General features: G+C 37.6%; 8 protein-coding genes, 1 non-coding gene and 1 pseudogene across 12 annotated transcripts; 5 read left to right on the forward strand and 5 right to left on the reverse strand.

Annotated features, from left to right (window-relative positions):
- Window positions 1-4,640: 4,640 nt before the first annotated feature.
- LOC125582290 (uncharacterized mitochondrial protein AtMg00310-like) lies at window positions 4,641-5,344 on the reverse strand. Its single transcript, XM_048748908.1, has 2 exons — window positions 5,260-5,344; window positions 4,641-5,200 (listed from the first exon to the last, which is right to left on the reverse strand). The coding sequence occupies exons 1-2, from the start codon at window positions 5,342-5,344 to the stop codon at window positions 4,641-4,643; spliced, it is 645 nt and encodes a 214-aa protein (XP_048604865.1).
- On the forward strand, window positions 5,343-8,594 carry LOC125582291. Its single transcript, XM_048748910.1, has 7 exons — window positions 5,343-5,616; window positions 5,751-5,950; window positions 6,650-7,102; window positions 7,224-7,408; window positions 7,499-7,628; window positions 7,713-7,785; window positions 7,834-8,594. Exons 1-7 carry the CDS (start codon window positions 5,343-5,345, stop codon window positions 8,592-8,594), a joined length of 2,076 nt encoding a protein of 691 aa, XP_048604867.1.
- A 3,494-nt stretch (window positions 8,595-12,088) lies between these two features.
- LOC125582543 (protein PIN-LIKES 3-like) lies at window positions 12,089-14,551 on the forward strand. 2 transcript variants are annotated; one of them, XM_048749278.1, is made up of 10 exons: window positions 12,089-12,308; window positions 12,386-12,546; window positions 12,625-12,704; window positions 12,788-12,912; window positions 12,993-13,114; window positions 13,190-13,330; window positions 13,411-13,503; window positions 13,788-13,888; window positions 13,973-14,211; window positions 14,297-14,551. In XM_048749278.1, exons 2-10 carry the CDS (start codon window positions 12,409-12,411, stop codon window positions 14,419-14,421), a joined length of 1,164 nt encoding a protein of 387 aa, XP_048605235.1. In that variant the 5' UTR covers window positions 12,089-12,308; window positions 12,386-12,408; the 3' UTR covers window positions 14,422-14,551. The 2 variants fall into 2 exon arrangements, with proteins under 2 accessions (XP_048605235.1, XP_048605236.1); XM_048749279.1 differs by having other exon boundaries at window positions 12,137-12,229; window positions 12,386-12,912.
- Window positions 14,552-15,451: 900 nt separating this feature from the next.
- On the forward strand, window positions 15,452-18,019 carry LOC125582544 (chlorophyll a-b binding protein 7, chloroplastic-like). 2 transcript variants are annotated; one of them, XM_048749280.1, is made up of 6 exons: window positions 15,452-15,676; window positions 15,750-15,916; window positions 16,022-16,168; window positions 16,271-16,403; window positions 16,755-16,847; window positions 17,554-18,019. In XM_048749280.1, the coding sequence occupies exons 1-6, from the start codon at window positions 15,533-15,535 to the stop codon at window positions 17,851-17,853; spliced, it is 984 nt and encodes a 327-aa protein (XP_048605237.1). In that variant the 5' UTR covers window positions 15,452-15,532; the 3' UTR covers window positions 17,854-18,019. The 2 variants fall into 2 exon arrangements, with proteins under 2 accessions (XP_048605237.1, XP_048605238.1); XM_048749281.1 differs by lacking the exon at window positions 16,755-16,847.
- A 669-nt stretch (window positions 18,020-18,688) lies between these two features.
- LOC125582541 (squamosa promoter-binding-like protein 16) lies at window positions 18,689-23,355 on the forward strand. Of its 2 annotated transcripts, none has more exons than XM_048749276.1 (11): window positions 18,689-19,012; window positions 19,108-19,637; window positions 19,710-19,885; window positions 19,967-20,799; window positions 20,879-20,953; window positions 21,039-21,146; window positions 21,219-21,330; window positions 21,413-21,548; window positions 21,624-21,768; window positions 22,006-22,560; window positions 22,634-23,355. In XM_048749276.1, exons 2-11 carry the CDS (start codon window positions 19,171-19,173, stop codon window positions 23,039-23,041), a joined length of 3,015 nt encoding a protein of 1,004 aa, XP_048605233.1. In that variant the 5' UTR covers window positions 18,689-19,012; window positions 19,108-19,170; the 3' UTR covers window positions 23,042-23,355. The 2 variants fall into 2 exon arrangements, with proteins under 2 accessions (XP_048605233.1, XP_048605234.1); XM_048749277.1 differs by having other exon boundaries at window positions 18,690-19,012; window positions 19,151-19,637.
- An 11,933-nt stretch (window positions 23,356-35,288) lies between these two features.
- Window positions 35,289-36,207, forward strand: LOC111213761. Its single transcript, XM_022715590.2, has one exon. The coding sequence runs from the start codon at window positions 35,386-35,388 to the stop codon at window positions 36,025-36,027; it is 642 nt and encodes a 213-aa protein (XP_022571311.1). The 5' UTR covers window positions 35,289-35,385; the 3' UTR covers window positions 36,028-36,207.
- A 16,299-nt stretch (window positions 36,208-52,506) lies between these two features.
- LOC125581916 lies at window positions 52,507-54,657 on the reverse strand (annotated as a pseudogene).
- A 218-nt stretch (window positions 54,658-54,875) lies between these two features.
- LOC111209672 (calcium-binding protein CML39-like) lies at window positions 54,876-57,518 on the reverse strand. Its single transcript, XM_048748122.1, has one exon. The coding sequence runs from the start codon at window positions 55,670-55,672 to the stop codon at window positions 55,163-55,165; it is 510 nt and encodes a 169-aa protein (XP_048604079.1). The 5' UTR covers window positions 55,673-57,518; the 3' UTR covers window positions 54,876-55,162.
- On the reverse strand, window positions 57,386-58,495 carry LOC111209418 (uncharacterized protein At4g02000-like). The gene is made up of 3 exons (XM_022709307.1): window positions 58,457-58,495; window positions 57,550-58,215; window positions 57,386-57,418 (listed from the first exon to the last, which is right to left on the reverse strand). Exons 1-3 carry the CDS (start codon window positions 58,493-58,495, stop codon window positions 57,386-57,388), a joined length of 738 nt encoding a protein of 245 aa, XP_022565028.1.
- Window positions 58,496-62,212: 3,717 nt separating this feature from the next.
- LOC125582738 lies at window positions 62,213-62,319 on the reverse strand. The gene has a single exon (XR_007320192.1). It is a non-coding gene; the product is annotated as a small nucleolar RNA R71 (small nucleolar RNA).
- Window positions 62,320-70,123: the final 7,804 nt, after the last annotated feature.

The raw sequence follows: 70,123 nt of genomic DNA on the forward strand, positions 1-70,123 counted from the left end.
TTTTTGGCCTCTAAGCGTTTCTTCAGTCCGCCGAGAATGGTTTTATTAATCGTTTCAGCTTGTCCGTTACACTGCGGATACCTGGGCGTCGACTTGTTAAGTCATATCTTCCATTTTTCGCAGAACGCCTCGAACTGGGTGGAGATAAACTGAGATCCGTTATCGGTTTCGATTTCGTAAGAGACTCCATGCCTACAGATGATGTTTCTCCATACGAAACTTTCAACTTGGACATCTTTTATACTCGCGTACGAATCTGCCTCTACCCATTTTGAAAAGAAATCGGTGAGGACTAAAAGGAAACGCTTTTGCTTTGAATTATGAAGAGGACCGACGATGTCCATGGCCCAGCGCATAAAAGGATAGGGAGATGTGATGGAGGAGAGAACTTCGGCTGGTTGTCGGATGGTTGGAGCATGCCTCTGGCATTTTTCGCATTTTCTTGCGAACTCCTCGCAATCTCCGATCATCGTTGGCCAATAGTATCCATGGCGTTTGGTCTTCACTGCCAGTGATCTTCCGCCGGAATGATTGCCGCAGGACCCAGAATGTACTTCTTCCATCACTTTTCTTGCTTTTTCCCCTTCCAGGCACGTCATGAGTGGTCCACTGTTACGTAGCGCGCGGCCTGTGTTCGGGCTTTGCGAGCTGCCCATTTCTCGGTGGGCAGGTGTCCGTCGATAATGTAGTCTCGAATTATCTGCAGCCATGGGGTATCGCAGCCGTAATCAGATTGCTCTGATTGCGGTCGTATCGTAACTTCTTCTTCTTCATCATCTTGACCATCTATGAGGTTGACGACGATTGGTGGTCCGATGCTCGGATGTTCGATGAAATCGATCGGAATTACCCTTTTAAGTCCTGGGTCAGAACTTGATGCTAAGGCCGCGAGAGCATCTCCATGGACGTTTTCGGAACGGTGAATTCGCGCAAGGGCAAAACAGTCAAACTTTTGAGCTAGTTTTTGGACCAGTTTGAGGTACGCGTCCATCCGTTCTTCCCTGGCTTCATACTCTCCGCTGAACTGACTTGCCACTAACTGGGAGTCGCAGTAAGCGTGGATGTTTTGTATCTTCAAGCCGTGAGCCAAATGCAGCCCTGCGACGAGTGCTTCGTATTCGGCTACGTTGTTCGAGGCGTGGAATTCTAGCCTGAATGACTGCTCTAAGATCTCGCTCGTGGGAGATGTGAGGCGAATTCCGATGCCTGATCCCTGCTTGGACGAGGATCCGTCGACGTGAAGGAGCCAAGTGGAATTTGATTCCTCATTGGTTATGGTCTCTGTCGGTAGTTCGACCAAGAAGTCTGCATGCACTTGTGACTTTGCGCTTGTTCTCGGTCGGTACTCGATATCGTACTCGCTCAATTCGACCGCCCATTTGGCCAACCGGCCCGATTGACTCGGGCTATGCAGAATCGTCCGTAGGGGAAAAGTCGTGAGGACGACGATCGTGTGAGATTGGAAATATGATCTTAGTTTTCGGGCCGATGTTACGACCGCGCATGCTAATTTTTCCATTAGCGGGTATTTAGATTCGGCATCTAGCAAGGTTTTGCTTATATAGAAAATAGGTTTCTGTTCGCCGCGTTCTTCCCTGATCAGCACACCGCTCACAGCCGTTGTCGATACAGCGATGTACAAGAACAAAGGTTCCCCCTCCACGGATTTTGCGAGGACTGATGGGGAAGCTAAATACCGCTTCAGCTGTTGGAAAGCGTTTTCGCATTCTTCCGACCATTCAAATTTTTTATTTCCCCGTAAGACATCATAGAAGGGCAGGCACTTGTCCGTTGATCGTGAAATAAACCGGTTAAGTGCTGTGAGTCTACCAGTCAGCCTTTGGACTTCCCGCTTATTCTTCGGTGAAGCCATCTCGATCAGTGCGTTGATCTGTTTTGGATTAGCTTCGATGCCGCGGAATGTGACTAGGTAGCCGAGGAATTTCCCTGATGCTACGGCAAACCCGCATTTTGTCGGGTTGAGCTTCATGTTGTGGGAATTTAACTGCGCGAAACATTCCTCGAGATGTGATACGTGATTTTTTGCTTGGAGGGATTTGACGAGCATGTCGTCGATATAAACCTCCATCGTTTTACCGAGTTGTTTAGAGAACATGTGGTTCACAAGTAGTTGGTAAGTTGCGCCACCGTTTTTGAGGCCGAAGGACATTACCCTGTAGCAATAGGTTCCGCAATCGGTAATGAACGCAGTCTTCTCGCGATCGTCAGGGTTCATCATAATTTTGTTGTAACCTGAGAAGGCGTCCATGAAAGACAGAAGTTCATTACCCGCCGTTGCTTCTACTAATCGATCGATGTGTGGCAGAGGGAAACAATCTTTTGAACAGGCCTTGTTTAGGTCGGTAAAATCCACGCAAACTCGCCATTTCCTGTTTTTCTTTTTGACTACTACAGGGTTAGCGAGCCAGTCTGGATACCTCACTTCCGTTATTGACTCTACTTTAAGCAATTTATCGACCTCGTCGATATTTAATTTGTGACACGTTATGTTAATGTCGATCCCTGGCATATCTTCCACTGCCCATGCGAAAGTATTGAGGTTCTTTTTTGACAGGTTATGAGCTATGTCTTCAAAGGCTCGCGGAGATTGGCTCTGATCTCGATGCATCGTTCTGGAAATGCTTCATCGAGACTGACTGTGATCACAGGTTCGCAAGTTGGTTCGCGTTTTTCCTCTAGGGCCGTGATGTTACGAGAGTGCCAGAAGAGTTCCGTTGAATCTTGACTTCTCGAATCCTTGTCGGAGATCTTTTTCTCCGCTTTTCTGGGACTGGTTTTGAGGTCTGGTCTTTTTCGTTTTTGTTCTGCGGCGTAACACACCTGTGATACTCTTGGGTTTTCCCATATTTCCTCGACTCCGTTAGGGGTTGGGAATTTGAGGCGAAGATGGTACGTTGATGGGATGGCACGCATGGTGTTCAACCATGGCGTTCCCATGATAACGTTGTAAGATGCGGGACGGTCAACGACTAGAAACTCTGTGACTCTTGTCACGGTTTCGGCTTTGACTGCGAGATTAATCGTCCCGTAGGCCATGGTCGTTTCTCCCAAAAGTCCCAGCAGTGGGCTAGGGTATTTCACGATTTCGGATTGATCGATCCCTATTTTCTTGAGAGTATCCTTGAAGATGATATCGGCCGAACTTCCGGTGTCGATCCACACCCTAGCGACATCGACATCTCGTATCGTAAGCTCGATAACAAGGAGATCGTTTCGAGGTTTGGCTCGATCGCCGTTGCTCTCCCCTTGAACGAGATGACGTTCGCGCACGTCGAGTCTTGCATATCGTTCCTGATCGATGAGTGGCTTTTGCGGGTTAGATTGATCCGTAGAGCCCCCCCTTCTTCTAGCGCCAAACTCTGGGAACCGAAATTTGCACTGTCGATTTCCGTTTAAATAAGCAAACTAGGAAACCTCTAATTTCCCAGAGGTCCCGGATATCTGCTAATACCACAAGCCAAGCAATCAGAACACAAGAATATTAACGATAAAGTATAAGAAATCGAAAAGAGAGCAAAGTATATCTTATTCCGAATTCGCGTTTGAGCGTTACAACAAGGTAAGAGCCTGGGCTACGAGAGCTGTCGGCGAGATTCCTAGTTCTAAAAACCCTAAGACGGCAATAACCTAGTTGAGTCGCGACTCGAATAACAAAAACGGAAATATGCCTAATTGCTCTAAGTGCTAAGTGTTTCTGAGAAAAGTCCCCCCCATGCTTCTCGCCTAGGACTCTTTATATATTGGCTCCTAGGTCGGTTTGCGCTTTTCCTCTTCTGCTCTTAAGCCGCCATAGCGTAAAAATGGAGATATTCCATTTTTTCCGATCTTCGTAATTATCTTCAAAATTTTGTATTTATCCGCGGAAATTTGACATTTACTTTTCCTTGCGAACCAAGCATAAACCGTCATGCGGCTTACGGGCTGTGGTTAAGAAACCATAAGTTGGGCCTCGAGTCATGTCTTAGGTCCCTTTGGGCCGTCTTCTGACTTGAAGCGTTTATTACGGCTTCTTTCGATAAAGAACGAACTTTCTGCGGTTTTTACGGTAAAGTTTGATCAATAACTTAGAATGGCGGGGAATGTGAAATGGGTTCGCTACGGTCTTCAAGAGATAGCATCGAAGGGTAGACGAGAATGCATGGACTAATGTCGTATCGACGTTTCGGAAGAGCTTGGTCGCTGCATAGCGATCGAGCGGAATGGACGCTCGGTCGCTACGTAGCGACCGAGCTTCGGCTTGGGCTCGGTCGCCACGTAGCGACCGAGCAGAACGAATTCTCGGTCGCTACGTAGCGACCAAGCATAACGAATTCTCGGTCGCTACGTAGCGACTGGGCTTTGGCTCGAGCTCGGTCGCTACATAGCGATCGAGCGGAACACGCGTTTGGTCGCTGCGTAGCAACCCTTTTCGTGCTCTTGTCTGATGTCTTGTGTTTGCTCCGCAAAGCTTTTCGTAAGGAATAATCTATTCCGAAAACGTATTTGTCGAAGAAGGTTTTTTCATTTTCTTCTTCGGACGTTCTTGAATGTTAACTTTGTCGTAACCGTTTTTGACCCCAACAGATGGCATCAGCCACCATTGCATCCTCTCTGATTCGCAAGGCACGAGGCCCAACCTGTCACATTACCGTGGAGAGCTGACCCAAAGGAGTCCAAACATCATACCAAAAGCTTGTAGCTAGTCCATTTCCTAGAGTCGTTTTACAGAACTGAACAGCGAGAGGACGAAGATCTAGCAGCTTTCTCCACGCCCAAGAGTCATTTGCTGAAGGCTCAATTTTCCAGAATGAATCCTCTGCCAAGTGAGTGTGCCAGTACCAGTCAGCCCACAGCGAGGGAGACCTAGATAGCAACAGCCAGATGAATTTTAAGCATAACACTTGGTTCCAGACAACGAAGCTTCTCAAGCCTAGTCCTCCTTCGTCTTTAGAGAGACAAACCGTCGACCAAGCTACCTTTGCTATGCCTCTTCTATCAATATTTCCAGACCAAAGAAATCGAGAGCAGATCGATTCAATCTCCTTAATGCAACCTTTAGGAAGAACGAAGGCCGAGATCCAGAAGTTAACTGTGCCAAATATAACTGTCTTGAGAAGTTCCAGTCTACCAGCGAAGGAGAGAAGCTTGGCTGACCATGACTTGAAGCTTTTGGTGATCTTAGCTAACAAGGGAGAGTACTCTGAGATTTTCAGCTTACGGCTATCAGTGGAAGCCCGAGATACCTGATTGGGAGTTTACCAGTAGAGAATCCATAGCCCACAATAGCATTGGATTCGCTTTGGCCTACTCCTGAGGTGAAGAGCTCGGTCTTGGATTTGTTCATGTTACCGTCCGGGGAAGCTTGTATTAAGATCTCGAACTCTGTAATTGAGAAGAATAGAAAATCTTGGGAACCATTTGTCCAGGGACAGTTCTACTCTGACCCTCCATCGCAAGGCACTCTTCATAACATCGTCAATGGCATATGGAGCAAGTACTATAGGGACATCTCGGTCTCCAAGCTAGAGGGCTTTGCGTTCCTATTCTGCATTCCTAACGCAGCAACGAGGCACATAGTCATTACGCAGGCCTTTGGCAAATTGAAGGCCAGACTATGTTCGTAAATAAATGGGAACCGGGATTGATTCCAGCCAAACCCGAACTAACCTCGGCCCCCATTTGGTTAGAGCTTCGAAACGTTCCCTTCCAATTTTTCAATGAGGATGGGCTGGAGCGTATTGCGGGCCTAGTTGGTCATCCCACGTTCTTGCACCCTGCTACCGCAAATAAAACTAACTTGGAGGTGGCCAAGGTCTTCACGGTCATCAACCCGAGGCAACCACTCCCTGAAGCTGTTAATGTCCAGTTTGACTCCAGGGATATAAGCAGGGTTCTTGTCTCCAGCCCTTGGATGCCTCCGGTGTTTGGTTTCTGTAAGGAAGTTGGACAGGTTGGGCCTTCTGCAACTCCCTGTCCCATGCGTCGGCCAAATGCCCGCAGAATCCTCAACGCGAAATTCCTAAGAAGAAGACTAAGAGAGGGAGATCAAAGGATAAGCAGCAGTGGCAGGTTGTCAATGCTCCTACGGTCGCGCAAAATTCTATGAATCCAAGCTCGGAACCCATTCTGACAAAGTGAGAGGGGAGACTAGCGGATCCGCCTTACACCGTCAATCTATGAATCCAAGGAATGGTTCAGGTACTTCTCGGTCTTCACACTCTGATGTCCAGCCAGACTCATCAGATGTGGAGTCATCTGATTCAGAGCTTGAGGAAGGCGAATTCAGTATGCACGAGCCTGATTTTGAACTTGTGCAAAATAAGAAGATGTTCTCAGGGTTAAAAGGTAACAGGGGCAGGGGCCCCAAAATCAATTAATTTTTATGTCGACTGACATTTTTTGCTGGAATGTACGCGGGTTAAACAAATATAATCACCGCAGCGGATTACGTAAATGATTTAGGAAGAACACTCCTCTTTTTGGTGGCATTCTTGAGACTCATGTTAAGCCTCTCAAGAAGAATAAATGTGTCTCATATATTTTTCCCGGTTGGCTGTCTGATGATAATTATGGTTTCTCTCATTTTGGTAAAATTTGGCTGGTTTGGCACCCTTCTTTGCGGGTTTCCGTTATATCTAAATCTCTTCAGATGATCACGGTTGAGGTGACTTGGCCCTCTGCTCAAACCAGCTCCTTCATCTCAGTTATCTATGCGGCTAACGTCGCCGCTGATAGGTCTATTCTATGGTCGGAGATCAATGCGCTCGCCGTCTCTCACAGTCTCGACTCCAAGCCGTGGCTGGTAATTGGCGACTTTAACCAAATCAGGGACCCTGCTGAACATTCTAAGGTGCCTACTCTGAATATGGACAAGAATATTAGAGACTTTAATCAGTGTCTTCTGGTTGCAAGCTTAGAAGACCTTAACTTTCGTGGCACTACTTTCACTTGGTGGAACAAGCGCAAATTGGCTCCGCTAGCAAAGAAGCTAGACCGAGCCTTGGTAAATGACGAATGGTATTATATGTTCCCATCTTCTGTTGCTTTCTTTGGAATCCCGGATTTTTCTGATCACGCAGTCATCGCCATCCCTCTAGAGCCTGTGAAGTTAAGATTGAAGAAACCTTTCACGTTCTATAACTTCCCATCAAGAACGAAGACTTTCTCGCCACAGTGTGCACTAGCTGGTTCTCTTTCAACATCACGGGCTCTGCTATGTATAGAGTTTCGAAGAAACTCAAGTTACTGAAGAATGTTATCAGAGAGCTAAGCAAGCAAATCATTCGGGTATTGAGAAAAAGACTGCTCTGGCACATGAGAAGATGTTGGAGGCTCAGACTGTCATGTTATCTTCACCATCTGTATCTAATGCCTCCTTTGAGCTCCAAGCTGTGAAGGACTGGGAAGAGTTATCAACCGCTTAGGCTGCTTTCTTTTTCCAGAGATCGCGCATAAATTGGATGTCTTTTGGGGATGGTAATTCAAGGCTTTTCCACAGGTACGCTGCTTCCAGACAGGGGCTCAATCATATCCATTTTCTCATCTCTAGCTCTGGTGAAAGAGTTGAGTCTCAGACTGGTATTCAAGAGCTGTGTGTCATCTATTTTTCTGATCTTCTTGGAAGTCCGGTATCTCAGCCTATGTTTATTCAAAGTGACCTGGATCTTCTGTTTGACTTAAAGTGCTCGGCTGAGCAGGTTGCTGGTTTTTAGAAACCATTCACGGCTGATGATATAAAGAACGCTTTCTTCTCCCTGCCAAGAAACAAGACTGGTGGCCCAGATGGTTACTCGACTGAATTTTTTACTGCCACCTGACCCATTATTGGTCCAGAGGTTACTGAAGCTATCTTGGAATTCTTCAAGTCTGGCTGCCTACTGAAGCAGTGGAACTCAGCAAATCTGGTCCTCATCCCTAAGAAGCCAAATGCGTCTCTCACAACGGATTTTAGACCTATTTCTTGCTTGAACACAGTATATAAAGTGATATCTAAGCTTTTGGCCTCTAGATTGAAGGCGATTCTTCCCCTTATGGTGTCCAAGGCTCAGTCGGCCTTTCGTCCCGGACGACTTCTAGCTGAGAATGTCCTCCTAGCGACTGATCTTGTCAAAGGCTACAATACTCAGGCTCTCTCTCCTCGTGGAATGTTGAAAGTGGACCTGAGGAAAGCCTTTGACTGTGTTAGGTGGGACTTCATTCTGTCATCTCTTCGCGCCTTGGCCATTCCGGAGTCATATATTTGTTTGATAACAGAATGTTTGTCTACTGCCTCCTTCTCCGTCTCGGTCAATGGAATCTCTGGAGGCTTCTTTAAAAGCACTAAAGGGATAACACAGCGTGACCCGCTATCTCCTTATCTTTTTGTGCTTGCCATGGAATGTCTGTCTCGGTTACTATTATCACGCTATGAGATGTGCGGCATCGGTTATCATCCCGGAACTGAGCATCTAAAGATCTCTCACCTCATGTTCGCCGACGACGTCATGGTGTTCTTCGATGGAACAAGTAACAGCCATAGTATTGCGGAGTGTCTCGACGATTTCGCCTCTTGGTCAGGACTGCACATGAGTTTCCCCATATATATCGGTGATTGACACATCTTTGATTCACGTTCATCACGTGTACTTTTGCATCATAGCTAAGCAACAACATAATACCAAATATATGCTTTCTTTAGCTCTTCCAACAAAGAAAAAATTATCTTCACAAGTCTTGCGGTTAAGTGCTTTTCTAAAAAAGAGTTTGTAGGATTCGAGTCACAAGAGAACTTTATTATAAGTGTATCCCACCTTTACGACAAGTTCATTGCTTGATGTTAAGGTCGGTATAGTCTAGAACAAATGTATTTTTTCCAATTATTGACGAACCAAAAAGAAAAAGACAGACCAGTCATTATTTTTGTGGGGTTTGTTTTGGATGCTTTTGGCATGGTCTTGGTTTTAGTATCTCTATCGCTTATCAGTACCATTGGCATGCTCTTGGCGTGGTCTTGGGTTTTAGTATCTCCGTCTCCATACTTCTTTACCACGCATGTACTAATTAAGCCCACTACAATATACTATTTATTTGCATAATTAATTTTATTTTTGGTTTTAGAATTCTTAGGGCATCTGCAGTGACAAAGTTTCTCCAAAATTTTCTCAGAAAACATTCTACCATTAAATAATGTTGACACTGAAAATGTAACACTTGGACTCAAAATCTCTGATGGAGAGACTTTTGTCTCTAGATGAAGAATCGTTCTTAGCTTTCTCTCTTTTTTTTTTTCTTCCTCATTCTTATTTTTTCTTTGTTTTACTATTATTTTTTTCTGACAAAATTTGTGGAGATGCCTTCCACTGGGCTTGCTGTATGAAATTAATGTTCACTGTAAAGCAAGCTATTTACTTTAATGTACCTACTGTACATTAAACAGATTTTTTTTTGTCAACATTAAATAGATATTCACATTGTTTTCGCCGGTAATGATTAATTCACATATATTTATATGAATATATGATTCTTTAGGTCCGGTTGGTGGTGGCTGTAACTTTAAAATTTTTGTTGTAGAAAAAAATCTGTAGATTTTTTGTTGTGGCTTTAAATTTTATTGCTGTATAATTTTATGGAAAGCACTAAAAATTGTTTTGGATATTTGGCTCTGTAGAGCACTTGTACAGCTGTAGGTTATTTCAAGAGCTGTGACTTCAAAAAAAATTTAAAGGTTGATTGCTCTGAATTTGGTGTTGTAGAAATAAACATGGCCGTGGACAGTAACAGGAACTACTTTAACCTACCAATCAACCCCTTTGTTTTGTTTTGTGTTTGTTTCTGACCTTTTCCCTCGTCCCATCGAAAAGCTCTACTTTAACCTAATCGTTTTGTTTCTTTGTCAGTATACGGTAAAGTAAGTCGTCACTAGACTCACTTATCATCTTTTCACTCTGATTTATACCATTATATTTTTTCTGAATAATAGCTAATCATTTGCTGGCATTGCTGTTAACTTGATGCTATGTTCAATATATTGATGTAAATAATTTATTTTTATAATCATATTGCCTAGCCTACCTATAAAACACGTTTTGTGACTTTCAACATCAGGGGAGAAATAATGCTGATTGTTTTTTTTTTCCTTTTTAATAAAGATGAATGCTGATCGTTCTAATAAATGTAGTGTTGTAACTGATTAAAAATATAACCAATTACTATTTCCTTTGTTTTATAAAAAATGTCACTTTGACATTTTTTATTATGAAAACTGTCATTTTAGAAATTTAATACAATTTATATTTATTAGTATTAATTACAAAATACATTGATTTTGTAAGTAATTTTATTTATTTCAAAATTATTGGTTAAATCTATATAATTAAAAAGAACATAAATATATTTCATTATTTTTAGTTTGTATGAAAAATGTCAAAGTAAAAAGCACAGAAAGATTTTACGTAAGTTTCGTAAAAACAATTTCGAGAAAGGGCATTTCATAAGTTAGTAGTAACAAAAAGAAACTGTTTGTAAAAAAAGAAACAAAATAATCATTTTTTTCACCGTTCGATGAACACTATGCGATAACTCTACTTCCGACGAGAACCACGAATCAAAACATCGACACTTCGCAGTCGCTGTGACGAAAGGCATGACGACAGTCCGATAATAACTGTTCTCAGACAAAGCCTGTACCTTTGTTTTCATGCATATACACATACGACAATCTAGGAAACAAAACAAAGAATTGCATGTCTTTTCCAAAACTGGTGGAAATTATTATTAATCTTTCTGTAAAAACATCCTAATAATTTGAAACTTTTTTGGTTCTGGTATAAGTAAAAATTTCAGAAATCTTCTTGATAACAAAAGATAAGAAGAGCGTGTATTATCTGTTAGGTGTCATTTGGAGAGAGAAAGTAGCGAAAGAGAGAGAGAAAGTAGATCTCCGGTGATCGGCCGGCGCGTGAGCGTGCGTGCCGTCGCCGGAGACCGTCATCCTTCAGTGAAAAGTCCCTGATTGTGTTTCACCTTCGTTTCTAACGGCTTCTGCCTTGCCTGAGCTCTGGTCAGCCACCCTAGGTGGTGGTTCTGTCACTGGTGTGAATACGCGGAGGTCTGAAGGAGCGGAGTGGTGAAGATGTTTGTGTTTTCGTTCCCGGGAGGTGGAGGCTTAGTTACCTCCGCCGCCGCCGGTTTTAGTCGCTGAGAGGCGGAAGTTACTATAATTTCGTCGTCGTCAGCTCAAGTTCCCGGGAGGTTAAGGCTCCATCAGTCTTACGTCGCCGGCTTCAGCGTCTCGAGGGTGGTTGTTTGTTCGAGTATGGGCTCTGGTCATGGAGCGGAAGAGGTTTCTTCGGGTAGTGAATTTTAGGGTTTGTATCTTCGCCGTCGGATGAGCTCTCCACAGTGGGATGATGCTCTCCGACAGGGCTTCAGTATGGTGAAGAAGAGATGTGGTTTCGGTGGAGGCTCGAAAGGATTAAGAGCTCCGGCGATTTGAGGATTCCAGCGGTTGGGTACAGTAGCTTGGGAAGGCGGAGACGGTCGGGTCGAGGCGGAGCGACGCGTGGCGCACTGATGGTCAGGATCTCCACACGTGGTGCGCTTCAGCCTCCTCGACGCACGCGTTTCCAGAGTCGGTCGGTATCGGGCTTGGGCCGTGGTAGCCTTGTGGCCTTTCGGTTTGGTTTGTTTTGTTTGGTTGCCCGTTTAGTTTTATGGGCCTGTGTATTTGGGCTTCGGCCATTGGGCTTAGCCCGTATCTTTTAATAAAATCAAAACTTGATGGCAAAAAAAAAAAGTAAAAATTTCAAGAAACAACTTATCATTCGTTGGAGCTCAAACAAAGCTACAGGCTAAACAGACTGTTACGTCTCTAGTATAATATATACAGCTTAAATTGTTTCATACGAAAACAAAACAATAAAAAAAATGTTTGACAAGTCTGACACGTCCGCATACCAAGTTGTACAATTTTTATGATAAATTAAAACTAAAAGTAAATTAATATTCTGTAGATAAAATAGGAAATTCTCATCCCAAAGGGATAGAATAATAATTGTTGAAAAGGCATAGAATAATAATTTTCCTATCCTTCATGGAAAAGGGGATAATTTACTTTCTTTGTCACTTAAAAAACATTTGTTTACTTTTTAATTATAAACAAAGAATATAAATAGCGTATAGAGGCGGCCGGCCATGCAAGTGTAACGCCAGACGCATTTTCTCTTTCATATAGAGAGAAAATAGTGTAAAGGTTTCGTTTCTTTTCTGGAGTTTCCGGCGGAATATTCCAAAAAAAATTTATTTATTTGTTACCGGAGATATATTTTCAGGTTTACGAGAGAGTATTTTCGAGCTCTGTTTTGGTCAAATCCATATGCAACAACTGAAATCACGTTTATGTTTGCAGATATTAGCTTTGAGGAAGGAGAGATGATGAAGCTTTTGCATCTGTTCATAACTTCATCAAAACCAGTTGTGGAGATTCTGCTGATAACAACAGTTGGATTCTATATGGCTCTTGACGGAGTCAATCTTCTTGGTCAAGATGCTCGCAAATTTTTGAACAACGTCCGTTTATTACTTTACCGTCTTCCTTCATGTATCTAAACACTTCGATGACTTTTAACTTCTGTTTTGTATGTATAGATTGTCTTCTATGTGTTTAGTCCTTCCCTTATTGGAAGCCGTTTAGCTAATAGTGTTACATATGAAAGCTTGATGCAAATGTAAGTGTTTTTCATCTGGAGTTTAAATCTTTTGTACTGGATCTGGTTTATATAATAAGATAAATGATGTTTTGTGGTCTTAGGTGGTTCATGCCAGTTAATGTTCTGCTTACATTCATCATTGGTTCGTTCTTAGGCTGGATTGTTATTCTCATCACTAAACCTCCTTCCCATCTTCGTGGTCTCATTGTTGGTTGTTGTGCTGCTGGTAACAAAACCTAACATGATGTCTCTTAATATTTTCAGATTCTGTTTTTTTTTTGTTTCGTAATAATGAAATTAAAACAGGGAATCTGGGAAACATGCCACTAATCATTGTTCCAGCTGTTTGTAAAGAGAAAGGAGGTCCCTTTGGAGATCCTGAGAATTGTCAGAAGTATGGAGTTGGTTATGTTGCACTCTCCATGGCTGTAAGTTACCATCTTCTACTACTTCTTCAAGGCCTTATGAGTCTATGATATATATACTTTTGTAATGTTTATCAGATGGGGTCAATTTACATATGGACATACGTATACAATCTTATGCGGGTGCTAACAAACTCTCCCATTGAAACTCAACCTTCTATTGAATCCAGCTGCAAAGTCCCACTGATTTCTTCTAAAGAAGAAGAAGATAACCAAAAGGTCTCATCACTTGATCAACAACTATTCGTTCATCAGAGCTTATCCTTTAGGTAATGACTAGATGTTTGAGTGTGTGACAGGTTGGGAGGTGGGACAAAGTCAAGAGAAGAATGGTTTCACTGTCTGGGAAAGTCAATTTAAGGACAATATTTGCTCCATCAACTATTGCTGCGGTAAAAATATACTACCTCTGTTTCTTTTGGTTAAATGCACAGGAATGAAAACATATATTTCTTTCCTAAAAATAGCTTTAAAAATATAAAATAAAACTAATTCAATCAATTATAAAAAAAACACTAATGATCACACAGTTTTTCGTAAAACTAAAATTAATATTAAAAAAATCGAAACATAGTACATTTGGAAACATAAAAACTCATAAAAACATCATATATTTCAGAAAAGAGGGAATATATTCACACTACGGTAATCTTTCTTAGCTCTGTTTTGTCTTCAGATGATCGCGCTTGTGGTCGGGCTAATTACTCCTATAAGGAGGCTAATCATCGGCAATGGAGCTCCTCTAGGAGTGCTTCAAGACTCAGTAACTTTAGTGGGGTAAAAAAAAAGTCATGATCATAGTTAAAAAAAGTCACTCACTCGTAAGCTTTTAACCTAGCTCTCTTCTATGTCTTGTTAAAGAGATGGGGCCATTCCTGCTATGACACTGATCATTGGAGGAAACCTACTCAAAGGTATGAGAAGTTCAGGAATGAAAAAATCAAGCATTGTTGGCGTCTTGGTTGCACGTTACATATTCTTGCCTATAAGTGGTGTTTTAATCGTAAGAGGAGCATACAAGTTTGATTTGATTACCTCAGAGCCTTTGTACCAGTTCGTTCTTCTTCTACAATATGCTGTCCCACCAGCAATGAATCTAGGTTCGTTGATGCAAACACTAACTCTCTTAATGTAAGAGAATAGTATTGGTTGCTTTATTAACTGTTTGAATCACTTACTCGGCAGGTACAATAACTCAGTTGTTTGGAGCTGGGGAAAGTGAATGCTCAGTGATTCTGCTCTGGACTTACGCTTTGGCTTCAGTTTCACTCACTGTTTGGCCCACATTCTTCATGTGGCTTGTGGCTTAGTTCACTCTTCACCACACCTTGAGCTTGCTATATGTATTGTTTTATTCCATTCATTCAAGATCTGAACTTGTAGATGATTAGATCATGTATTGAAGACCATCATTATAGAATAGATATATTTCCTTGAAAACGTTGAAAGCTAGAAAAGCCTTTTGATACACAAATCAGAAGTAATAATAATATGCTAAACGTAAGAAGGCTTCATAGAGTGGGAAGCACCATAGAGATATGAGTGAAAGAAGCACAAAAGAGGAGAGATTGAAAAAGGTACTAACTGAAGATTAGAGAAGCGCACTAGAGAGAGTAGGCATTGGCAAAAAACAACAGAACTGAAAACTCGAACCAACACCGAAACAAAACCAGAACTAGACCGAAACCCTCAAATATCTAAATGGGTTCTATAATTTTATATTTGAAATAACCAATTGAAACCGAACTAGTATCCAAATATATTAAAATATTAATTATATATACACATAATATTACTATATATAATTGAAATATCTATTAAAATATCCGAAAGTATTTGAAAAACAAATTATCAAAAAATACCAAATTACCCAAAATTATTTGAAAGTATCCGAATATTTTTATCCAACATATCCAAAACAATCCGATTTGTCCGAGGTTTTTTATCTGAACCATCTTAAATACTCGATATTTCATCTCAACTACCCAAAATAATCGAACCGGGACCAGAACCAAACGAGAGCTAAATCCTTTTTAGTATTTTTCGGTTTCTAATTTTACAATTTGAACATGTCAAATTCGAAACTACCCAAACCAATCTGAACCGAAAACTTGCCGGTTTATATAGATCCTCTAACTCCCTATTCGAAGTATCCAATAATATCCGAAATGTCCTGTCCAAACCGAACCGATACTGCCCCGGCGTAAGAAAGGACTTGACCCACAGATCATCAAAGTAAGGATGCTCCGTAGGACCGTAGCCAATAATTGATTGGGCCTAAAATATCCGGCCCAGGAAGGATGTGAAAAGTTCAGGTTAATATCAAGACACGTCAACAGACCCGTAACTTAGAAAATTAAGCTGTTGTCCGAATCAGTTAAATAAAAAAAACAAATCAAGATTCAAAGGAGAGCCGAAACCATGGCTCTGTTTCCGGATATGCTGTCTCTGTCCTCGACTTGTTCGTCCTTCCACTCTCTTCCCAGGGGACTCCTGCCTGAGCCGCCTCGTCGTAGACTCGCCGTGAAAAGGCCCCGTTCGATTTGCAGAGCTTCATGGCAAGAGGTTTGTTTTCATTGAGTGATTGATCCTCAGCTTCTTCTTCTTCCTTTGTTGACTCTCGCTGTCGTCTTTTTAGCTCGCCGGTGTGCTGGTTTTCTCGGCGATTCCGTTCACAGCGGTTAAAGTAATCGCGAATAGCTCACTGGGAGAATCTCTACGGCGGAGATTGGAAGAGAAAAAGAAAGAAGCCGTGGAGAATGCTACAAGATTCAACGCCAAAGCTCAGAAGGCTAGAGCCGACAGGTATGTTAATTGAATTAAAACACTCTGTTTGACGTAGTAAAGTTTGTAAAGACAAATGATTTATTGTAACGTTGCTTCCTTTGGTTTGTTCCTGCAAGTGTGCAGCAAGTGGTATGGACAAGAACGTCCCCGTTGGTTTGGTCCCATCCCCTATGATTATCCTACTTACCTTACAGGAGAGCTTCCTGGTGATTACGGATTCGACGTTGCAGGTCTTGGCAAGGATCGTTTGAACTTCGATAAGTACTTCAAGTGAGTCTTCTCCTTGCAATGTTCAGGACTTTGACGCTATCATCATGACTCCTATAGCTATCTCTAAGGTGTAATTGTCCTCATGCTTACTTGTTATTCCAGCTTTGAAATACTTCATGCTCGTTGGGCCATGCTTGCAGCGTTGGGTGCTCTGATCCCAGAAGTGTTTGATCTTACTGGAGCTTTTCATTTTGTTGAACCCGTATGGTGGCGAGTCGGTTACTCTAAGCTTCAGGTTCTTGTTCATTAACCTAACATCTACCAAAGTTGTTAATGTTTATAATGTATGATGTTTTGGGTTAAATCACAAAGATTAAGAAAATTCACTTTTCTCTTACAAGTATTTTTAAATATATAAATTAAAAATAACTAAATCAATTATAAAAAAATGCTGTAAAATCTAATTGGTTAAATGTTTTTAATAAAATCAAAGTTAACATATAAAATGTCAGAACATCTTACATTTTAAGACAACTAAAACATCATATATTATAAAATTGAAGGAATACTAGTCTACTAGCAAGTCAATGGCATCTCTCAGGCTCAGTTAATCTATATACAACCATTTCATTTTTTTTTTCACTAGGGAGAGACGTTGGACTACCTAGGCATCCCAGGGCTTCACGTAGCTGGAAGCCAAGGTGTCATTGTTATAGCCATTTGCCAAGCACTCTTGATGGTAACTATACCTCACACACAGTGCAGTGCCGGCCTTTTTAGGGGCCTAAGGCAAATTTTAATTTAACTATATTTATATATAATTATATATTTTTATAATAGTAGATATTATTTTAAATGATATAAAATAATAAAATGTCTAAAATAAAAATGATAGTGTTTAAAGAATTTTGATTTGTGAGTTTTTGTGCAGAATCATATATATATATTTCCAACTACTTTAACAAATTAAAAAAAAAAAAACAATACTCATTTAATAAAAATACTAAAAAATATATATTTTCATATATCTTATAAAAATGAAACTACATCATGTTAACCAATGTTCACACCACTAAATGTGACAAAATAATTATAAAATGTGAGTGTAAAAAGGTTGTGTGGAAACAAATTTGATAAAAAAGGATAGCTGTGGTCTTTAAACTTGAATAGACAAAATTAAACATATAAAATGAAGGAAAGAAAAGCATATTTTCTTGTTGATATTTCGTTTTGAAATCAGATAAGAAACATAAATAAATTTATTTTTGAACTATAAAACTAAGAGAAATTTTGGAGATTTGGGGCCCCAAATTTTGATAAATTATGTGAGGCCTGAGGCCTGAGGCCAATGCCTTTTTACTAATACTGTAAGCACGGCTCTGCTCACACATATATGCTTCATCAACTCATAATTTCTCTTAAAAACTTTTGTTTCCTGTTTACAGGTAGGACCGGAATATGCAAGATACTGTGGCATTGAGGCCTTGGAGCCACTGGGAATATACTTGCCAGGAGACATAAACTATCCAGGAGGAACGCTTTTTGATCCCTTGAACCTCTCCCAAGACCCTGTAGCTTTTGAAGATCTTAAGGTCAAAGAGATCAAAAACGGGAGACTAGCGATGGTGGCGTGGCTCGGATTCTATGCACAAGCTGCTTTCACAGGGAAAGGACCTGTACAAAATCTTGTTGATCATGTCTCTGATCCAGTACATAACAATCTTCTTGCCATTCTTCAGATATGAAAGAACAAAAGACTGTACATAGGTATATATGTCAAAAAGAATGCAATGAATATGTTTATCCCTAAGTAACAAAGATATTACTCTTGTGGTAGTATGTGAATTTGTCTATGTACTTTTTTTGTTCAACATTTGTGTATGTATTATATGAAGATGCGTTTTCAGATGATTTTGGATGAATTATGAAAATTATTGTGATTTTATTTAAAATATTCTAAAATTTTATATAAAATGTAAGATTGAATTTGATATCTTTAACTAAAAAATTCGTTAAAATATTTTAAAATTACAACAAATCTTATAAAATTCACTACTTAAATTATTTGTAATATTAGAAAAAATTAAAAATTTAATAATACTAGGGAAATTGCTTCCAGTAACTAAAAAAAAAACTTAAATTAAATAAGCAACCAAAACTACATTCTCTCTCTCTTCCTTTCCCTTCCTATTTCTATCTATCTTCTCGCTAATTAAAAATCTAATTTTGATTTTTTTTTTGGTTATTTCACCAATTCTCCCTTAAAAATAACTAATCTAGTGGCGGACAAGCTTGCAAGAAGTGCTCGGAGTTCCCTTTCAGCTGTGTTTTATGTTGATTCCACCCCACCGGCTTACTTTTCGAGTCGGTAAGACCTTTATTTTAGTTTAGTTATTATTGTTGTAAAAAAAAAAAAAGTTAGTGTATCAGTTCAAATGTAACTTAGGATACACCACTTAAATCATATATTTCTCTACGGTACTGGGAGTCAAAACATATTACAGAAGACACCCTTTGTACATTTCGAATTTACAGTTTATGCCATCACCGAACAAAATAAGAAAAGTTCCGTAAAAGGTAAGAAGATGTCGACGACACAGACAGAACAAAGGAAAGGCTCAAAACGAAGAAGACGAACAGAGAGAGAAAGAAACAACACAATTGAGAGGAAATACAAGGCAGAAAGATAAGCTCCCCATAAAGAAAAAAAAAACCGTTGCCTCCCCCTCTCGTTCCTTGATCGCTCTCGAAAGTCAAGATTCGATTTTGGAGTTGCTCAAGTCTCTCTGGCAGTTCAATTCAATTTCGTCTCGATCTTTCGCTGGACTGAGAAAAAAAGGGGGGGGGGGGGGTTCAGTGATTCATCAAGCTGGGGAATCTATGTAGTACTTTGATTTTGCTAAGGTAACCACAAATTTGATTCGTTCCTTGTCAATGTATTGAGTGTAGTGGAAGATGTTGATTGTATAACAAAAGTTTTCTTTATAATCTCTGTAAAGCTGATTGGTTCCGTGTGTTGGATCTGTTGATCTCTGCTGAAAGGTGTATAAAGAGAGAGATAAATGGAAGAGATAGGTCCTCAAGTCGCTGCTCCGGTTTCACTTCACCATCCTATGGCAAGAAAACGCCACCCGCACTGGCTTGTCTCGTCTCAGCCACAGCCTAGGAATGATTGGAATCCCAACATGTGGGAATGGGACAGCCAGAGATTTGAAGCTAAACCAGTAGAAGCTGAGGCTAATAATGTCAATGTGAGTCACGAGGGAGAAGGTAGAGGCCTTGATTTGAATCTCAGCGGTGGTTTTAATGATGCACCGATTGTAACCAGGCCTAACAAGAGGGTTAAGTCGGGATCTCCGGGAAGTGCAGGAGGTGGGAACTACCCCAAGTGTCAGGTTGATAACTGTATTGAAGATCTGTCAGTCGCCAAGGATTATCACAGAAGACATAAAGTCTGTGAGGTTCACAGCAAAGCTACCAAAGCTATTGTTGGAAAACAGATGCAGAGGTTTTGTCAACAGTGTAGCAGGTGAAAAGACACTCACTTTGTTTGGGAAGTATATTATTAGGTCTTAAAAGTTTGGGGCTTTTTTGTTTGTAGGTTTCATCTTCTTTCCGAGTTTGACGAGGGAAAGAGAAGTTGCAGGCGAAGGTTGGCTGGACATAACCGGCGGAGGAGGAAAACTCAGCCTGAGGAGATTGTGGCTCCTAATAATACCTCTAATAACGCTAATATGGATCTTATGGCTCTGTTAACAGCTTTAGCTTGTGCACAAGGTACTTACTTAAAAGGCTCTGCATCATTCTCCTCTCTAGTAATATTTGTACTAAATATATTTATTATTAACAAATTCTCAGGTAGGAACGATGCTAAACCTAATGGGTCTCCTGCAGTACCACAAAGACAGCAACTTCTTCAAATACTTGACAAAATTAAAGCGTTACCGTTGCCTGTGGATCTTGTCTCAAAGTTGAACAATATCGGAGTTTTAGCTAGGAAAAATCTGGATCAACCTTCAGCTATGAACCCACAAAATGATATGAATGGGGTCTCTTCTCCATCTACCATGGACTTGCTCGCTGTTCTCTCAACAACTTTAGGTTCATCTGGACCTGAGGCCATAGCTTTTTTATCCCAGGGTGGATTTGGTGACAAAGACATCAACGAGAAAACTAAGTTAACTTCTTCTGATCACGCCATTACAACCAATTTAGAAAAGAGAACTTTAGAGTTAACCTCTTTTGGAGAAGGAGAGAGAACCAGTAGCAGTCACCCATCTCCTTCTCAGGATTCAGATTTACACGCTCAGGACACTAGACCTAACTTGTCTCTACAACTGTTCACCTCTTCGCCAGAAGATGAGAGTCAACCGACGGTTGCATCTTCAGGGAAATACTATTCTTCTGCGAGCAGTAACCCCGTTGAAGATAGATCGCCATCGCCATCGTCATCTCCGGTCATGCAGGAGTTCTTCCCGTTACAGACATCTCCTGAAACCATGAGATCTAACAACAACTGCAGAAACTCTAGTCCCAGTCCCAAGACTAGTTGTTTGCCCCTCGAGCTCTTTGGTGCATCAAACAGAGGAGCTGCAGCAAATCCTAATTTTAACGTATCCAGACATCATCAATCTGGTTATGCTTCTTCTGGTTCGGATAATTCTCCTCCCAGTTTGAACTCTGATGCTCAGGTATCCAGCTAGCTGTATTCCCATTGTAAAACTGAAATCAAGTAGGTCTAAAGTTACTTTCCATTGTGTTTTAAAACAGGACCGCACCGGGAAGATAATATTTAAGCTACTTGGAAAAGATCCTAGTCAGCTCCCTGGGACATTGAGAACCGAGGTGATAATTTTTTAAAATGTAAAAGATTTTTATTGGTTTAGCTCTTCTAAGTCCAAAGTTCTTAATTACTACAAATTAATTTCAGATCTATAGCTGGCTATCGAGCATTCCATCAGAAATGGAGAGTTATATCAGGCCTGGCTGTGTTGTTCTCTCTGTCTATGTGGCAATGTCAGCTTCTGCTTGGGAGCAAGTGAGTGAATTTGCTTTAGTCGTAATGTGCTCTAAGCATCTGTTGGTTTTTATATCTTTCTTTTTCGTTCAGCTTGAGGAGAACTTGCTGCAGCGGGTTATTTCTTTGGTTCAAGATTCAGAGTTTTGGAGCAACACAAGATTTTTGGTCAACACAGGGAGACAGCTCGCGTCGTACAAACATGGTGAGTGCTCATGAGCTGTGTCCATTGTTGCGTATGGTTTGCAAAGATAATATAACTTAGTCCTCTCTATGCAATGTTACAGGTAGAATTCGTCTGAGCAAATCCCGGAGAACTTTGAGTTCACCAGAGCTGATAACGGTGTCACCTCTTGCTGTTGTAGCCGGTGAAGAAACAACTTTGGTAGTAAGGGGTAGAAGCTTGACCAATGATGGAATCAGGTAAACAATTTAGTCATCTTTCTCATGGTTCTGTTTTTTTTTGTGGTCCTGAGCTTCTTGGTCATTATGCTGCAGTTTTCGTTGCGCGCATATGGGTAACTATTCATCAATGGAGGTAACTGGAACAGCGTATAGGAGTACCAAGTTTGATGAACTAATTGTAAATAGGTTCCAAGTCAAATGTCCAAGCCCTGGTTCTCTGGGGCGATGTTTTATTGAGGTAAGACTTCAAAACGACCAAACTTATAGTTTGTTAGTAAATCAAGGTTTTAGAAAACTGGTGTTCTAGTTTAGGCGGCAATTTTTTTTTGAACAATTTTCATTTAAAAAATTGGTCTAGAGGTTTAAAAATCGGTCTGGACGACCGTCTAATCAATAATTCACTATAAAGTGTCTAATTACTGTCTATCGATTTCTTGAACATTGATTTTAACATTTACCTATTGTGTGGACACAGGTGGAGAATGGATTCAGAAGCGACAGTTTCCCGTTGATAATCGCCAGTGCCACGATTTGCAGAGAGTTGAATCGCCTTGAAGACGAGTTTCATCCAAATGAGCTGACAGAACACAGCTCAGATCGTCCAAGATCAAGAGAAGAAGTTGTTTGTTTCTTGAACGAGCTCGGTTGGCTATTTCAGAAGAAATGTGCATCTGAATTTTCTCTCCCTCGCTTCAAGTTTCTCCTCGTATGCTCTGTGGAAAGAGATTACTCTTTTCTCGTGAGAACGCTTCTAGATATGATGGTAGAGCGAAACTTGGGCAAAGACGGTCTGATGAACAAAGAGTCCTTAGATATGCTGGCTGAGATTCAGCTACTGAATCGCGCTGTTAAAAGGAGGAACACAAAAATGGCTGAAACGCTGATACAATATTCCGTTAATCCCACAGCTAAAAAGTTCATCTTCTTGCCTAACATCACTGGACCTGGTGATATCACACCTCTGCATCTGGCTGCTTCTACATCTGGCTCAGATGATATGATTGATGTCCTCACTAAGGATCCACAAGAGGTAAAGTTTCTATTTTTAGTAGCCTCTTATTCTCTCTTCTGGTGAGTGTTTCTCACTTTATCTCTGGTTTCAGATAGGATTATGTTGCTGGAATACCCTGATCGATGCATGTGGACAGACTCCATTTAGCTATGCTGCAATGAGGAACAACCACAGTTACAACACCTTGGTGGCTCGTAAACTTGCAGATAAGAGAAACGGTCAAATATCTCTGAACATAGAGAACGGGATCGATCAGATTGGTCTGAGTAAGAGACTAAGCTCAGAGCTCAAGAGATCTTGCAACACATGTGCAAGTGTGGCTCTGAAGTATCAGAAGAAGGTTTCAGGCTCACGTCGTTTGTTTCCAACTCCAGTCATCCACTCAATGCTTGCGGTTGCAACAGTATGCGTTTGTGTTTGTGTGTTTATGCACGCTTTCCCAATAGTCAGACAAGGATCTCACTTCAGTTGGGGAGGTCTTGATTATGGCTCAATGTAAGAAGTACAAATAAGGTTTGTATAATTCTTCTGGCCATTGCAGAGAGTACAGAGAAGAAACTGGTTGGGGTCAGAGTATACATAGCTTCAACACCTGAATTGTTATATATTTTGGCTAATCATGTTTTATTTTCTTCTGCTTGGTTACACTTGAGGTTCTTTCTTTTATTTCTCTTATCAACAGAATAACTGTGGTTATTTACTGAAACTGTTTTACTGTTTGGGGGCTATTATATTTGTAGAGTTGTGTTAGTAGAGTTCTAAACTTGTATTGTAATACACTTTTAAGCTATGTGAAAATAGTATCATCTAAAAGAGTAATTCTCAAATAATTATAAGGCTCAAGCTTACTAGGGCAGCCTAAGTTGTAGTCTCTCAATGAGGCTCAAAATTACAAAAAAGGAAAGAGAGGGAGAGTAATAGTTTCTCTGCGGAGAAACTAAAAGGACAGAAGAGAGATATTAAAAAGAGAAAAGATGAGATATCCTCTCTCCCTCTATGTGACATCTTCTTATTGATCCAGTTTTTTTTGTTTAAAAATTTTAGTGATAAAATTAAACAATTTGACTCACTCAGATGTATTAGAGCATCTCCAACGTAAAACTCCATTTTTTCCTCTAAAACGAAGTAAAAATGAAAATAGAGTAAAATTGCTCCAATCCTACTCAATTTCTCACTCCATATTGGAGTGATGAACAAACAAAAAATAAATTACTCCATAAATGGAGTAAATTTCATTATGAAGTTGGGTTGGAGCATTTCTTACTCCATATTCACGTTTACTCAATTTTAGAGAAAAAATGGAGTATGGATGGAGATGCCCTTAGCTAGCCATTGCTGATGCTTTTAAATACTTTAACTGTTCCCAAAAAATAAATATTTAAAAAATTTATCTACAAAAATGAGTTGTATATTTCTCAAAAAAATAAATTGACTATATTTGAATTGATAACATATTTGTGGGTGATATTTGTTAGAAAATACTCTATCATTTCCTAAAAACTCCATATTCTAGAGAAAACTTTTGTTTCAAAAAGATACATATTTTATATATTTTCAATGTAATTTTTGTCAACTAATAATGAGAAATTGTGAAGTTCAAGAACATTAACTGCATTTCTTAAAATTTTATTGGTTTAAAAATATAGAAAATATAAAATTACAAAAAACTATGTATTTATAGCTAAGTTTTAATAGTATGTTTTATTAAAAAGTGTGAGAATTCTAAAACATGGATCTTTAAGGAACGGAGGGAATATATAGTAAAAATAAATAACAGATTTAATTGCTAACACTTATTTTTGTTATTAATATGAAAGAAAACTCTAAAAAAATTATCTTTCGTATGAACTGAGGGAATAGAAGGAAACGTTTTAACTCCACCACTGATAACATAGTTAAACAAACATCTGTTTTACTGCCCACTTTAGGTCTCTTAGGATCACCAAATTATCTCTATCATTTGTTCAATTAAGACTTTTAACTAAGAGTAAGAGTAAGTCATTGTGCTTGCGCACGATCACGTTATAAGCTAAACCAGAAATTAGGAACAAAATATGGCAAGGAACAAGGCAGACGTGCAAGCAGGTTATATTATATATCTAAGCAAAACGGCTTAGGTAAGCTATCTAAATTTTTTTTTAACATCATTTAACATGTTATATGGCTATTAAGAACGCCCATTTTCCGGATCAACATGTGAACTTCGTCACCTCACTATACGACAACATATCGTGACCAACTTTAGTTTAATTTCAGTTACAAAATACTTTAGTTTAATATGATCATAAACTTATATGACATCCGATATGATTTCTTTAAAACCTATTAGATGCACGGGGAGGTGATGAAACAATAGCGTGACTGTTCTGACGACACGCACACGTATATATAAACATTTTTTCATTTGTAACTTGTAAACTCATATACTCATTATGCATAAAGTATGGGGTGTTTTTCAAAACCAATTCACAGTTTCTAGTCAAACCCAAAACCAACTTTTTTTTTTGTCATTACTATTCATCAATAAATTTTTCATACTATCCCTATGTTTTTGAATTATTCACAAAATTGCAATTTTTATTTATTTTTTTATTAATTTCGAAATTAACAAAAAACCAAATACACCCTAACTATTTCTTCTTATTTACAAAAATACCATCATCATCAATTTTTCCAACCACCATGAACCACCATTTTTGAGCTCTAAAGCTCAAGAATTCAATTTTCAACCACTTTTTTCTCATTCTAACCCAAAAAACTTCATTTCCTCTCATCTCCTCTACATTTCCATCTAAAAAACTCTCATAACTTTCATTTTCATAATCACAAACTTCATATTTTCGAGTTTCTTCATTAGTGAATAGTCAAAGATGTTTTTTTTGCTCATATTTGGAGTTTGGACGGTTGAAAAGGTTGGAAACGAGCTTTACACATGAAAAAGGTAACTATTTACATGGTTTTCGTTCTTTTTCAAATCTGTGTCGCGACGGTGGACTGTTTTGTATGTTTACGCCTCCGTGGAGACTTACGATGCAGTCTATTTGTCAACGCACGGGTTAGTTTTGCAATTGACTAAACAATTTTTTTTTCTAACGCAGACTTCCCCAGTAGTCTCCGTCTTTACCTTTGACAACAAAAATAAAACTTTTGGTAGACTTACTAAGACGTCTACCTAAAAGAGGTTAGTTTTTCATTTGACCGAACTTTTGACTTTTCAAAATAGACTTCAACGGAAGTCTACAAAATGTAGACTGCCAACAAAGTCTATAAAAGGTCAGTTCTGCATTTGACCAAAACTTTGACTTCGTTGAATAGGTTAGTTTTGTGTTTGACCAAAAAGTTTAAAAAGCAATCAAAAATTTATTAAATTGTAGACTTCATATGCAGTCTTCTTATCTTAGAAAAAAAAATGTAGACTGCATATAAAGTCTACTTTTTTATTTTGGTCAAATGCAAAACCAACCCGTCGGATTTGAGAGTAGACTTCACAAGAAGTCTTCACACCCGTAGACGTTCATTTCAATCTACTGATTGGAAGTCAAACTTGGTCAATTGCAAAACTAACCTCTTTAAAAAAAATTCAAACATGTAGACTTCATATGAAGTCTGGTTCTGAAAGTCAAATCTTGGATGAATTCTGGTCAATTGTAAAAACTAACATTTTTAAATTGTAGAGTGAAATGAAAGTCTACATGTACATAATCACAGTTTTTTTTCAACTACAGAAAGCAACCCGTAAAATGGTCAATTGCAAAAACCAACCCAAAGAGTATACCTATTTGACAGTCTACGTCTGTAAACTAAAACGAACGTCTAGATCTTCAGAGACTGAATATTAAGTCTGCATAGAAAAATCTATAAAAATGTGAATTTGTGTATTATTCTTTGAGTTTTTTTTTGTTTGACAGTGTGTGTTAGTTAATCCTAATGGGTTTGAGTGATTTTGAAAAGAAAATGTTTTATAATTATGAAAGTGTAATTCATTTGATTTGACAATATTGTTAGCTAATAATTGTAGACGTATTTGTAAGTTTTCGTTTATAGTTTTATGAAACATGAAATATTTCTTTGCTGATTATGTAAACCTGTATTTTTTTGCAGGAAATGGCTCAGATACCTGTTGTGTACGGAGAATGAGTGGTGAAAGGCTCTTTGCGGGAGTTTGTGGTCAATAATCGTAAATGAGGGAGAATGTTTCTTATGTCAGGTGGTTTTACACATGGTGAACTTCTTGAAATGGCACTAGAAGATTATGGTCTGGACAAGAAAATCGAGAAGGTGGTGCTAACATATTCCTTACCAGACGTCATTTTACAACAAATGGCTCCGGATACTCCTCCTATGCATGTCACGAATGATAGACAAGTGCGGAACTTGATCGAGTTAGCTAAGACACACTTTGTACGCCTTTGTGTATCAAGTCAGAGCCAACTAGAAATTTTTGGTGTTAGATAATAAGTGTAGACGTCTTTGTAAATCTACAAAGGTAGACTGCAGTTGAAGTCTACGTCGTAAATTCTATTAAAAGTGCAATTGTGTATTATTCATCATATTTTTTCATGATTTTATTATTTTACAGTGTATGTTAGTAATTTAATGGTCTTGGGTGAATTTCAAAAGTTAATGTGTTATAATTATACACTTGGAACTTATTGCAAAAAAATTTGATTAGTTTTACTCTTGAAACTTTTTGAGAATTTTGTATAGATTTTCTTCTTCTCACATGTGTGTTAGTTATTATTTTAGCCTATGGTGGTTTTACTTGTTTGGTTGATTAGATCTTGTGAAAAAATTGATATCTAACAAAAAATTAATAATATCATACAAGTGAAACACAACTAAAAATGAATACAATCTTTATTGATTATGCATTAAAAAATTATTTAAAAATTAATATTTTATTATGAGAAATTATTACAGAGCAATATATTAAAAAGTATTCTTGAGTATGTTTGATTTTTCATAATCTTGATGCCTCAAATAAAATCTTGAAAAAAGTACCTGCAAAATAAGATAGAGTTATGAGAAAAACATAAGATAAAAAAATAAATCATATTTTAGTAGATTTTTTATTAAGTCTACATAAAGTTATTGTTTAGTAGACTTTAGTTGAAGTCTACACTGACGTAAAATTTTCATATCTAAAAGTGTACATTTAGAAAATTTGAAAATATTTTGTTCTGGAAGATATTTCAAAAATAGTTTTTTTTGTCATCCTTGTAACAAAGCAAAAACATAAAGTATGAATCTTTAAATTTAGTTCATTATAAACACAAAATATCTTATAATGAATATATGTAAAGCTTACATTTTTGTGAAAATGATTTTAAAACTTTGGAAGAGAATACCTGCAAAAAAGATTAAAAATTAAAATCATATTTTGAGTAAGCTTCTAATGAAATATGCTTAAAATTCAAAGCTTGTAGACTTCTTTTCAAGTCTACCAGCCCTATCTTTTAAGTAGATTTCATTTGAAGTCTACTCTATCAAAAAAAAATTAGATCTGAAATAAGTTAAATTCTAAAAAACTTTTAAAAATATAATTTAATAGATAAAATAGTAATAATTAAAGACATAGAATTTGAATATGTAACTTTATTTTAATATAAATACTAGAACACATATTTAAAATCTATAGATGTAAACCTTACATTTTTGGGAGGAGAAGAAAACAACTATGGAAAAAAATAACTGCAAAACAAGATAAAATTATTAAAAAACATAGAAAAGAATTAAAGTCATATTTTTGTAGGCTTCCAATGAAGCCTGCTTAAACTTTGTGGTTTAGTAAGCTTCATATGAAGTCTACTAGCTTTAGTAAACTTCTTTGGAAGTCTACACTGTTTGATAATTTTCAGATCTGAAAAAATCTATACATTTTGAAATTTGAAAATAATTTTAAATCTGAAAATACTTTTCAAAATAGAATTTATAAGATAAACTAGTAGCAAATTAATGCACAGAGCTTGATCTATAAATTTATTTGAATATAAACATATAAATACATATTTAAAATCTATTAATCTAAAACTTACATTTTTAGAGGAGAAATGGAATCCATGAGTGATAATACCTACAAAAAAAGATAATATTGTTAGAAATAAATGACATAAAAATACACATTTAAAATCTATAGATCTAAAACTTACATTTTTTAAAGGAGAAGATGAAAACCATGAATCATAATATCTAAAATGACAAGATAACATTGTGAGAAAGACTTGAGAAAATTGTAGAGAGAAAGAAGAGAAATGAGAGAGTTTTTGAAAGAATTGAGAGAATTTTAGGGAGAAGGAAGAGAGTTTTAGAGAGAATGGAAAGAGTTTTAAAAACTTGTGCTGCCACTTTAGAGAGAGACTGTATTAATTTTGTTTATATAGGGAGACAAAAATGTAACTAGGTTAAAATTTACGATGCTATAGACTTCTTTTGAAGTCTAATAAAATTAAAATTTTGGAGTAGATTTTACTATAACATAGTTGACCTTTTTAGAAGTCTACTATAATAATTTCATTATTGTTGCTTATTCTTTATTATTTTAATAATTTTAATATATGAGTTACTAAATTTATTTCTTTATTTTTTAATAGTTATAGTTTATGATTTCATTTTTTTATTTTTAAGGAACTTAACTTAGTTTAAATATAATGATTTTTTGTAAAACAAAAATTGAAAAATATAGACTAAAAAGACGTCTTCAAATAAATAGACTTTATTGTAGGTCTATGATACCCTAAACCACAAATTTCAAACCCTAAATTTTTTGCTTGATAATCAAAAAGTCTCAATTATACAAAAATATAAACTACTAAACATTAATATGCAGATTTAAGTTAATAAAACAAAATCTAAAATCTAACCCTATGAAATCAACCACTAAAAGACATAACATGTTAGAACCTTTTGTTTCTAAACTATGAACATTGTCTAACACATGATAACCAAATTAGTATATATTCTTCAAAATTGTTCAATTATATGAAATTTTAATTTATTTACTTCATATTATCTATTATATTGATGATTAGTTAAAAATATCACAATAATTATTTTTATACATTTTCAAAATTAAATTATTAGATCAAATTAGAGTGTAGATTCCAAAATAAGTCTATAAGGTAGACTTCGTAGGAAGTCTATATATATGTAGACTTCTTTTATTACGTGTAGACTTCCGAAGGATAAAAACGTAAAATATATTTCTGTTTTTTTGTTTGGTCATAAGGGTTAAATAGTATTTTCACTATCCCTTTAAGTTGGCTTTACATTTGACTGAAAGTGAAGTACAATTTTAGGTTTGACTTGAATATTTAGGTTGTTTTTAGCGAATGTCCTGAAGTATGTCTATATTATCAAACAATTCTAAACCGGAAGCAAGTAAAACTTGAAGACTTCTGCCAATTGTCAAACATAAAACTTAAAAGTCTGCAACGAGCGTGTTTTTACGAATTTCTCTCCATTGCTAATCGTTTTTTGTTGTAATTAAATGATAAATACGCGTTCAGCAAGCTGTCATTACTGTAATTTAAAGATATCGTCAAGTAAATGACAAAAGAATTTAATGTATTTACAAACAAATTGATATAATTACATAAGACTTTTGCAAGTAAATTAATACTATATCATCCGCTTTAGTATAAGTGTCGTGGGAAAGAAACTAGTTAATATTCCTTACGATTCGATTTAATTATCGTTGTAGAAAAACATTTTCGTTTTAAAATAAATGTCGTTTTAGAGTTACAATGCAAAATTTATTAATAAGATTATCCATTTTATTTTTTTATTGGTTGAAATATGGTTAGATGTATAAGTAATTATGTTTTTATTTTGGAAATATACAAAATCATATGTTTGATCTTAATATGTGTGCATAAACCTAGAACGACAATTAAAATGAAACGGATGGAGTATATATTACTAATTACTACTCTCTTCTTTTTCAATACTTGAAATTTTGGAGAAAATTTTGCTTCAAATTACTTGACATTTTTTTTAGTTTTATGTAAAATTTATTAATAATTAATGGTAGATGACCAATGATTATATATTTTATTATTAGTTGAATTGTGGTTAATGATGTACTGTTTATAAAATGTAAAAATAAATAATTTTTAATCTATATGCAAAGTTATAAAACATAATATATTTAAAAACGGATGGAATATATGTTATGCTACACATAATTTTTCGTTTCATAAAGAGTGTTTTTTAGAATTATTTTGTATTTTAAAAAGTACAGTTTTATAATTTTAATGCATAAGAAAAAAAATATTTAATGGATAAGTAGAAGATACAAGAGAGACTTCGAATCATTTTTAATGCGCAGAAATTTTAAGTATAGTTTTGTGAACCGAATAATAATTGAATTCTTATTATAAATAAAAAAAATTGATCAACACTGTGTTGATGTAATTACTAGCATTAAGTGGGTACAAAGTCAACGAGTGAACACGTGAATCCTTGGTGCTTTTTGCATGGCCTGCGCAGTACGACTTGTTCGACTTTACTCAGTTTCATGAAATAATTAATTACGTTTGCGTCTCTTTTGTGTTTTTTTACTATTCACTCTGTTTATATTTATATTCACAAACTTAAAAATTATTTAATTTTATAATTTTTTCTAAATAAAACATTATTACTTATATAACAATATTTTAACCCAATATAAAAATAAATTAAAAAATATAAAAAATTAATAGCATATAAAATTAATAAATTTGACATTATAACTCTTACACGATATTTTTGTAACGGAAATTATATTCTATAACAACATTTAGTATAAAAGAGGGGGAATAGCTCTTATTTAACTAATGCTATTGATATGTAAGTAGTTACAAAAACATGGATTAAGTGCATATTATAAATTCCATTAGTATGCAATGATTAAGTTTTTTTTGTAATCAATATGCAATGATGAAGTTATTAGTTCAATTCAAAGTTGTTCTTCAATGAAATATCAAGCATATTGGTCGACAAAAAACCTTATTAAGCATATTTAAATGACAAATACTATCATGTAACTAACCTAATCCAAGCACACAAAGTTACACATTAAATATTGTTATGACAGTGAGTGACAGCAAATGATAGTTAGGTCAGTACTTAAGATTATTAGTGTTACAAAAAGTACTTAAGATTATTTAAAACCAATAGATTAGTTAAATCTATCTTAGACTCTACAGTACACGTCTTTTATGAAGTTGACACCGTACTCAAAAAGTTGACAATTACTCTCTCCGTTTCACTAAGATAAATGTTTTAGAAAAAAAAATATTTCACAAAGATAAAAATTTTGTGTTTTCTATAAAAAAATTCTAAGCTTTAATAAAATTAATTGACTTTATGAAATTATTATTGGTTAAAAGTTAATGAAATTCAAAAATTACATAAAATGATATATTTATCATAGCGATGTAATGTTTTTTTTTAATAAGTATGAAAAACTAAAAAATCTATATTTGTAAAACGGCCGAAGTATTTTATAATTTTCATACAAATTGAAAACAATCAATTCTTAACCATACATCTATCACCTTTCGATAACAAAAATCCACCATTTTCTATGTATAAGTCCCATTTTTTATTTACACTTTTTTTTAACAAGATTTTTTTTTACACTAAATAGGTTAATTAGTTTTTTCTAATCAAAAAATTTTGGACTGAAATTCATAATCTTGGGTCAGAAACAAAATTCGGTTGTTAAATTTCTTTTCCATAGTCTCAAATAGGCCTGGGCGTTCGGTTTTCGGTTTGGTTCCGGTTCGGTTCTTTCGGTTTTTGGTTTTTCGGTTATAGGGATATAGGAACTGTTCGATTATCTATGAAATTCGGTTCGAGTCTGGTTCGGTTCTTTTCGGTTTCGGATCGGTTTCGATAACAATTATAAGAACCGACTAAAATCCGATAAATTTGTGGTTTCAATTCAGTTACGGTTCGGTTCCGGTTTTTTCGGTTAATTTTGGATAATTCAGGGCAAAAACAATTTATTGGAGATTTTTCGGATATCAATCGGGTAATTCAGATAAATTTTAATATTTTGGATAAAAACTATTCGGGTAATTCGTTTTTAAGGATAATTTGAAATACTCTAGATAAAAAAAAATATTAGATTATTTCGATTTTTTGGATAGTTCGGTATATAAGTAGTAAATTTTGAATATTTAGTATTTTCAATACTAAATATAATCAATATTTTTAGGTATATAAATTTTATTTTGGATATTCGGGTACCCATTCGGTTTTCGGTTCGGTTCCGGTTCGGTTTCGGTTTTTCGGTTATAGAAATATAGGAACCGTTCGATTATTTTTGAATTTTGGTTCAGTTTCGGATTCGGTTTTTCGGTTCGGTTTTTGGTTTTCGGTTTTTATGCCCATGCCTAGTCTTAAACCTGACATCTCTACTTTTAAGGCATAAAATTTTACAGACAGATAGGCTAAATTCATTTTGACATTATCAGCTATAGGTTTTTTCTTCTGAAAAATTATTTTCTTTATGATCTTCATTTTTCAAACGGATTGACATGAATTCATCAAATGGTCTATCGTAATTTTGACTGACTTTTAATAATAGTATACATTCTCAAATATTATGCATCAAATATTTGTCAACATTTTATTATCATTAATTAAATAAAGGCTAAAACAACAAATTTTATGAACAATTATTTTTACAAGAATAGGAAGCATGCTCTTAAATTTTGTAAAATAATTTTGTTTTACATACAAATGTGTGTTTATAATTCGCAAAAATGAAATATATTTCTCTGTTCATCTATATCAATGAAATATTGAAGATGTTCCATAATAAACATTTGTTCTATAAATTCGACTCATTATGTCAAAAAACTTACAACTTTTTAAGCAAAAAAAAAAAAACTTACAACTTATATTTTTTGAATAGATAATCAGAAAACATAATTTCAGCAAATACCATTATGTAGGCCTACCATTATGAATGTCAGTGGGAACACACACACCGTTAAGAAAAGTAGCACTTGTTTATACCATTTGAGGTTAAGATCGTATCTAAGTTCTAAGAAATAGCAAATATTGTTAAATTAATTAAGTAAATTTTTTTTTTGATAATTTTGAGACCATATGAATTAAGCATAAAAGTTTGAGGATTAATGTGAATGTCCCATCTGGTTGTATTTATAATAATATGACATTTGTAGATATCACATAGTTTTTTCTTTATTTTATCAATATATTGCATGGTATGAAAGTCAAAAACAGCAAGTTGGTTTGGACCTTGCGGTCTCACATTAAAAAAGGAAAAAGGTTGCTGCGGTTTCCTTACCTTATTCCCTCACGCTTATTTATTTATTGCTTTGGTCTCCTTATCGATAATACATTTTCAGTCACGTGTTACGGCTGAGAGACAGGTCATTGCTGACTTCTTTCTCTTCAGCCTATCCGTACCAACATGGAATCTATTAGCTAAAACGCGAAATAATAGGTCATTAAACAATTCACCAATATTGAATTTAAACTTCCTTGTCAAACGTATTTTGTTTTTAATATGTTTCTTTCTTGGAGATTATTATACACTTTAACGTGCATGCATACCTTTTACTTGGGGAAGTTGACAATTTAATATTTTTTTTTTGATAATCCAGGGGTTCCCCACTTACGTGGGTCATTCCCCTGGGTCCGGTTAGACAACGGTCCACTTCACCCGGGAGAGTTTTACCTGGGCTGGGGACAAGGTCTAACACCCAGTACCGCATTTGGTGACAGAATGGGCAGTTCGCCTCCGCCTGGCGTCGAATCCGTGAGCATGACAATTGGCCCACATGGTCCTTACCAAGTGAGCTACCTCGTCCCGTCAATTTAATATTTCTTGTATTACAAATAATATTTCTTACGTCAAATTTACAGTATAGATGGATAAGAAAGGACATCCATATAAACGCACATCTACGTATAATAATACATACAACTGTACGATATACGTTAATCTAAAGGAACCATGTCGTATTCATACGTTTTGACAGTAAGAAAACTAAAAGAAAATCTGGGTGTATTATTGTCAGTAAGATGACAAAAAAAACTTATTGTCAATAATAGTTAACATCATTACTTTAATAAATAATAATAGTTATCATCAAAGAAAATATATCAACAAATTAAAAGTCCAGTAACTCAATATAATACACATATATGATATATTCACTCTAATAAATGTTTAGACTGAAGCTGATAAATTAAAGATTATGTTATTAATAGGATTGGGTCTAAGATTTCAGGAAGCTATACACTTAGTAAGAAGTCTGATAATTTTTTTTTCAAAATTTAAACACTATGTAGATTAAAATTAAAATCATTATTTATTTAGTTGATTTCTTTTTTTTTTAACAATAATATGATGAACAGATTGTTAAAAACTTAAATAGAGAAGAAAAATTAACCATTTACAGTTTTCTCTTGCTCTTTGAAAGTTGAAAATCTAAAACGTTGAATTGTTTAGATTAGTCAAATATTTAACGAAGGTGCATGCATATTTTTGCACGTATTATTCGAATGAATAGTGATAGTATCGCCATCCAAGTTCATATCATAAAAATATGCATAATTTAATCACCTTGTAACACAAGAGTCAACTGACACAGCTAAGCAAACGCGTCAGCAACCGGTTTGAGAAAAGGAGGACAAACCGCGATTGGTTTTCGTTTCGTTTCCTTTTACATCAGCCGGTTAACTAATGCTTACGTCACCGTCTTCTTCTATTTATATCCTTCGTAACCGACTCTGTTACTCACGCGTTATCTCTACATCTCTTTCTCTCTCTAAGTTGTTGATAACTCTCTCTCTCTTTCTCCCCTAGCGATCAAAATTCGAATGGGTCTTTGTGTATCCGTTGGTCGCAGCGACTGCGATTCATCGCCGACGGCTAAAATCGTGACGGTTAACGGCGATCTCCGGGAATACAATGTCCCGGTGTTAGCCTCTCAGGTTCTTGAAGCGGAATCTTCTTCTTCTTCTTCATCCTCGTCGCGGACTTCCTCTTACTTTCTATGTAACTCGGATTCTCTCTACTACGACGATTTCATCCCGGCGATCGAATCGGAGGAGTTTCTCCAGGCGGATCAAATTTACTTCGTTCTCCCCGTCTCTAAACGCCAGTACCGTCTCACGGCGTCGGACATGGCGGCTCTCGCGGTGAAAGCTAGCGTCGCGATCGAGAAAGCCGCGGGGAAGAAGAATCGCCGTCGTAAGAGCGGGAGGATATCTCCGGTGATGATTTTGAATCGGCCTAACGAACGGAGCGTCGCTGTTAACAGAAATGCAAACGAGACGATGATGGCACAAAAGGGAAAGGTGCTCAATAAAACGACGCCGTTTAAGACTGCTACTACGAGCGGTTATTCCCGGTCCGGTTCGGTACGGAGATTGAAAAGATATGCCTCTGTGCGAGCCAAGAAGCTTGCGGCTCGATCGATTAAAAGACTCTCGACCATCTACGAAGGAACCGTGTTTTAGATTTATAAAACTTACATTTCAACGCTTTAATGCTTTTAACGTTTCAATGAAAACGATATCTGTATATTTAACGTTTGCACTTTGCTTTTGTGATATAATGTTTTCACATTTTGTTGTGTACCATAGTTTAGCCCTTAATTATAAACCAAATACGAATCACTCTGTTGCGACTTTCATGAAGATGCATTCTACATACATATAAACATACTTTATGAGTAACTTGAGTTTGTTTTATATGGTCAGATTGATATGAAATCGTTTCAATCATGATTGTGATATAATAATCATTAATCTATAGACACTGGTTTTCCTAGAATATTTTAATTTAATGTAGAATTCATTTTTCTTTCTTTCGTTTTTGTAACTTAAAAATGTACAATTCTTGACACACATATATTGTTGGTAAACGTAAATAGTTGATACTTGACTCATGTAAGATTTCAAAGTCTATAAGATACTATTAGATATGTCGACGCAGAAAAAAAAGTGTATAAGCTATCATTATATTTTTCCGTAGATCAAACTGATCCGTAGCACATCAGTCTAATCGATTCGATGTTTGATTCTATTTTTTTTTAAACATTGGAGGAAAAGAATATTGTATGGCCGGTGGTGGCTGAGAGCATCTCTAATATATTACAACTTGAGTCAATTTAAAATAAGTGGATTTTAGCTTAATCTTACTTAATTTGAGGTAAAAAGATAATCATAACTAAAAATGGACTGATAAATATAATTTTTTAATTTTCAAATTTATAATTATAGTATAATAAAATTACGAAATAATTAGTCCAAAATAGAGTTTGGATAGAGAAAAAAAATTAAAGGAGAGTTAAAAATGCTCTAAGTATAAACTCCATTTTAGGAAACATTAAACATAAAAGTAATTATTAATTTATAGCATGAGTTCATGATCTTATAATTCTTGAAAATTCCTACAAATGGAAATGTTGTAGGGAAGGTTAAAAAGTTTTAAAAAAATTGGAGAGAAAGTTAGGAATTCAAATGTTAAAAGTTATCTATTGTTGTGGTTTGGGACTTGAAAGATATAAAATGGAAACTTTGGCTGCCTTTAGTCGAAAAGTATAATTAAAATCAAATTAAGTTTTTGACTTTTGATTTATAGTCAGTCTTTAGACTTTTTAATGTAGTACTGTCATGTATTAATAAAACAATTAATTAACAAACACGTTTTCTCAAAAAGTATGTAGTAATTACTCAAGGATGAACCGATTACTTGATTTCTCATTTGGGGATATATGCATACACATTACACACACACATATATAACCTCGAAATCATAAGTAATTAACTATTACTCCAGAACAACAACAAAAAACAACATTTCGTTTTTTAACGGGGGAGTATTTGACCTAACATAGGCTCGTTTTCATAACCATAGTCAGAATGACAATGAGAAATTTAAAATTAGCGCTTATTCCATAATGAGCTATTCATCTAGTGAATTACTAGTATGAATCAGTTAAACGATAGTTTGATTTCCCGGTAAATATTTGTTTATTCAGCCAAGCAACCTGCAGTGAAAATTCATCTTCTTTTAATGTGTGGTTCATTGATCTCAGACTTATGATAGTGTCAAAGTAAGGCTATCAAAGTCACCTGATATATAAATATCAAACAAGTTTTCTAAAAAATAAGTTAGAAAAACTGGAAGTTGGTGTGAACCCTAAGATTATAACTATTCTTATTATATATTGGATAAAGAAAAAATAGCTTGACTGTAACAGCCCGATTCCCCAGCGTCCGACCGGGGTTATCGAAGGGGCGTTATGGACACGTGTCTACTCATTTAGACAACCCTACGTGTCCCGTTACTGGTCCCGAGAGACGAACGCATAACCTTCTTTGAAATACCGTCACACCCACATCCATATACTTCTACTTACAGTCCTGCGCACAGGGAAAAATGGAAATGGAGGGGTGAGCAACAAGTTACTCAGTGAAGTGGTTCTAGCCCAGCCTGCCCGCATGACACTCTATACTACTCTATGCGGGAACTAGGACTGACTAGCCACTACAATCAATCCAAATGCATTCTAGAACATTCTACTATTATCATTTCCAAGCAATACAATTTTATACTTTACTAACAACCTAGCGATCAACCAAACAATGATCTCAGTCATTGCTACACACATAATTCAATAGACACGACCGACTCGACATACACAACCGACTCGACTCGATTCATCCTAGACGTATGGACCTATAGCCGTTTACGGATGTCCCTACGCGTTCCGGCCTGCCCTGGAAGGGTGCCTCTTTCGAGCATCCGTCCCCCTCCAGCTCCTACATGGCTATCCGAATTGCAGCACGTTGGCCCATCCTGGCACTGTCCGCCCCCCGGTCATAATAGCCATAATTACGCCACGAATCGACATTGACTCGATCTTATGGCGCCACTACACATTTCCCGTGAGTACCTCTTGTTAGGCTACTGTCCCACGGTTCACTCCCGCGGGTACCTCTTGTTAGGCTACTGTCCCGTGGGTCACTCCCACGAGTACCTCTTGTTAGGCTACTGTCCCGTGGGCTCCTGAGGGTACCTCTTGTTAGGCTACTGTCCCGCAGGTCACACATCTTAGACTCTAGACACCCACCCGTTCTCGGTGGTCCAAACAGGACATCAAGCAAGTTCCTTGACACGTTCACATTCTTATTCTCACTCCCTTTCACTTTCACTTTCACTTACTCATTCTCATTCACTTTCACTTAGACTCGTACTCATACACGTTCACTAGACGCCACCCGTTATTGGTGTCTCACACAATACACATCGCACTCAAGTTCTACTTGCAATAACATTAGCAACCAATACTCATCTATCATCTTAGCAGTCGCTTCTTCCTAGCATCCTAGCTTTATTCACAATCAACCCATGAGACTACACAACCAATCATACAAGCATCAATCATCAACCAATCATCATCACAACAACACAAGACAGTTCATTGAGTCCCATTTATCAGTATGAGGGTTCTTATGCATCATGATCCATTTATCTAACATCCTAGCAATAAACATGATCTATCAACCTAGCTCTCAAACATGAGCTAATCAATCCTAACTCCAACATAAATGAGTATACAGAATCATGAGAAGAGGTTGGGTTCGAGACACTCCACCTTAGCCTAGATCTGGATCCGGATCTGGAAACAAGAGATAAGGGAGAGGAGATCTGAACAGATCTGGAACAAGGAAACAAGAGAGCTGCGAGATCTGACCACCACCACCAATCGGCTGCAACCACCACCACCACACGGTACCAGCGAGGAGGAGGGAGAGAGGAGAGAGAGAAGGAGAGAGAGAGACGGCGCAGGGGGAGAGAGAGAGAGGCTTGAGAGAAGAAGAGAGAAAAGGAAAAGAGAAGCTTGACGGCTAGGGTTTCCTAGTCTCTCTAAATCTCTGCAGAGCTTCGCTCAAGTTTCAGAATGAGAGAAAAAGGAGGCTGCATCTCTTTTTATAGGAAGGGGAAGGGAAAACCCTAGGTCTTTGCCAAATGGGCCGTAGAGAAGCCCATATTCCTAAAGAAATTTATGGGCCAGGAACCGGGCCGTTACATTGACGTTCTGGCTAGCCGCCGATAAGACGTGTAAGTACCCGACAATGACATACTATATCTGGCGACGGCAACATTTGGTCTTCTTATTTTCTAAGTTGAAGAGTCGATCAGTATGAATGCGTGATATATGTGGTCACGGTGTTGCCATTTGTGTTACTTGGTGCGGTTTCTGAAAACCACATGTAAAATATCATGAAACAGATTCAAATATTCATCATTGGCCTACTATTAACAAACGTAATAACTCTTTTATTTTGCAAAAAGAGAGAGAAAATAAAGCTCCATTTTTCTTACTTTTGACATCATTTGATTGCGTTGATGTGTCTATGCATGCACAAGGCGATAAAAGGTCTATGCGGACCATTGAGTTGTTATTGCCTTATTGGTAGTGTACCAAAAATATTTGGCCTTATTCTGGGAGGCAGTTATTATTATTGGTATTATTATCTGTTAAATTCCTTTTCAGTTTTTTTTTTGGTTATACCTTTATTTGACCTTGTTGTCTTTTGTTGAAATTAATTGTATTGTTTTGAAAAATTCAATTGTCAACACAAAATAGATTGATTTGAATATTTCAATTCGATTCTTGGCATATGATTATTGTGTTATTAAAAGAATCAAGAATTAAACTATATGTTAAGTATTGACTAGACTTTCTTTAATTTAAACATATGTGGGTATTGGAAATACAAACTATCACACTCTCAATCATATTGGCTATGGACATCACACAAAAGAATACTTTCCTAGTAATTTTCATTTGAATGTATGTTCAATACATATGATCAATGAGATTAGACACATATGGACTACCGCAGTACCGTGGAGAGACCTCGATCTTGTTACGGCCTTTCATTTTATTCTTTGTTTAATTCGTATACGTTAAATCATGAAATCTTCTACAACCCACACTAAATTAAAACACGTCTACAAGGGCTAAATTCCGGATGATTTATCACATGGTAATATTATCATTGAAAACTATATATCGAGTTGCATGTCCTAATCAAATATGTAAACACAATGAGAGAGAAGTTGACACAGAAACGGGTTGAGGTTTTTCAATCAATGTATCTATAACCAAACGTTTTCAATAAGTTATACATTGTCATTTCATCAGCTTAATAGTAAATTAGTTGATTTTGAATTTTAGACACAAATAAGAGAGGATTTGACTTTTAGCTGTCTTCTTGTTATCTCTATCTTTCGCTCTATATTTACTTCAAACGTTTTCAATAAGTTATACATTGTCATTTCATCAGCTTAATAGTAAATTAGTTGATTTTGAATTTTAGACACAAATAAGAGAGGATTTGACTTTTAGCTGTCTTCTTGTTATCTCTATTTTTCGCTCTATATTTACTTCAAAATGAAGTAGAAAATAGAGTAATGAACAAAAAAATATAAACATTATTCTATAAATAGAATAATCTTTTATTTTTTGTTCATTTCTCCATTTCACATTTTATTTTGGAGTAAAATACGAAGTGAGAATGAAGATGCCTTCAGCCTCGAGAACCGTTACTCAGGACGGACTTTGAAATTTATAGGTCATAAACGTTTAGTAAGAGCATCTTCAATGTACTATCTATTATTTACTCAAAAATGGTGCAACACCAAAATGGAGTTGTGTTTTACTCCATTTTCTACTCCAAAAATAAATTCCAAAATGATTTCATTTTTGTAATTAATAATTGTTAGTAATGCATTCTACTTATAAATATTTACCAATTAACCTAATTATCTTATGTTTACAAAACTTCTATGAAAATATAATTTATTTAAATTAAATATTTATTATTAAAATGTAAAATAAATCATTAAAATATGTAAGATAACATATATTTTGGTTTAACATTGAGCACTTATTTTATATTATTTTTATTTACCAGATTATTAAATCATTTATTTTATATTATCGTTTATTTATATTATTCATGTTTGTTTTCGTTTTTTATTAGTTTATGTATCATTTATGTAAAATTATTAAATAATCTCTTGTGGAATATCATATTTATGTTGTTGTATTATTTTTAAATATTGTTTAAGTATGAAATAAAAATATTAAAAATTTAAAAGACTATTTTATAAATAAAAAAGTTCAACTCCGAAATGGAGTAATAGTTGAACAATAATTATGTTCACCCCTATGGTGAATGGTTAAATTCACCACACTCTCCATAACCAATCAAAGTGTCATGTAGGAATAATTAAAAAAGATAATACAAAAAATAGCTGAAAAAAATAACACTGACATTAATTAACGCCGTCTGCACAATTCTAAAAACCTAAACTCTAAAACCATAAATCCTAAATCCGAAACACTAAACCATAAATCCCAATCCTGAAATCTAAATCCTAAATATTAAACTTTAAACCCAAACTCTAAACAATAAACCCTAAATCCTAAAATCTAAACCCTAAAGCCTAAACCCAAAACCCAAAACCCTAAACCATAAATCCTAAACCCTAAAATCTAAACCCTAAATCCTAAACCCTAAACCCTAAACCCAAAACTCTAAATCTTAAACCCTAAACTCTAAATCCTAAACCCTAAACCGAAACTTCTAAACCGTAAATCCAGTTGCTAGGTAATAAGATTAAGGTTTACGGTTTAGAGGTTTGGGTTTAGGGTTTAGGATTTAGAGTTTAGAGTTTAAGATTTAGAGTTTAGGGTTTAGGATTTAGGGTTTAGGATTTAGAGTTTAGGGTTTAGGATTTAGAGTTTAGGGTTTATGATTTAGGGTTTAGATTTTAAGATTTAGGATCTATGGTTTAGAGTTTTGGGTTTAAGATTTAGGGTTTAGATTTTAGGATTTTGGGTTTATTGTTTAGAGTTTGGGTTTAGAGTTTAAGATTTAGGGTTTAGATTTTAGGATTGGGTTTATGGTTTAGTGTTTTGGATTTAGGGTTTATGGTTTTAGAGTTTATGTTTTTAGAATTTAGAATTTTGTAGACGGCGTTAATTAATGTGGATGTTGTTTTTTTTTTCAACCATTTAATTTTTTATTTTTATTGTCTTTTTTAACTATTCCTACATGACACTTTAGTTGGTTACGAACAGTGTGGTGAATTTAACAATTCACCGTTGGGGTGAACCCAAATATTTTTAGTAATAGTTAGAGTGGGGTCAGAGTAGATTTAACTCCAAAATTATGTTTTAGAGTAATAAGGTTTATGTAAACTTCAAAAAATTTGGGAGTCAAGATTAATATTCACAGAGATATGTGGTGTCATGCCGCTATTTATTCGTTTATGTATTTACTTTCTAGTCTCTAGGCTGCTGAGATGCGTACTTGGGCTGGAAATCTCAGAGGAAGCTCAAGGCAATTTACAGACAAGGTTCAATTTTTTTACAAGTGACTGAATATAATCTTTGAACTATTTTAAAGATTTTTTGAGTTGTCTGCGACTCATATATACACCTATATTACAATAATGGTAGTAAAGTTGTTAAGCTTATATGTGCCAGTTGTATATGACAGTTGTGAATCGAAACTTTGTTCATATATAGATGTTAGTATTCATTAGATAGTTTATGGCATACGTCAGGTATAAACTGTCATAACAAAAATAAAGCGGTGGATAAGTGTTTATGTCTACTTTTTCACTTTTTTTGCGGAGATGTAGTATTTGGTAATTAGTTGATAGGGAGCTGGGGCATACATATTAATTGTGAGCTTGTGACATTTCCAACCCACTCTATTTTTCACTCGAAATGAAGTATATAGTAGAAAATGCTCTAATTACATTCTATTTTTCATTCTATAAATAAATTAATCTAATTTTTGTTTGTTCATTATTCTATTATAGAGTGAAAAATGGAATGAATTGAAACTTTTTTATTCTATATATATATATTTTTTTAAATGGAATTTTACATTGTAGATGGTTTTAGTGAGCTATCATTAAGGTGCAAGTACTATCCTATAGTAATGGTCTTCTGGCTTCGTTGATTATAAATGAATGAAACAAGTTATTGTAAGCTGGCATTTAATTGATGTGTTATATAGTACCATGGACGGTAGAATATGTGAGTTGTTATCAAATTTGTTATATCTCATGTTCATTTATTTTATATTTTAGTATTAGACTATGAGATGATATGAAGAGATATCCGATAGATCAAACCCGGTCTTACAAAATAAGCGTAGTTAGTTGGACCTACGCTCACGTCTCAAATAGGTTTATGGGCCTAATAAACCATGAGAAAACCATTGTCTCTTATAAATCATGGAGTGGATTGCCATTAACCAAGACAAAAGAAGAAAACCCATCGGCCACATCAAGCCCAACCGCGGCCGCAAGGAGGAGAGAGAGTCGGCCAATGATCTAGCCGACTTAGAACTTAAGATGTTTTCCTTTTCTATGTTTTAGTAGTTTTTCTATTTCCTGTTGGATTAGGATATGTACTTTTTCCATTTATCTTTATCTTGTAATCCTTATAAAAGGAATCCCCATTCTTCATTAATAATAACACAGAAATATTCAGTCTCTAAACTCTCTAATTACAACACGTTATCAGCACGATAGACTTCAAAATCCTGATACAAAACCTAACCTAAAATCCGTCACACATAAACCCTAATCCAGGCGCAACTTAAAATCGATCGATCTCTCCAACCCTGAGAAACCAGACGACGAGCCACATATCAAATTGAAGCTCTTGACGAGATGAATCCATCAGCGTAAACCGTTCGTCGATCCGATCTCAGACGCGCCCTCACTCGCAGAAACAATACGCATCGCCGTCTTGGTCTTGTGAGACCCTAATCCCAAAGAACCCTAAATTGTTCTTGCTTGCGTTCCAGCAAGCTTTGCCGTCTCAGCCTGATACAATCTTAGCTCAGACGATCTCTTACGTCCTCAGCTTGCATCCCGGACGTCCTCAGCTTCACATTCAGCATCACAACCAGCTCGCGTTCCAAAACAGACGCCCGCGAACCCAATAGAAAGAAGATGCGCCCCGCTCCAACTCAGATTGCGTAGAACCCTAAACTCGATCGCGTCTTACGTCCGTCTCAGCCTCCACTCTCGATCCCGATCAGACGTTTAGCCTCAGCCCGTTCGCGAGAGGCGCTCACCATCCGACGAACCCGACAAACCCTAGGCGTTCCCCGTTCGCGCCTGACGCTCTCAGGCCCAGCTCGTGTCCTCGTCTCAGCCACAGCTTGCGCTCAGCCCCAGCTCGCGATAGCCCTCGGCAACGTGACCCGATAGGAGCCGTCCCGCGTCCGAGGTTCATCCGTTCATCTTGGAGGTCCGGTTTCTACAATCTCCAAAACAAAGGTAATCTTAATTCTGAGAACATGAATCGAACCTGGTTGTTTTGTAAAGATTGAAACATTAAAAGATAATCTCTAAAACTAAAAGCCATAGGTTAAATAGATCAATCCCCTATGAGTAAATCGAAGCTCTATAAGTTCGATCTAAACGTAAGAACGAGATTGATCCATTGATCAATTAAAATCAGAACCTTAAAGGTTTTTGAATCTCAAATCAAATCCTCTTGATTAAAGATCAAAGTTTTCGAAATCCCCTAAAACCCTAATTTTGGAAAATCGGTTTTTAATTTTGATTTGAAACTTGAGTATTTGATTGATCGCCTAGACCTATGATTAGGATTGTTTTAAAACTTGAATCTGAATCTTGTTTAAACTAAAACCCTAATCTCGAATTTTAAAATTCCTAATGGCCTTGAAACCATTAATCTTGATTGATATTTCTAAAGGCCTTGAAACCTTAAATCTCTCATTACTTAAAGCTTGAAAGATTGATTTAAAGAATTTACATATTGAATGAGAGTTAGGTTGCTAGATTATTTAATTCTAAAACCTAATAGATATGCAACTAAGAAATAGGATTGAATGCATCTAGATCCCGTTTTGAATATGGCCGTGTGGCCTAATACATTGTTCATACTTGCGGCCTTGTGCCCTTGATTGAGATTAAAGCCGTTTGGCTTAATGCATATCTATGTGGCTGTGTGCCCTAGTATCCGGATGGTTATATAAACTGGATTGCATCATGATCCGATCCTTAAGATCGTTGTATCTTATAATGGCCGGGAGGTATAAGCATCACAATGCAAAGCCGTATGGCCTAAGCATCATAGACAGACTTATGAAATCATGTGCACTGATTATTTAAATTGGTTGCAAGAATTCTAAATCATGAATTGATTGATGATTTCAGATGCCGAGATTTGAACCCATGGATTATGCCATTCTAAATCTCTCTGGAGATAATTATCTAGAATGGGAAATGAACACTTCAGTTACCCTGAAATCAAGAGGACTCGTAAGGAGTATCATTCAGGGTGATTATGCAACTAGAAGTGAAAAGTTAAGAGCCATTACAATAATGCACCATCATCTCACTGAGGAACTGAGAAATCAGTATCTACATATTAAGAATCCTCGTGACCTTTTGACAGAATTAAAGTCCAGATACACTATGGTATTATTACCAAAGGTCAAACATGAATGGATGAGTCTCAGATTCCAAGACTTTGAGACAGTGGCCGAGTTTCACTTTGCCTTGTTCAGGGTCGTGTACCAACTGAGATTATGTGGAGAAGAGGTAACAGATAATGATTGTCTATTCAAGACATACTCCACATTCCATCCAGAAGATTTGTTGTCAAAACATATCTACATAGAAAGAGGTTCTACCACTTACAATGAACTGATCTCTTGCCTAACGGTGATTGAGAATGACAAGGTAATAAAGAGGAGCAGTGAGATGAGATATCCTGATACAAATAAAACTGATATGGATCAGGATGAATCCAAGGGAGCCGTGTCCAATATAACTCAAGGAGTGGCCGGTATGTCTATTGACTAAAGAAAGATCTCGACATGATAATTTTTATTAAGTCTTTGATTTGTGTTTTGCTTTAACCTAATTAGGCATTCACAATTTTATATATACAATGGAATTGGTTTTGAATTCATTATGTCTTGCCTGATCTTACTTGAACATATAAATGATTTTAAAGAGTTGCCTAAAGGGCATAAAACCAAGTAAGAAATCATGAATGGGTATAGTAAGCATAGTAAAGAAACTATGGCTAAGGCATTGCCTTAAAAGGCATTATACACACCCAAAAGAACAAGTGACCCATTGAAGTTATAATGTATGGTTTCCAAGTAGAAACAATGGGTAAGGAAGGAAACAAGTTCCTTTAGATTTTAAGAAGAAAAACGCCTAAGACCTTGAAAGAAAGTGGTCGAGACTATACCTATGATCTCTACTGATCAAAACTATGCTACAGATCAGTATGATAAAGAGGCAAGAGATGTGGTAACCATATTGAGATAACACCACGAAATTTTACACTATATGGCATGATAGGATTAGCCATCCTAATCTAGAACTTGATGCAAAGATTGAAAAGGCACAGAGTTATCCCGTAAAAGATCTCACGTTGTGAAACATGTACACAAAGGGAAACTCATTAGGCTTAATTGTCCCAAGCACCACGACCTTATAGTATGGTCATGAGGGGGAGAGAGGATAAACCCATGATCAATACTACAAGTTCGTGTACCACTATGGTCTAAGACCATGTTATATGGCTCGGCCATTACTCGGCCATAAAGGACCATTCCTCGGCCGTAGAGGCCATCATACAAACGGCCAAACCATAAAGGCCATTACTTGGCCATGTTATAAATGGCTCGGCCACAAAGGCCATAACCGGCCTTCGGCCGCAAAGGCCATAACCGGCCAAAGAGGCCATCACCTATAAAGATTCGGCCATGTAAGCCATTATCTAGAAGACTAAGATTCTAAAGTCTATAAGCTTGGAGACATTATGTTTTACATGTATAGAATGATAATATGCATCATGCCATATAAGTGAGCATAGATATTCCCATCTCAGATTGAATACGGGTCATAAAACCAGACATACACCATCTTAAGAGATTTTGAATAAACCACCACATACATACATGTGCCGTCTAAGATGGAACCTCAGAAGAGGATTTGGAATATATAAGAATAAGATCTTCTCCACGAAATAAAAAGGACCGAGAGCCAAAACATGGGTGATCAAATAGTGGCCAGGTACGGATTGCATGAAACAAATGAATCCGAATATTAAAGGAGAAAGATGATAAGATGGATAAAGAATGTTAAAAGTACGAATGGTTTTAACCATCATTGTCTTGGCAAAGATCCTCGGACTAGAGATTATAATATAAGACGTCCAAAGAAAGATTATATAAAGCTAGCTAATTGAGAAGCTAATCGAAATGCCAGACACTAACCAGCTTAGCACCAAATGAATGTCCTAGAAGAGACATAATCAAGTTGCTATAGAGTCTATACAAGATAGACCAAATGTTCCATAAGATAAAGGAATCTCGGATAGAAAAGAATGGTGCATAGAATACAGATCTGAGATTATAAGAGAAACCATACCAGACATTGAGAAAAGGCTGCGCAGCTACACATCTAAGGTACCAAACCATGTAGTCTTGGGATGCCAAGCTACTAGGTAATAAAGGTTCTGGATAATTAGATCTCAAATCTATAGATCATGTCTAGAACATAATGGAACCACATGAAAGTGTCGACACACACACACATTTGTATATAGATACATAAAGTTATAACACTTGAACATAAAGAAATGAACGAGGATCATGAACCCACGAAAGAGTACTCATACAATCATGAAAGATCATAAAGATTAGAAAGATAAACGTGGAGGTTCAAAGTATCTAAAAGAGAGATGGGCGTATTGGCCATATACATATACAGAAACGCCATCTGATCAACCAGTGAAATAGATGGATCTTGTGAGAAGTAAAAGAAACCGTGAGAGATGTACATGATGTAAAGGTATTCATGTTTTCCTACTAACAGCATTTGATTATAGCTCGTTACACAAGGTACTCACAGAGATCAAAGGAACATATTATAAGGAGATAAACTCCTATGTGGTGGATGCTGCTACAGATTTTCGAAATTGAAAATGGTCTGGTCATAAGAAAGAAATTAGATACAAATTATGTAGTAAGCTGCATATGGATCACTGGATAAGATGAAAGAACAACTTCGTTCCTAAGCTGATTCGTGGACTGAAACATAAAGCAGCTGCATATAGTATGTAAAAGAAATTGATCACGCATGATCATTGATCTTGGAGTTGTATAAAAGACAATCCAATACAGTCCATATATTTGAAATTCCTTGTGATTATACTAAACCTAAAAGAGGTTAGTAGGCATAGAATAAATCTATGTGGGTGTCCGATCAAAAGCGTCCGGCCCCGGCCCTTCAAATTAAAGATGTTCGACTCTGTCCGTCTAAGGGCGTCCGACTCTTCAGCAAAGAACGTCTGGCTATCCTACTAGACGCGTCCGGCTTTTAAGACTAAAAGGCGTCTAGCCCTTCTTCTTGATCACGGGCTAGTAGAGACAAAGGATCAACTGGATACAAATGTATTGTAGTCCATAAGCTTATGAAAGCCGAGATTCATGACCTAATAATATATACTTAGCGTGTGATATGATCCACAACAACTAAGGTCATGAGACGCCATCATTAAGATAGGAATGCAAAATGCATACGACATTACCTAAGGCAAAGAAATCGATGTCCACATCCATGAGAGTGTTCGGCCGCAGAGCCATAATAAGAGATTATAAACTCACAGCAATGATCATTGATCTTGAACACTCATGAGACAAATAGTGGACATGTATAGACAAGGTCTATGACCCAGACATGGATCGGCCAGATCAAGACACAGGTTCATGATAACCACGTCTAGTACATTGTCCATAAGTACTTAGTTTGTCCGATCATAGTAAAGAGTTAACAGTAGACGATCACGTCTAGACTATGGACACATGCAAACACGATTTTCAAAGGCCCAATAGTGATCCCCGAGAACAATATGGTTCACATTGTTTAGCACACATGCTTTACCAGGACACTCAATGTCAAAAGACATGAGAAACGACCTAAGAAGTCGAAGTGGTCTAATTACGGTTCAGTAATGATACTGGCCGATTACTCCCATCCTATACATACAGGAAATATCACGCACCAAGATGCGTAGAATGTAGAACCTACACTGAGGTTCACATCAGGGGGAGTAGTGCGTGTTGTACTCTTTTTCCTTCATCATGGTTTTGTCCCACTGGATTTTCCTGATAAGGTTTTAATGAGGCAACATGAAGCGTACTACAAATCCTGTATGGTTATGGCATCCAAGGGGGAGTGTTATAAATCATGGAGTGGATTGCCATTAACCAAGACAAGAGAAGAAAGCCCGTCGGCCACATCAAGCCCAACAGCGGCCGCAAGGAGGAGAGAGAGTCGGCCAATGATCTAGCCGACTTAGAACTTAGGATGTTTTCCTTTTCTATGTTTTAGTAGTTTTCCTATTTCCTGTTGGATTAAGATATGTACTCTTTCCATTTATCTTTATCTTGTAATCCTTATATAAGGAACCCCCATTGTTCATTAATAATAACACAGAAATATTCAGTCTCTAAACTCTCTAATTACAACAATCCCCTATTTGTGGTTTAATAATGAGCGAAACACAGTATATGACCTAAATTTGATTTTCGTAATACACTATATTATAATGATTGCGTTTTTACTCTCTTCTCAGCGCGCCACGTCAGCGTTTTGTAAGCCTCACTTTTAAAAAGTGTGAAAAAGCGGGTTATTGAGATATAAACACTAACATCTATACCACTAAACTAAATGATAATTTGTACATTGATGGCCGAAACTAATATATATTTATGAAGGTCGGAAACCCTTGCTTCTTCGGTTTTCTCTGTGGGCCGGGCCTACAAATGTATTATGAGTTTCATTTTTAAATGAGATTCATCACGTTATATGAAAAAAAACAACAATTATAGTTTTCCCATATTGTAAACTGTCTTCGTTTAACATGAGTTAGGGTTCTTTTCATCATTGTCTTAGACAAATCTGAGTTACAGAGTTGCGCCGTGTGTCTGTTCGTAATCTATTTTTCACCGGTGAACTCTTCATCTCCCCATCTTAAATCGCTTGATCATAAATGTTCCTGATTTGTAGCCCTTCTGGAAACCCTATATATATGATTCTCATCTTTGATGAACCCAATCTGCATCTCCACAAAACTCATTGATTCATCTTAGCTTTAACCATCTTCGAAAATGTCTCTCTCTGCCTCTCCAGTTCCTCAAACCAGCGTCCCCGGCGTCCGTCACTCAACCTTCGAGTCTCTCCGTCTTGGTCGTAGTAGTGAGAGCATAGTCTCTAACCTCTTCGCTTCTGGGATTCCCCGAACTTCAAGAAAGACATTGAGTTTATGGGAATCACGGTTTTCTTCCTTGATGAAAAAGTAAGTTAATCTTCGATTTATCACACTTATTTAATAAAATTGTTTTTAATTGATTTCCTGATTCTTTATTGAATAATATTATTTGCAGATTCCATGATTCATGGGTTTATTCCCGCTGGACGTGCTAATCATTACATGCCATCTTTGAAAGCCGGTTCCATTGTGAAAGTCGATCGTTTTGAGGTTGCTAGGTGCTCAAACATGTACAAGATAACTGATCATCCATTCCTCATTCGTTTCATCTCACCAACCATTATTGACGAAGTCATCACATGTGCTCCTGAGATCAATCTCCAGTCATAATTAGATTGTTCGACAATTTCCAAGTGATTGCGAACATAAACCTAGAACTCCAAGGTATATTATCATTTTGCATCTGGGTTTATATTATGTTTCGATATCATAACTGATATTTAAACTCACAGATGTGGTTGGGCAAATCTGTTCTGTCCAGGGCTCAGACCTTACCAAAGAAACAACTCGAGTCGTTATCCGTCTCCTCATTGATCTGTAAGAAACAATCAACACACAATTCCCTTTATATTATTATCTATATTGTGCTAACATCAATAATCAAAAATATTTCCTACCCAAAATATGTGGTCGTCTATTTATCTCCCTTACTTATCAAACTAATTTTACACAAACCTTTATTTACAGCTTAAAAGAAACAACAACAACCCAAACAATCAAAACACCAAAAACTAGAATTCCAAAAAAGACGAATCATTAATGATCACCTCTTTTTTTTATCTAATCTTAGAAATAAAATTCAAAACAAATATACCAAACCAATCACCTCAACAAAAACTCAACGACACATATATCGAGTCAACTAAACAAATACAAACTACACGGCCAGCTATTTAACAATTTACAAACTTACTTTCGCAACGAAGAAGACGAAGACGACAACTAAGATCAATGAAATTACCTAAACAAAAAAACAGAGTAATACGAACTCTGATAAATACTACTAACAATGATTTTTGTTTACATATTACCCATCAAATAAAAGATAAACAAACACATGCACACCAGGAGATACAAGAGACAATCCCGACAGACACAAAGGCGGCAACAACATCTCCACCTGCTCACTCCTCTTGTCTTATAAAAAATAGCTTACATGCCCAATGTCAACAGGCCAATGCTATTGTCTTCTTATGAGAAATACATAAATTCGTTTAAAACTCATTAAGATTCAAATACTCAAAACTGTCACTCATTTTATAGTTATTTGTACAAGTCTTCATGTATTTGTTTTAAAGGTCCGGTAAGAGCAACAAGTTTAAAAATAAAATAAAAACATATAACAAACATAATAAGAATAATAAAAATTATTACTTAATACACACAACTTACACAACTAAATTGGGAAAAAAATATCCAGAAACAAAAGGTACTCTCAACAACTTTAATATAATTTATGTGTTCTTAACAGTAAAATAAACAAATTAAAAAGACAAACAAACAATAAGTTCCAGTGACACAACAAACAAGACCACGAACTATATCAATCACATTACTAACACAGTTTAGTCATTCATAAGTGGAGAACAATGCATACACAGTTCATCATTACAACTCTAACCCTATAACAATAAAAATAATTTGAAAAACAACTCAAAACGCAAAATTCACAACTACAATAACCCTAACAAATATTAAGATGAAACAAGAATTATGTCCACCGCGGAGGCAATGTCCCTGCTACAATACAAGGGTCTCTGATTAAAAAGTTGATTCCTTGCTTTGTCTGTCTTTTGTGTTCTGTTTTTTCCGGTGTTCTAAAAAATTGTTTCGGCGGTAAATCATGTCTAAACGAAACAATTTTTCAAATATTTTTTTTTTAAAAATCAGTGTTTTAGCGTTCCAAAATTGGTCTAGATGTCTACCAAAATAATAATTCTCTACTAAGATGCTTAATTTTTCTTAGCGATTTCTTGAACATTTTTTTCCCTTAACTTCATCATGTAGTTTTTGAAATAAGAACCAAAATGGAATATGATTCATGTACATTGAATAAAAGACATGTTTATTGCTTGCATATATCATATTTACAGCAATAAAGCCACAACAATGGATGGGCCGGTTCTTTAACGCATCATCATATGAGCAAACCCATCAAAATTCAAAACTTCATCATCATTAAGATCAAAAGCTTTGATCATAACCCTACAATCATCATTCGTTCTTAACTCACCAAGCTTCATCAGCATAGTCTTCAAGCTTCTAGGAGTAATACAATCTTCACCTTCATCAATATACATTCTAAGCGCTCCCAGCATCTTCCTCTTCTTCTCTTTCTCTGTAAACTCATCATCACTCCCTTTGATTAACTGAGCAAACTCCTCAAAATCCAACATCCCATCTCCATCTATATCAGACAGTACCCACAACTTTGGCTTCTTCATCAGAAAGTTGCTCTCCTAATGTATTAAAACTCTTCTTAAGCTCTTCTACAGAGATTCTACCGTCTCTGTTAGCATCCATGTAAGCAAAGACAGCTTGCAATTCTCTTATATTGTCATCACCATTCTTGAATGAGGACAGTCTCTCGCAGAGTTTAGTGAAAGATGAAGATAACCGATGATGAGTAGTCTTCATTAGGACAAGAAACAAAAGTTAATGCTACAAGTTTTCTTCTTGTTTTTGGTGTAAGAACTGAATGAGGAAATGGTCTGAATGGTCTCTCTATATATATAGGTTGTTTTGAGTTTCAAGAATAGACTGGGACTCAATAAAAAAAGAACATAAACGTAGCAAATGTGGGAGATTGAGAAAACAAATATTATTAGACTTGAGATCTAGAAGAAAACGTATTATTAGTCTTTAGATCTGTAGTAAAGAAAAGATATATTACTTACAGGTTTCATCATCTATGTTTAAAACACGTTTTTTAATTTACGAATTAGGATTAAGAAATGGTATACAGATTTGTTGACTGCCACTTGTCTTTTATCAGTGAATACGCATGTGGTCTTTCTCACTAATCTATCATATGAGACCTCTGAAGAAGCTACCTGATGTTTTAACGTGGCTGGGTTTCTCATTTTTCAATGTATATTTGGTGTTTAATGATCTCCCTATGGCGTTTCTCACCAATGCTCAGGGCTAAGGCAAGGCAAAAAACCGGTACCCGAAATCGGAACCAAACTATAACCGAAACCGAATCCGTATCCGATCCGAAGTTTAAACTAGTGAACGGATCATGTAGTATGGTATAAAACATATATGAACCCAAAGTGTTATTAACAAAACTATGATGGATAAAACACATAAAAAACTAGAAAATAAAAAAAAAATATTAAAGAAAAAACCCGAAAATGCGATCCAAAAGATTTGTATTAGTATTCGAAATAAGTATTTAAAACTTAGATAAATAATTTAAATACTCAATTTCATTTTTATTTTGATACAAGGTCATTTTTCCATGATCATACACGGAAAATATTTGTAAGATATATAATTTATAATAATTAATTGATATTTTATTTTATTTTATTTTAAATAAGTGTTAGATATTTTTGTAATTATATGTATGAAAAATAGAAGGGTTTTTAAACAAACATCTGATTCTGGTTATAAATATATGGATTGATTCAATTATTTGGGTATTTTAGATTGCAATTATTTATCTCAACTGAACCATAATTATTAAATAATTTTAAATAGACCAAAATCATATTAATTTTATTAGTTACATTTAATTTGGTTATAATCTTGGATATATAATATATTTTTGTAAAATAATGTAGAAAAGTAAAATTTTAAATAATATATAGAGATATTATCTAAATATAAATTTATAAATCTTAAATAATTACATAAAATACTCAATTTTATATTTATTTGATATAATATCTAAAAATATTTAAACACAAACATAAATAACCAGAATCATAAATAAGTATAATTACAAAATGAGTTTTGACATGAGTTACAAATTATATATGAATCCGAAGTATTACTAGAATAATACCTGAATGGAGCATAGGAAGCTGAACTAAAAAACCTGACCTGAACTTCCATGCCTAGAGACACACTTGAAAATTACAATTAGAGTGATGTGTTTATTGCTTGCAAAGTCCATATTTACAGCAAATTACAGCCAGCAAATAAACAAGAAAAGCAGATAAAGACTTAACAACAAGTAAAGCCACAACAACAATGTATGGGCTGATTCTTTAACGCATCATCATAAGAGCAAACTCATCAAAGCTTAAAACTCCATCATCATTAAGATCAAAAGCTTTGATCATCACTACACAATCATCACTCGTTCTTAACTCACCAAGCTTCATCAGCATAGTCTTCAAGCTTCTCGGAGTAATACAATCTTCACCTTCATCAATATACATTCTAAACGCTTCCATCATCTTCCTCTTCTGCTCTTCCTCTGTAAACTCATCATTCCCTTTGATTAACTGAGCAAACTCCTCAAAATCTAACATCCCATCTCCGTCTATATCAGAGAGTTTAACCGTGGCTTCAGCTTCTTCATCAGAAAGTTGATCTCCCAATGTGTTGAAACTCTTCTTAAGCTCTTCTGCAGAGATTCTACCGTCTCTGTTTGCATCCATGTAAGCAAAGACAGCTTCTAAGTCTCTTATATTGTCCTCACCATTCCTGAATGAGGACAGTCTCTCGCAGAGTTTAGTGAAAGATGAAGATAACTGACGTTGAGAAGTCTTCATGAGGAAAAGAAAAAAAAGTTATGCTACAAGTTTTCTTCTTCTTTTTATGGTGTAAGAATATCTCATTGGTCTAAATGGTTTCTCTTTATATATAGGTTGTTTCTAGTTCCAATAATAGAATGAGAGTTAATAAAAAAAGAAAATGAAACGTATCAAACGTGTGAGATTCAGAAAAAAAATATAATTAAACTTCAGATTTAGAAGAAAACGTATTATTAGTCTTTAGATCTGTAATAAAGAAAAAGATAATATTACTTACAGGTTTCATCCTATATGTTTAAAACACGTTTTTTAATTTAGGAATTAGGATTATGAATACAGATTTGTTGACTGCCACTTGTCTTTTATCAGTGAATACACATGTGGTCTTTCTCACTAATCTATCATTGAGACCTCTGAAGAAGCTACCTGATGTTTTAATGTGGATTGCTTTCTCATTCTCAACGTGCTTTTGGTGTTTAATTGATCTCAATGCTGAGGGCTAAGGCTGGGCAAAAAAAAAAACTGGAATCCGAGATTGGAACTGAACTCGGAAAAAAAAACCCATATTTGTATCTGATTTTAAGTGGAAAAATAGTCGAACAGATCATGTAGGCGGTATAAAATATGAATTATTCGAACCATAACAGTTAACTGTGATCGGGTGACACAAGGTGTTCCGTGACTCTTTAAGAGACTCGAGTTCGAATCTGCTGCTAATCCAAATAAACACAGCGCGTGACTACTGGAGCTTTTTATATTCTCTCCCCGGAAAATGTTTATTTTTTTTATTAATAACAGTAACATAAATAAACCAGAAAATATCAAAAAAGCTCTTAAAACCTGACCAAAGATTTTAATTAGTAGCATTCACAATAAGTATTTTGATACAATATCTAAATATAAGTTTATGAAACTTAAATAGTTGGATAAAATACTTAGTCTTATGATTATTTTCATATGATATTTAAAAAATATCTGAACACAAACATAAATAACCCTAATCAGAAAAAAGTATAATTACAAAATGAGTTTTGACATGAATTACAAAGTATTTTATGAATCTGAAATATTATTAGCTAAACCATACGGATACTAAAATAATACCCAAACCAGGTAATAACCCGCGCCTTGCGCGGAATGTGATTATTAGTTTCGTTATTTTTTAATAAGGAGACATTAATCTGTTTCATCTGGTTATCAGTTCTGTTTTAGGTTATTTTTTGGTTTTTAATCTCCTAAAATATAACCATCATTTTAAATCAATATTTATTTGGTTTGTTCGGTTAAAATGTTTGATGTTTTTGTTTTTTTTTCTGTGATAATCAAAAATTACTATTATTTGTTTGTTTTCATGTTATGAATCTAAGATACTCGTATTGTCGAACCAATGGTTTCATATTATAGTTTCTAAACGGATAATAGTTTGTTTGGTATTGGTTGCCGGAGGATTCTGATTCAAGAGACTTTCCATAACGGAGATTAAGTCAAGAGGTTCCGATTTTTTCTTGAGGGTTGTTCGAACAGCATCAAATCCTCTCGATCTCCTTGATTTGAGATGATATTCAGAGATATATGTTGAGATATGGCGAACATATTTGTTCGATGGTGTTGTAGATCGAGCGTATGAGCGGACGTTACGGCTTTGATTTTGAAAAGAGCTGACCGTTACGGCCAGAAGTTTGAAAAAAAGATGCCGGATCATCCGTTACCGGAGTGGGCTAGAGAGAGTCTCTAGAGATCATTTATGGTTGGTCGTAACCATCCCTTATATATTAAAGGAAAAACATTGTAATAAATGCATTCACACTAAACTGGACACATGTCACGTGTATAAGCATTATAATAAATGTGTTCACACTAAAATAGACACATGTCACATGAGCTCTTTCTCTCACCAATTCAGGACAACGTTTCCCATCGTGAGACATCCTGTTACAGATGAAGCACCATTTCTGCAGTTTATTGTAATGGAACGTTATCACCACTTCATCTCCAGTAGCCGAGAATTGCAACCTTCTTTCAAATTGCAAGGGATTATCACACTCCACCGAGACTCTAATTTCGGCTTGTTTCACATCCCACGAGACGAGTTCGCCTAACTTCTCTCCAATGCCTTTCACCGTCTGCTCCTTACGGTAGTGATCTGGGATCCATTCGATAAAGACAGTGAAGGTCATCGTCGATGGGAAGTCGGTTCTGACGCTTAGAACCCAACGCTCCAGTGGGAACATCCATTGGTCAAAGAAATAGGGTCTCTTCTCCAACACTCTGTGGAGATCTTCCTCGTTGTTGAAGCGGAAGTGAAACTTTCCTCTTCCTACTTCAACTCCTTGGACACGTCCCTCCAGTTGCCAAGCTTGGGGCATGAGCGCAAGAAGCGCCTTGACTCTGTGGGCTTGCAAATCGGTGTTCAAGACACGCCCCACCAGAGTCAGATCGTAAGCAGCGAGGAGGTCAGAGTTATCAAACGCATCAATGAAAATGGGCTCGAGGTTCAGGCCAGAGTTCCTCTTTGTTACCGCACGTTCAAAGTTGTGAGATATCTTTGCTGGTAAATATTGCTGAGAATAGTGAAGTTTGATGCGAAAGAGTGAATGATGAAATTGAGACTCTCTTGTGTTCCTATTTATAGATCAGTTGTCTGTATTCATCATTAAACCAGAAGATCGCTGTGATTGAGAGAAAATCTCCATCAACTTGTGATGATAATGATAAGAGAGCGTAAACTGCGTTGAAAGATTACAGATCATAATTCTGACCCGGGGAAATTCACATTGAGGAAATCGCTCTCTAACGACAAACAGCGCTCAAAACTTGCGGTGCAAGGTAAGGAAACATCATCTGTTTGTAGCCAGGTAATGATGAATGCCACCGACGTGGAGGAGGTTATATCACCACTGAAAGACTTAATGAAGACTAAGGGACCAGATGCTATTGGTGATGATCATGGTGGGAGAAGAGGCAAACCTGTTAAGAGCCGCCTGGGAACACGTACAGACGTAATGAAGAAGACCGCCAGGAGCCCCTATCGCAGCTCCAACCCAAAGAAGAGACAAGACCTGTCTTATGATGAGTCTCCAAAGAAGCGAGTGTATGACAATCGTGACCATGGATCACACCCACTTCCTCCTATGATGGGTCCGGCTAACGGAAAGAAGAAGGAGGAACCAAAAAATCTAGTGGTTGATGAGATCCCACCGGCCAACCCAATATGATCCTAAGCTGAAATTGCCAAGGAGCTGGTAGTTTTTTGGCAATTCGTCACCTGCGGGAGATCCGTCAAAAGTTCTTTCCGGGTATCATGTTCTTGATGGAAACTAAGAATAAGAGAGATTATCTACAAAATCTCCAAGTTGAATTTGGTTATGATTTTCTTTTTACTGTTGAACCTATTGGCCTTAGTGGCGGTTTAGCCCTTTTGGCGTTATCTGAGTTTAATGTTCAAGTTTTATCTTCCTATAATAGAGTCATTGATGTATCAACAACAATTGATGGCAATAAAGTTTTTATCTCTTTTGTTTACGGAGATCCTGTCATTAATCAAAGACATCATGTTTGGGAGCAATTAGCTAGAATCAGTACTTCACGCTCAGATGCGTGGTTCATGGTTGGTGACTTTAATGAAATCAATGGCAACCATGAGAAATCAGGAGGTCGTATCCGAAGTGAGAATTCTTTTTCAGACTTTTGACTCATGCAGCAAAATTGTGGGATGATTGAGCTTCCTTACTCGGGAGACTGTATGTCTTGGGTAGGAAGAGTGCATAACCATCTTATTAGACAGATATTGAGAGCAATGACGATATATCTCTCCATGATCGAATTAAGAGATATCGAGCAACCATTGCTCGATGGCGCAGAGAGGAGAACTATAATACACAAAAAATCCTAGAAGAACTCAAAGATAAGTTAGACCGAAGTCAAGTGGACCAGTCTCTCTCAGCTGCTGAAGTCTCCTCGATACAAATTCAACTCCAAAAGGCATATGAAGAGGAAGAAGCTTTCTGGCATAAAAAAGTCGAAATTTTTGGTTCAATAAAGGCGACCGTAATACGAAATTCTACCACGCTACAACCAAACAACTACGTGCAAGGAACCATATCAGTGGTTTGAATGATATCAGAGAAGTTTGGTGCGAGAACGAGAGAAAAGTAAAAACAATCGCTGTGGAGTAATTTAATGATCTTTTCTCATATTCTATGCCTGCTGATGTTGAAGTATCTCTAAACCACCTGGAAAGTACTATCTCTCTAGAAATGAATGAGAGCCTATGCAGAGATATAACTCCAGCCGAAGATAAAAAAACAGTTTTTTCTATCCATCCAGAGAAAGCTCCAGGACCGGACGGAATAACAGCCCTCTTTTATCAGAAATATTGGAGAACCATTGGCCCTCAGGTGATCAAGATGGTACAAGATTTCTTCAATTCTGACTATTTTGATCCTCAGCTCAACGAGACAAATATTTGCCTAATCCCAAAAACTGAGCGGCCAAGAGATATGACTAATTTCCGGCCGATTAGCCTCTGTAATGTGTGTTATAAGATTATATCTAAAATACTATGTCAGAGGCTACAAAGATATCTGCCGAACATTATCTCTGAAACTCAATCTGCCGTTGTGGCAGGACGCACCATCGCGGATAACATCATTCTAGCCCAATGATATATGGTGTTTTTGACATCATTGTGTATATGCTTTATAACTTGTTTTCATTGTTTTATCGAGTTAGTCTAGTCTTTTTTGAGTCATTATAGGTCTGGAGAAGATTGAAGAGCTAAAGGAAGAGGCAGGAAGAAAAGAGCAAGAATTGGAGATTTCTCCCGAAGAACAATCTGCGGAGCAGTCTGACGGTCGATCCTACCATGAACAGCCAGACGATTGTTATAAATAATTATGGAAGTTTCCAAATCCTCTAAAGATTTTCCCTAGTTGCCGATTCTCGACTTTGAAGTCTAGGGGCGCCTCCATATAAAAGCGGCCCCTATCTATTTTATTTGAAAACTCTAGTTTTTGCAAGAGACCTAGACCTTATTCTTGGATATTGCTATTGTAAGGGAGACGCCTCCTCTTCTTGACAGAGAAGATCATCCTGAACCCCATTGTTTTACCTTTGATTTACATGCAGTATTATTCAGTTATCATGTCTTGTTCGTCTTGTGTTATGGCTGAGTAGTCGGCTAGCTTGTCTAGGGTTCTAGGGTGTTAATCGCGAGGCTAAACATAAATAAGCAACTCTTTTGTTTCTTCGTTCATTCTAGTTCTTAATGCTAGTCCTAACCTGATCACTTACTGCTACATCTTAGGCTCAATCACTCACTAACCGTGTAGTAGTTACCTGATATCGAATGAATGAGCTGAGCATCTCTGGTCAGCAAAAGTAGATACTAGAGTGTTCAGTGAACCCATCGGACTTGATCTCTATAGCTTGCGATCGACCCTTGATCCAAACGACACTTTAGGCGTCAAGGTCGAACCGCAAAGGGAACAGCGCCACGACAGTGGGTTGTTATACTAAGAGTGATCTGTTCTAGATCATGTCTCAACGAGCTTGAATAAATGTTTGGCTAAGTTTTAACACCCGATGAGAAACCCTAGATCGACTTATCTTTAATATCGAATCTAAACCTTTTAAAATCTTTTACTTTACTTGCAAGTCACTACTTAATTCAAAACCCCATTTTTAGTTTTAGCTAAGTTGAAAGCTCATAAGAATAAAGTGTAGACTGGTCCTCTGGTATGAATCTACATTACTACAATTATCACTGTTAACTTGACAGTAGGAAATGTTCAGTTTTAGGGTTTATCAAGTTTTGGCGCCGTTGCGACGGGGACCAGATATTTTACCTTTGTTTTTCAGTTCTATACTTAGTCTAAAGCATCTAACTTGCTTTTCTCTCTTTGTTCCAGCTGATGATCAAGGTGCATGACCAGTATACATACTCGGAGCAACGCACAAGGACCATTATCACGCTAAGTAACGAGGAGCTCACAAGATTAGAAAGACAGAACATACAACAACCGCGGCCTACTAACAACACAATGGTTGATCACAGAGGCCAAGACGATCTCACTGCTGCAATGGCGCTCATGCAACAACATATGCAGCATATGCAACAGACAATCAATGCACAAGAGGCTGCTCGCCAAGCAGCCGCTGACCCTGCTGCTCAACAAGTCGAGCAACAAGGCGCTCCCATCGGAGATCAGAACCTTCCGCGTAACTTCCCCACCACTCGCTCCGCAATCAATCCGCCTCCCTGCACTAGACAGGACTTTGAAATCAAACCCGCTTTGATCAGCTTGGTGCAGAAAAAAACGTTCAACGGTCTCGCAGCTGAAATTTCCTTTGGACCACATTGAGAATTTCGAGAGAGTCTGCAACTTCTCTCGCGCGAATGGAGTGCCACCAGATTACATCAAGTGCACGCTGTTCCCATTCTCCTTGGAAGGGAAAGCAGCTTGCTAGCTCGACTCGCTCCCAACCGGTACGCTCATTACATGGGAACAAGTCAGAGCGGCGTTCTTGAGCCACTTCTATACGAAGTCCAAAACCGCAGCTCTAAGGCATAAGATCTTGAATTTCAAGCAAAAGACCGATGAACCTTTCCATGATGCTTGGGAACGTTACAAGAAATACCGAAGGGAGTGCCCTCACCATGGGTTTGAGGATGACTATATTCTGGAAGTGTTCTATGATGGAGTGAGCTATGAAATTCACAATGCTCTGTATTCCTCGAGCAATGGGGATTTCATGACACAAACAACACCAGGCGCATTCGCACTGATCAAAAATATGGCGTCCAGCTCCCTCAACAAGAACAAGGAACATGAACGCTCCAAAAGTACAAGCAGCATAGACGACCTTGCGGCTAAGGTTGACCAGCTGTTGAAAGGTAATCAGAGCCAAGTGTTCATCATGGAGGAAGCTGCATCAAAGAACAATGTTTCAGACACTACAACTGAGGGAGACAACACCGTGGATGATCAGCAGGAAGTGACCTACGTCAATGGACAAGGATGGCAGTACAAGAACTACCACCCGAACCCTAACGTTAGGAACAATCCTCACCTCTTTTCATATTCCAAGGCTAACAATCCGGTTGACAACGCTTAGAACAGTCAAGGGCAGAACATCGGCTATCAGAAACCATATCAGGGAAGAACATATGTCCTGAGCCAAGCGCATCATAACCAGTTCCAGAACCAGAAACAGCAAACTGCTCAACCGACCACTCCTTCGCCTACAACTGCTCCGCAAGACGAAATAAAGGGTCTAGCGACGATGATGCAGCAGCAGCTCCAGGGTTAACAGATTCAAGGGAAAGCGTTGAATCAAGTCACCACGGACATCAACTCCAGGATGAACCACATGTTCAATGACCTGAGTACCAAATATGATAACGTAGCCAGCCATATGCGCCAGATGGATGTTCAGATCACACAGACAGCTGAGAGCGTCAAGAGGCAGCAAGGTACTCTACCTGGAAAGACCGACAAGAATCCTAAAGAATGCAATGCTGTAGCACTAAGGAGTGGAAGAAACCTACCAGATAAAATTCCCAAGAAGTTGTCAGCAGCGGAAAAGGGTAAGCAGAAAGAGGGTGAGCAACCAAGATCTGAAGCACTTCCTTTATCTGACGAGGAACCAGAACAGTCTGCTGAGACTGATCCGACACCTGTCGCTCCACCAGTTGAGCATGTTCCTCCGCGCGAATACACCACCAAGGTTCCATATCCTGTTCCAGCAAAGACGTCTCGCAAGGATCGGGAGGAGACCAAATGTAAAAAGATGCTGGAAGTTCTAACTATCAAATTACCTCTTGTAGATGTGATACAAATGATCCCTTCTATGCGCAGCTTAATGAAAAGGTTGATCTCTGGTAAGGTGACTGGAGACAGTGAGCTACTGATGGTTTCAAAAGAGTGCACTGCGGTACTTCAGAACAAGCCGATAAAGAAATTGGATGATCCAGGCAAGTTTGTTCTCTCCATACAAATCGGGAGAACTGTATTCGCCTGTTCTCTATGCGATCTGGGTTCCAGCGTCAATCTCATGCCTTAATTTGTGGCAAAACGACTGGGCTTCACAAACTTCAAACCGACAAGACTCTCCCTGGTGTTCGCCGACAGATCAGTCAAGTCACCGGTGGGTATTCTGGAAGATCTTCATATACGAGTGGGGAACACTTTTGTTCCGATAGATTTTGTGGTTTTGGAAGTTGAAGAAGAACCGAGAGATCCACTCATCCTGGGACGTCCCTTCTTGTGCACAGCTGGTGCGATCATTGATGTTCTGCAAGGGAGGATTGATCTTCACCTAGGAGACATTGCGATGAAGTTCGAAATGAACAAATTGCTGAAGAAACCGATGCTAGATGCGCAGATATACACCGTTGAGGATAACAATCAGGCGCTACTCCGTCAAGAAGGGATGATCGAGGAGATCCTTACCGACGATCCGCTCGAGCTAGCTCTGATCCGCTCTGCGACAGAGCACAATGTCATGAGCATGGACGCGGACGGCTACGACAAGATGCTTGACTCAGCCAAAAGCATGGAGAGACTTGTAACCTATCTAAGTCTGGGGGAGAAAGACGAGAGCAATCAGAGCGATACCTCTGGAGCAGTCGCTTCGAAGGGCGCTACTAAGCTGAGCACGCCTCGCGATGATCCATGGAGCGAACTGAAAGCTCCAAAGATCGAGCTCAAATCTCTCCCTACGGGGCTCAGGTACGTGTTCTTAGGGCCAAATTCTACTTATCCTGTTATTGTGAATTCTGAACTGAACAATGTGGAAACAGCTAAACTCCTGTGTGAGCTGATAAAATACCGTAAGGCATTAGGTTATTCACTAGCTGACATTCATGGCATTTCACCTGATCTTTGCATGCATAGAATACACCTAGAAGATGAATCGATGACTTCTATAGAGCATCAGAGGAGGTTAAATCCAAATCTTAAAGATGTTGTAAAGAAAGAGATAATGAAACTTCTAGAGGCTGGTGTGATTTATGTCATCTCTGATAGTAACTGGGTTAGCCATGTTCATGTAGTTCCTAAGAAGGGTGGAATAACTGTCATAACAAATGAAAAGAATGAACTGATCCCTACTCGAACAGTAACTCGACATCGCATTTGCATAGATTTTCGCAAATTGAATGCTGCGACTCGCAAGGATCACTTTCCATTACCTTTCATTAATCAGATGATTGAACGATTAGCTAACCACCCATACTATTGCTTTTTAGATGGTTATTCAGGTTTCTTTCAGATCCCTATCCACCCTGATAATCAGGAGAAGACAACGTTCACGTGCCCATATGGCACGTTTGCATACAGAATAATGCCATTCGGCTTGTGCAATGCTCCTACGACATTTCAACGTTGCATGATGTCCATTTTCACTGATCTGATTGAGGATATAATGGAGGTTTTCATGGACGATTTCAGTGTTTATGGTAGCTCTTTTACTGTTTGTTTAAAAAACTTGTGCATGGTACTGCAGCGCTGCAAGGAGAAGGATCTAGTGCTGAACTGGGAGAAGTGCCACTTCATGGTTACGGATGGGATTGTTCTTGGGCACAAGATCTCTGAGAAGGGGATCGAGGTCGACAAGACAAAGATTGAAGTCATGATGAGTTTGCAGCCACCAACATCAGTCAAGGGAATAAGGAGCTTCCTGGGGCACGCGAGTTTTTACAGGAGATTCATCAAAAATTTCTCAATGATCGCAAGACCACTCACGAGACTGCTCTGCAAGGATACCAGATTCAAGTTTGACAGTGAATGTTTAACGGCATTCCACATGATCAAAGGAGCCTTGATCAGTGCACCAGTCGTTCAGCCTCCGGACTAGGACTTACCCTTCGAGATCATTGTTGGGGTCAAAAATGGCCCAAAGGGACCTAAGACATGACTCGAGGCCCAACTTACGATTTCTTAACCAACAGCCCGTAAGCCACATGACGATTTACGCTTGGTTCGCAAAGGAAAGATAAATGTCAAGTTTCCGCGGATAAATACGAAATTTTGAAGATAATTACAAAGATCGGAAAAAATGGAATATCTCCATTTTTACGCTATGACGGCTTAAGGGCAGAAGATGAAAAGCGCTAACCGACCTAAGAGCAAGTATATAAGGAGTCCTAGGCGAGAAGCATGAAGAGGGACTTTTCTTAGAGCAAACTTAGCACTTAGGGCAATTAGGCAACTTTCCGTTTTTGTTATTCGAGCTGCGACTCAATTAGGTTTAGCCGTCTTAGGGTTGTTAGAACTAGGAATCTCGCCGACAGCTCTCGAGCCCAGGCTTATACCTTGTTGTAAACGCTCATACGCAAATTCGGAATAAGACTTCTCCTTGCTCTCTTTTTACGATTTCATATAATTTATCGTTGTTATCTCGTGTCCTGATTGTTTAGCGTGTGGTATTAGAAGATATCCGAGACCTCTGGGAAACTAGGGTTCTCCTACTTTCCTAATTTAAACAGAAATCGACAGTGCGAATTTCGGCTCCCACAATCATGACAGATGCTAGTGATTTCGCGGTAGGAGCAGTGTTGGGACAGAGAAAGGATAAGAAACTGCATGTGATCTACTACGCGAGCAGGACGATGGATGAAGTCCAATGCCGATATACGACAACGGAGAAGGAGCTTCTGGCCATAGTCTACGCCTTCAAGAAATTTAGGTCCTACCTAGTAGGATCTAAAGTGATAGTGCATACAGATCATGCAGCTCTGAAGTACTTGCTGACGAAGAAAGATGCCAAACCGCACCTGCTCCGATGCCGGGAATTCGACCTTGAGATCAAAGACAAAAAAGGGATTGAGAATGGAGTCGCCGACCATTTGTCTGGAATGAAGATCGACGACGAGACTGTTCTTGATGAAAGTCTCCCTAAAGAATAAGTCTACTCGATTGGTCTGTATGCCGAGAACAGCCCAGATACTCACGCCACGAACTGTTCTGCTGATTGTTCTGCGGATTGTTCCACCGACCAGGAACACTTTGTTGCGGCTATAAAAAAGAGGTACTCCCACCTACCGTGGTTCACTGAGATAGCTAATTTCTTAGCAGCAGAGAAAGAACCGGTTGAGTTTACTGGGAATGAGAAGCGAAAATTTCTAAGGGATGCAAAACTCTACTTTTGGGATGAACCGTTCTTGTATCGACACTGCAAAGATGGAGTGTTCCGACGCTGTGTTCCGGAAGCTGAAATTCCGGAAATCTTGCTTCATTGCCATGGTTCTTCTTATGCCGGTCACTTTGCAGCATTCAAGACCGTCTCCAAGATCTTGCAAGCTGGTTTCTGGTGGCCAACAATGCTCCGAGATGCCCAAGCGTTCATCTCCAAGTGCAGTTCATGCCAAAGACAAGGGAACATTAGCAAGCGGAACGAGATGCCCCAGAACTTCATACTCGAGATCGAAGTGTTCGACGGTTGGGGGATCGACTTCATGGGACCATTTCCACCATCGTGCAAGAACGAGTACATTCTAGTGGCATTGGATTACGTTTCCAAGTGGGTAGAGGCAATCGCTAGTCCCACTAATGACGCGCGGGTTGTAACCAAAATGTTTAAAACCATCATTTTTCCTCGGTTTGGAGTACCTCGAGTGATCATAAGCGACGGAGGCACACACTTCATCAACAAGGTCTTCCAAGGGCTCTTGAAGAAGAACAGTGTCAAGCACAAAGTTGCTACGGCATACCCCCCCCCCCCCCCCCAAACAAGTGGTCAAGTGGAAGTGTCTAATAGGGAGATCAAAAGGATCCTGCAGAAAACGGTCGGAACTACACGCAAGGACTGGTCTTTAAAGTTAGATGATGCGCTATGGGCCTACAGAACAGCCTACAAAACGCCATTAGGGACCACTCCATATCATCTGGTCTATGGCAAAGCATGTCACCTCCCTGTGGAACTCGAGTACAAGGCGGCATGGGCTGTCAAACTACTCAACTTCGATATCAAATCAGCCAATGAGAGGCGTTCCATTCAGATTCACGAACTTGAAGAGATCAGTTACCTGGCTTATGAAAGCACGAAGATCTACAAGGAAAATACCAAAGCCTATCATGATAAGCGGATCATCTGCAGAAGCTTCGAACCTAATGATCGAGTCTTGCTGTTCAACTTTAGGCTGAAGCTCTTCCCTGGGAAGCTGAAATCCAGGTGGTCCGGACCGTTTACTGTCAAGGAGGTCAGACCATATGGAGCCGTGGTCCTACTGGATCCAAATGGAGGGGAGTTCGTCGTAAACGGTCAGCGCCTTAAGCCATACCGAGCTGATACGACAATCGCAGCAGGGGAAGAAATTTCCTTAGGCGATCCATCCACAGCTCAATAGGCTGATCAAAGTCAAGCTAGTGACTTAAATCGAGTGTTTGGTGGGAGGCAACCCACTGGTAAGTGTAAATATGTTTTTATTTTCATATTTTGCTCCATTTTGTTTTTATTTCTGTTATAGGAAAAATAAAATCGAAGACTCCCGGAGGAACAGTCCATGGACTGCTCTCGCTGGAGAACAGCTGCTCCTCCAGGTAAGTTTTCGACACATAAAAAAATATAAAAAAGAGAAGAGGAAGCGGTTAGGGTTTGCCTATTTAAGGTAACTACCCCACTTCCCCACTTAGCCCCACATCGCCGCAAACCTCCTCCCCATAAGTTTAGAACCCTAAAATCGAAAACCTTAAACTCTCAACCTATTCTCAATCGATTTTGGTTCTAACCCCTTGGGATTTCGAACTTAATCTGTTTTTCTAGCACTCTCTAAACCGAACAAGGTAAAACTCGAACTCTCTCCAATCACAAATCGGGGTTCTCTCATATTCCTCTTAAGCAATTGAATCGTTTTTCATGGCATTATACTTTGATAAGTTCATCTCAAGATTGCTAGGAAGATAGAAGATTCATTGTAAAATAATGAGAACCACCTTGTTTCGAAATTGAATTGAGAATTGCGACTGTTCATGATGTTGTGTTGGTTGATGTGGGCAGAATTTAGGCTATATAAGGGTCGTTGTTCTTCATGTTGTGATTTGGGTTGTTCGAAAATTGAATGGACTTGGATTTAACTGAGAAATGGTGAAGTTCCATCGTTTTCTACACGACCCACGAACATTACTAATGCATAATTCATCGTTCTGTTTTGCAGATGGCTCCGAGAACAAAGTAAAAGGCGATGAAAACCACGAAGATCACCCGCAAGAACTACGTCCCGCCTGCGGGCCACAACGCCCGGCCTCTTACCCATGGCCGCGCGTTGGAAAGGAGGGTCAGTCGATAGATCTCGACGAACCAATGCTCCTCATCTTCAACTGCGAAGGATGGGACAAGGAGTCTGCGCAAAAATACAATACGCTTCTCAACACCGAGATCTTGCCAACTCGATTCGGTCACACCGAGACCCTCGGTGCTCTTGGGCTTGACACAGAGGTGTTCGAGACACTCAATGCAATGGGGATTGCTCCCCTCTGTTACCAGACGCACGAACTCTACCTGGACCTAGTGAGGCAAGCGCTCGCTACAGCTCATATCGGCTACGACAGCCCTCAGGCACCCACGTATGAGAACTGTTCTTTCTCATTCATGGCCGATGGCAAGTTCTGCTCGCTTTCGCTTGACCAGAATATACGAGATCTCGGACGAGCGAAAGGATGTGGCACTGGAGAACAAATTCACTCCAACAGAGCGGTTTTGGGACCTCATTGCAACCGGAAGCGGATCATTCACCTCTAGGAAGGCGTATCAGTCCCAGATCAGAAACCCAACGCTGAGGGTAATCGCAAAGATGGTCACCAACCGTCTTTTTGCAAAGGATCAGACCTCAAAGGTCACCAAAGGAGAACTGCAAATGCTGTACTCGGGTCTTGAGGATGAGATCCGCAGGTCGCGAGCTGGAATCCCATTTCAGCATGTGCAGACCAACCCTGGCTTCCATCTCATCTGGATGTTCTACACACGGAAAGATTTCCTTCTCAGGACCGACAACTAAAAGGATCGCTGTGGCAGCTTGCTCACTCCGTTGTTCAAACACTTCAAGATTGTGGGAACCGGAATTCACACCGTCGAGATTTGTTAATCGGAGGAAAGCCAAGCTAACCTAGCCTTCCCTGAAGGTCTCGGTAATCTGCTGGGCCACGCACAACACAATCAATATGAAAGAGTCAAAATTTATAAATCGTAAAGGAGCGAAAAGAGAACAAAGAGGTCTTATTTCCGAATTCGCATTTGAGCGTGAACAACAGGTAAGATCCTAGGCCACGAGAGCCGTCAGTACGTTCGCTAGTCTAGCCACCTAAGTTCTAACCTAGTCGAGTCGCAGCTCGATAGTAAAAACGGAAAAATGCCTAAATTGCTCTAAGTATTAAGCTTGCTCTGAGAAAGCTCCCTTTTGGTCCTCGCCTTAAACCCTCCTTATATACTCTCTCTAGGTCGGTTTGCACCTTTTCCTGGGCCGGATTCGTC

Source organism: Brassica napus, chromosome C2 (assembly GCF_020379485.1).
Source record: "Brassica napus cultivar Da-Ae chromosome C2, Da-Ae, whole genome shotgun sequence".
Taxonomy (NCBI): Eukaryota; Viridiplantae; Streptophyta; class Magnoliopsida; order Brassicales; family Brassicaceae; genus Brassica; species Brassica napus.

Excerpts from the sequence above, each read along its gene's own strand:
- LOC125582290 (XM_048748908.1), bottom strand. The coding sequence starts at position 5,344 with ATGAACAAATCCAAGACCGAGCTCTTCACCTCAGGAGTAGGCCAAAGC. Across the intron at positions 5,201-5,259 it reads GGGCTATGGATTCTCTACTG|AGTACTCTCCCTTGTTAGCT; the intron begins GTAAACTCCCAA and ends TGAAAATCTCAG.
- LOC111209672 (XM_048748122.1), bottom strand. The coding sequence starts at position 55,672 with ATGAAGACTTCTCAACGTCAGTTATCTTCATCTTTCACTAAACTCTGC.
- LOC125582543 (XM_048749278.1), top strand. The coding sequence starts at position 12,409 with ATGATGAAGCTTTTGCATCTGTTCATAACTTCATCAAAACCAGTTGTG. Across the intron at positions 13,889-13,972 it reads GACTCAGTAACTTTAGTGGG|AGATGGGGCCATTCCTGCTA; the intron begins GTAAAAAAAAAG and ends GTCTTGTTAAAG. Across the intron at positions 14,212-14,296 it reads CCCACCAGCAATGAATCTAG|GTACAATAACTCAGTTGTTT; the intron begins GTTCGTTGATGC and ends CTTACTCGGCAG.
- LOC125582291 (XM_048748910.1), top strand. The coding sequence starts at position 5,343 with ATGTTACCGTCCGGGGAAGCTTGTATTAAGATCTCGAACTCTGTAATT. Across the intron at positions 5,617-5,750 it reads CAAATTGAAGGCCAGACTAT|TTGGTCATCCCACGTTCTTG; the intron begins GTTCGTAAATAA and ends TTGCGGGCCTAG. Across the intron at positions 7,786-7,833 it reads CAAGACTGGTGGCCCAGATG|AGGTTACTGAAGCTATCTTG; the intron begins GTTACTCGACTG and ends TTATTGGTCCAG.
- LOC111209418 (XM_022709307.1), bottom strand. The coding sequence starts at position 58,495 with ATGATGTTTCCTTACCTTGCACCGCAAGTTTTGAGCGCT. Across the intron at positions 58,216-58,456 it reads CACCGCAAGTTTTGAGCGCT|CAATATTTACCAGCAAAGAT; the intron begins GTTTGTCGTTAG and ends CACTATTCTCAG. Across the intron at positions 57,419-57,549 it reads GGAAACGTTGTCCTGAATTG|GGATGGTTACGACCAACCAT; the intron begins GTGAGAGAAAGA and ends TTAATATATAAG.
- LOC125582541 (XM_048749276.1), top strand. The coding sequence starts at position 19,171 with ATGGAAGAGATAGGTCCTCAAGTCGCTGCTCCGGTTTCACTTCACCAT. Across the intron at positions 19,886-19,966 it reads AGCTTTAGCTTGTGCACAAG|GTAGGAACGATGCTAAACCT; the intron begins GTACTTACTTAA and ends ACAAATTCTCAG. Across the intron at positions 21,769-22,005 it reads TGGGGCGATGTTTTATTGAG|GTGGAGAATGGATTCAGAAG; the intron begins GTAAGACTTCAA and ends GTGTGGACACAG.
- LOC125582544 (XM_048749280.1), top strand. The coding sequence starts at position 15,533 with ATGGCTCTGTTTCCGGATATGCTGTCTCTGTCCTCGACTTGTTCGTCC. Across the intron at positions 15,677-15,749 it reads GCAGAGCTTCATGGCAAGAG|CTCGCCGGTGTGCTGGTTTT; the intron begins GTTTGTTTTCAT and ends TCGTCTTTTTAG. Across the intron at positions 16,169-16,270 it reads AACTTCGATAAGTACTTCAA|CTTTGAAATACTTCATGCTC; the intron begins GTGAGTCTTCTC and ends TTGTTATTCCAG.
- LOC111213761 (XM_022715590.2), top strand. The coding sequence starts at position 35,386 with ATGGGTCTTTGTGTATCCGTTGGTCGCAGCGACTGCGATTCATCGCCG.